Raw genomic sequence first — 72,089 nt, forward strand, 5'->3', positions numbered from 1 at the left:
AAAGAGTCCTATGAAGAGACTAAGGTGACCCCTTAATATTAAGTAGGTTGCATTAAAGGAACTTGGACTTGGGAACAGAGATATTTTATAAGCTATACCAAGAATGCCTGGTGTTTGTTTTGGAGAGACATCAACTCTATCTTCCAAGGCAGTTAGTTCACTATATAAACATCCTAGAAAGGACAGTCTGGAGAAATGGCAGTAGTACCTCTTCTTGTAATTTATGCAGAAACACAAAAGATGTGTGAAGAGTTGTTTCCCGTCAAACAGAGTTTGAGTCCCTTGAGTTCCTTTTGGCCATGCTACTTCTTAGAGGATACATTAACCAGTCCAGCCTCTTGATGACATTAGGGGAAAGAAAAGACCATATGGTCAAGCATGGACAGCATAGAATGCAACAACTCATAATAAGTCTATATAACCTGGCTTGATCCTGATCATTACCTAGGAAGTGACCAAATGAGATAATAACTTGCTGGGGACAGCCACATGCATTCAATGATTAAACTCTTTGACTACAAGGTATAGACCAACAGTGGCAGAGGAAGGTACAGTCAGAATCATTTTGAGTTGATTTTTGAGGATGTTCTAATCCTCCATGATGTCTATAGATGGTGCAGGGCATGGAACATTAATTGAGTAACTTGATTATCAGTTTGCTGTTGAGTGGATTTTGCAATAAAGGTTTTCCATTATCAGACTGTTTAAGTATTCCTGGATCAAGAAGCCAAAATTACAGTAGTTTAGCTTCAAAGATCACAGTGGTACAGACTGAACTTGAACAGCAGAACTGTAACCTGAATATGTGTTAGTGGTGGTGAACCTGTACTGATTGATCCAAGAGAGGGTAACACCAGTGGAGGCTGGGAGTGGGCAGGAATCAATGTAATGTGACATTTCTCCACTGTAGAAACACAGTCATGAAACATGGGACACAATGATGGACTCAGAGAGCAGTGACAGTCAAGTGCTGAACATTCATTTATCAGCTTTATTGCTCTCAAACTCTTGAGTGAATGACTCTTAACATGGGCATTTATATTAGGGACCCAGATGTTTCGATAAGGAGCAGCTATTTATATCCATAACTGTTGTATACTTGCTAAGTGGTTTCCAACTCTTTGTGACCCCATGTTTTTAGCATGCCAGGTTCCTCAGTTCATGGGATTTCCCAGGCAAGAATACTGGAGTGGGTTGTCATTTCCTTCTCAAGGAGATCTTCCTGACCCAAGGATCAAACTGCTTCTCCTGCATTGGCAGGTGGATTCTTTGCCACTGAGCCACCATGTCCATAATACAGTACCCCAAAGAGGATTGTTTTTAATTTACCAATTTGTAAAAATGTATGAACACCCAACACATAAATTCCTAGTATAAACTCAGTTGTAAAATCAATGAACCAGTGCTTTGCTTTGTCCCAAAGGACTCACCTACCCACAAGGTCCATTTAGCTTCTCTTGCCCACTGTGAACTGTGCCCAACCCCATTATTTGGATTTGAGCACCCTCTTCCTTCCAAGAGCTTAGGTAGGATTGCGACTTGAACATCAGTGTCCAATAACATCATTGAATTTTGATTCTTTCCCTTCCCTGAAATAGCCCATCATGCTTGACACTGGTTTCCCTTTGGGGACCAGGAAACTTTGGCAAATCAATAATTATCTTTCTCATTGAAATGCCTGAGGTGGAAGTAAACATGGAGCAAATGATTAGGCAATGTACACAAGGAAAACTGCTCCTTATCTTTAAAATTAGACTCACCTTTATCATCAGGTTTAAGTGGTACGATTTTCGCTTTAAATAAATTAATTCCAATATTTTCAGCCTGCTCAAAAGTCTTTACCTATCAAGTGTTCTATTCCTAATAACTGGCACAAACTTGTTTAGCTTTGGGGAATACATTCAGTGGCCACAGTCAACGAATTTGCCTTTGGGGCTGTTGGGTTAGTGTACTTTAGCCAAGCTGGGCTTGACTCATAGAGCAGCAACTTTTTTAAAGCAGTTCGCCTTAATATGAGGCGTTTCCTGCTCCATTGTCATCAGATGAAAGTTTCATCTTGTTTTAATATAGGGGCTGGGAAATTTTTCCATAATGGTAGGGGTTATTTTGGGAATTACAAAACTTTCTTTGGGTTGGTAATTTATTTCCCCCATGGGTCACTTTGCTCAAATCCAATCAGGACAGTAATAGCATAAATACTAGTCACTTACTCATCTGTACATTTCCACGACAGTACTTCTATCTCAGGAAAATCTCCCTAAGTGGACCAAAGCTGTTTACTACCTATAATAGTTAGCACCCACTGAAAAACAACTCAATAGATAACTGGAGATCTTTTCCTTTTGTCTTCAAATGATTCTAAAGTTGACATGATAGACCATGGAACCCCATAGAAGCACCTGAGCCAGGAGATGACACAGCTACTGCTGTTTTCTTTTTTCTTTTTCCCACAAGTCTTTCATACTCTATCCCAGCATCATCTACCATAAGAACTAACCAAAGTTGTATTTACTTGTCTTGTTAATGCCTACAGTGGTCATAAATTTCCTGCTTTTCACCTTCAGTGAAGGTACAAGTGTCTGCAATGACTGTCTGAAAGTGTTACACAGTCTGCCTGTCCCGGATTAATCTTAGTTGTTTCAATGGGATGGACCTGAGACCAGAATAGTGAGAAAATTGCCTCCCCCTGAGGAGAGTTAAAGGCCTTGATGCTGGGAAAGACTGAGGGCAGGAGGTCACAGAGGATGAGATGGCTGGATGGCATCACTGACTCAATGGACATGAGTTTGAGCAAACTCTGGGTGATAGTGAAGGACACAAAAGCTTGGCATGTGGCAGTTCATGGGATCTCAAAGAGTCGGACGTAAACTTAATGACTGAACAACAACAACCAGGGTGCCATTTGGGCAGCTAACTTTGTATCTATTCCCCCAGTCTTACCCTGAGACCACCTGGCCAATTTCTCCTGATTAACAAGCAATAAACTGAGGAGCAATTTTTTGGCCGCATAGATGACATTAATATTATTTGGTTTATATTTTTGCTACAGATAAATCCCATTTAGCTACCTGTGTGGCCATTAGCCTTCCTTTCCAGAGATCTGTGTCTTTGTTAGGATCCCATTATTGCTACAAAAACTGTCAAGATCTGTGAAGGTCTGAGATTTTACCCTACCTGTAATCAAAGAAATTAGCTTACCACAGTTTTATGGATGCTCTGGGTTAGAGACAAAGACTTCTTTCCTCACAATGACAGCAGTAGCCAGCATATTAACATTTGCTTGTTAGTTTCCCCAAGCCCAAATTCCCACAGTTTGGTGTATGAACATCCAAGTGACTCCTGAACCCACAGTGGGTTGTATAAGAGAAGAGTAACCCAGTACTTACAAAATCTGAATCATTTATAATGGGCAGGAAGTACGCCTGCTCTGTGCTCCAAAGAAAGTATCTATATCTTCTAAGTCTTTGAATAAACCTGCACTTTGTTTCATAGAGAAACACAATATTTTCCAAGGCCATTTGCTATTTAAGCATTGTTTAAACCACAGTTCAAGACAAAGGCACTCAGTGCCTCTACTTATGGTCTTCCCAGGTGTTGCAGTGGAAAGACTCCACCTGCCAATGCAGGAGATGCAAGAGACGCAGGTTTGAGCCCTGGGTTGGGAAGATCCCTTGACAAGGAAATGGAAAACTACTCTAGTATTCTTGCTTGGTAAATTCCATGAACAGAGGAGCCTGACAAGTTATGGTCCATGGCGTCACAAAGAGTTGGACACGACTGAGCAACTGAGCACACAGGCATACCTCTATTTACAAGATGTGTAGAAGTGTAAATGATTTGTAAAGAACTAATAGAAGTGTTGAGAACCCCATTGCATGGGAGCCCTTATTTAAGGCATTGAGAATATGGTGGTGACTCATTTAGACACAATTTTTGCTTTTGTGGAATTTCCACTTTAAAGATGTTGGTAGTGGTGGTGGTATAGCTTGTGTGTGAGTGTTGAGGATAGTGACCAATGATAAAAAATAACGAATGAGTCTGTATTTATATATGTGGCAATGGGATTGATAAGGAGGGTTTCACATAGCAAGTAGTTAAACAGAACAGTTCCTAAGCCTATAATTGACTAGTACCTCCTGCAGTTGGACATAACAGCAAACATCAGAAGATGCAGTTACACACCAAGATAAGATACCAGGAACTGCAATCAGAAGAAAAGATTTTTCTTTAAAGATAGAGTTATCAAACTATAGGAAAAAGACTTTATATATAGAACATCTTTTCAGGTATTTGGAATTTGTCATTTGTAGCCAGAACATGGGTCCATGCAGAAAAGTTGTTGCTTCATAAGTAATTACACAACCTGAACTGGTATCAACCTGTTCACATTCTTTCATAAGGCTCACCTTCAGAGAAGAGCATGAATGAGGAGAAGTCATTAACACCTAGAGGATCAATTCCCAGTAACCCAGTCTTAAACCACTTTCTCTTCTGCACTGACTCCTGTGGATCGTAATGCAGAAACTTTGGAAGGTTAAGCCTGTAGAACCTGGGACACCATTTTCTAGATAGGAATTTGGCTGACTAATGCTAACAGCAGCAGTGTAGACAAGTAGAGGCTAAAATGATGAGATGAGCAGAACATATTTCTGTCCAAAGTAGACAAGAGATCCCCAGCTGGCTGTCAGGAAATCATCTCTGTATGAATAACCAGTAATGAGATGAACATCTTCATGAAAAATATTAGATCTTCCCTGGTTACAGGAATAAGGCAGGAGTCCCCAATCCTTCTCTATTCATCAAGGTTAGAGCCAATAAATGGAGAAGGCAATGGCACCCCACTCCAGTACTCTTGCTTGGAAAATCCCATGGATGGAGGAGCTTGATAGGCTGCAGTCCATGGTGTCGCTAAGAGTTAGACATGACCGAGCGACTTCACTTTCACTTTTCACTTTCATGCATTGGAGAAGGAAATGGCAACCCACTCCAGTGTTCTTGCCTGGAGAATCCCAGGGATGGGGGAGCCTGGTGGGCTGCTGTCTATGGGGTCACACAGAGTCGGACACGACTGAAGTGACTTAGCAGCATCAGCAGCAGAGCCAATACAGTTCTCTTACAGTAGTACATAGGTTCACCAAGAAAAGGATAGCTGGCCAAGAACGGCATCTCAGACTTCTTCACTCCCTTAGTTCTTCCTTGCCTACCCTTGGTAGGGTTGAAGAGATTTGGGCATAATAGTACAATGGATTTGTGTTATGAAAGGTGATAATACATGGTGATAGATGCGTCTGATCGCTAACTGAAAAAACTGAGAATACAAGGTGAGCAGCTTTCTTAGCTTTGGCAACAGGGATTAAACAGAAAGATGAAGTTGGAGCTCTGGAGCAAGGAGAAAGGGTACAAGTAAAGTAGGTAGGACAAAGTGACAAAATGCAGAACCTTTGGGCAGCCATCTGAGGGCAGTCAGATCGGAACTTTAAAACAAATGCTTTTCAACATCAGTTGTATGCCGAAAACTACGTTACTAACAGTTGATTACACGACTGAGCAACTTTCACTTCACTTCACTTGACTACATCAGAGCAACCATTTCAGCAGACTTCAGAAACACTTTGGTCTCATTTGTATGAGAGATTTTATTTTATTCCATTCTATTCTATTTTTATTTTATTTTTTGGCCATACAGCTTGCACGATCGATCCCTCATGAAGGACTGAACTTGGGCCACAGCAGTGAAACTGCCAAGTCCTAATCACTGAACCACCAGGGAATTCCCCAAGAGATTTTTATTTTAAAGTCCATTTTCATACTCAGAATGGTTTGTGATTATGCATCTTTACATTATCCCTGCTTCATGTCTCCAGGACTCCATGTCTTTCACATTATCTTCACATTACACTTCTGAAATGTAATATAAACAAGGCATTTCTTAGATCAATTATTCCAATAGCTGTCCTTTAGAACAAATTCTGTAATACAGCCTAGCATGTGAGGCAATCTGGTCTATTGCTCTTACTTTGTTCTCATCTCAATTCCTGCCACTTCCTTCTTCACACTTTGTATTCCAGCAATATTAAGTGGATACTGGTTGATGCCAACTTTTTAGTTGTGGTGGTCCTTGTTTAGTCGCTAAGTCATTTCCAACTCTTTGTGACTCTGTGGACTGTATCCTTTCAGGCTCCTCTGTCCTTGGGATTTTCCAGGCAAGAATACCGGAGTGGGTTGTCATTTCCTTCTCCAGATCTTCCCAACCCAGGGATCGAACCTATGCCTCCTGCATTGGTGGGCAGATTCTTTACTGCTGAGCCACCAGGGAAGCCTGACACCAACATTATTTAGGTAACTTCCCCATAGTTCACAAAAAGAGAGCTTGGTCTTCTTTAGTACCATCTTCTCTGAAAAATCTTTTTTTTGGTTCTTACAGGAGAAGGCAATGGCACCCCACTCCAGTACTCTTGCCTGGAGAATCCCAGGGACGGGGGAGCCTGGTGGGCTTCCATCAATGAGGTTGCACAGAGTCAGACACGACTGAAGTGACTTAGCAGCAACAGATAGACTTACTCATATATCTCCTCTGCTAAATTTCTATCTTATACATTCTTAGCTACTGAATTTACGTTGTCTTAAAATTGTTGCTGTAGTCTTTTTTTTTTTTTTTTTCTAATAAGAGCCTTGAAACTTTCAGGGAAAGATGTTGTATCATATTCAGTTTAATTTCTATAATGCCTGTATTTTTACTGGCAAATGATATTTTGGATTGATTTGAACTTTTGATCAAGAACTGCTAGTAATCAAATATTATTTTTGTGATATTTTTATATGCTCTGAAGAAGTACCACTTTGATACATAAATCATATACCTCATTCTAAGGAAATTAACACTATTTTGGCAAAGAAAAAAATGAGAAAACAATTACAACTGAAGAGAGACCATAATTGTTAAATAAAATTGAAACAAACTAAAAGATGCAATACTACACTTTGGAGTAAATACTGAACAAAACACTATCTAAATATAAGAAAAAAGCTTCATTTATGTTCTTGCTTTCTATTAAGATTATAAGGAAAAATTTGAACAAAAATAAGGAAAATTTTATCAATAGTTTGACTACATCAGAGCAATGATTCAAGTAGATGTCAGAATCTGGTCTAATTAGTACAAGAGATTTCTATTTTAAAATGCATTTTCGTACGCAAAATAGCTGTTTAGTCATTTCTTCATAATATATACTGAGTTAAGCACTACTTCCGTTAACATCAATATCAGTGAATAGAAACACTAACAAACATTTTTTTCCTGCCATTTAAGCAAAATAGCATCTTATGTCCTTTAATTCTGAATGCTGTAAGTCACCCACACAAAAAATATACTGGTACTCTGGTGATTGCGCCAAATAATATAAGATGGACAAACTTACAATGTATTTCAAAATGAGGCAAAACAGAGATTTCTGTGGTGGTCCAGCGATTAAGACTCCATGCTTCCACTGCCGGAGAAGGCAATGGCACCCCACTCCAGTGCTCTTGCCTGGAAAATCCCAAGGACAGAGGAGCCTGGTAGGCTGCAGTCCATGAGGTCCCTAAGAGTCGGACACGACTGAGCGACTTCACTTTCACTTTCCACTTTCATGCATGGGAGAAGGAAATGGCAACCCACTCCAGTGTTCTTGCCTGGAGAATCCCGGGGATGGGGGAGTCTGGGAGGCTGCCGTCTATGGGGTCTCACAGAGTTGGACACGACTGAAGCGACAGCAGCAGCAGCAGCAGCAACAGCAGCAGCTTCCACTGCAGAGGGTACAGGTTCAGTTCCTGGTCTGGTAACTGAGATACTGCATGCCACACTGTGCAGTCCAAAAAAAAAAAAAAGAGGCAAATTGTTGGCACTTAATTGAGATATTTTCAGAATATTTGAGGAATTAAGAAGACATGCAAGTCAGCAATATGCAAACCTGCAACAATTGGGTAAGGAAAGTACAAGACAATGAACATTGGCAGTATCAATTTTAAGTCAAAGTCTATCAAACCCAGTGAACTCACGCCAAAATTAAGTACAAATACATGATGCATATGCTAAATAAATTGTTTCCAAAAAGGAAAAGTAATCAGTGTCAGCTGGACTACTGACAGAAAAAAGTATTGATGAAAACAGGGCTCAAGGATAATAAAATTTAGATAATCAAAGGGGAAGTATATATTTAGAAGAATTAACTGTATGTAGATATAAAACAAATGATGAATTAGCCTGACAGAAGATATATGCAGCTACGATAGAATTGATACTGCACAGTTTTGGTACTCATTTGTTATTTTTTACTGAAATCTTATGAAAGAATTGTTAGTAAGATTATGCTAGCAGCACAGTGCACACTGGACTGGCATATAAACAAAAGAAGATGAACGAATAAAACTTGTGCAATAACACACAAGGAAATGAGGCAAGAGCAGTGGTAATGAGAATAGAAACAAAGGGTAAAGGGTAAAAGACATCCCAAATTAAGAAATTATTGAATCAACACAACTAACAAAATGATGAGATTTAGAAAATTAAAGAGAAGAATCATAGATGCTTAAAAATGCTTACTTTGTTAAAACATAAAAAAACGAAAGCAGTGTAATGAGTAGTATAAATAAGAAGCATGACTGGTGGTCATTTAACAAATTGAAGTTGGGGAAACAGCAGAAACAGTGTCAGACTTTATTTATGGGGGGCTCCAAAATGCCTGCAGATGGTGACTGCAGCCATGAAATTAAAAGACGCTTATTCCTTGGAAGAAAAGTTATGACCAACCTAGATAGCATATTCAAAAGCAGAGACATTACTTTGCCAACAAAGGTCCGTCTAGTCAAAGCTCTGTTTTTTTCAGTGGTTATGTATGGATGTGAGAGTTGGACTGTGAAGAAAGCTGAGCACCAGAGCATTGATGCTTTTGAACTGTGGTGTTGGAGAAGACTCTTGCAAGTCCCTTGGACTGCAAGGAGATCTAGCCAGTCCATTCTGAAGATCAGACCTGATATTTCTTTGGAAGGAATAATGCTAAAGCTGAAACTCCAGTACTTTGGCCACCTCATGCAGAGTTGACTCATTGGAAAAGACTCTGGGAGGGGTTGGGGGCAGGAGGAGAAGGGGATGACAGAGGATGAGTGGCTGGATGGCATCACTGACTTGATGGACATGAGTCTGAGTGAACTCCGGGAGTTGGTGATGGACAGGGAGGCCTGGCGTGCTGCGATTCACGGGGTCGCAAAAAGTTGGACACGACTGAGCGACTGAGCTGAACTGAACTGAACTGAACTGAACCTTTCACTTATAAGTTGATTAGAGACAAGAATTTAAGACTAAATTTTAAGATTAAACCGGAAACTCTTCTTCGCTTTTCACAAAATGTTTATTAAGATTACACTAAAGTAAAATGGAAAATAAATGAGTTTGAAATATTCTGATATCTGCTATAGCTAAATTATTTAACGAAGAACTAATGTGATCTTAGGCACTTTTCCTAGAAATAAAAAGTCTTAGCAAAATTCTCAGGAAATGTACACTTAGAAACTTTCTTTTTTTTACAGATCTGCTAATACTGAATATGGTGACAACTTTACTTTGAACAATACCAAATAATGTCTGAATTTTTTAAGTATGTGCTGGTATCCACTGTTGGTATCTACCACCTATGTCAGTGTTCTTTTTTTCCATTTGAATTGCACCTAGAAGATATATGGTTGAAGAAAAGATTACTTTATTTGAACAATGATCCTACAAGAGCAACATGTATCAGAATAAATTTCACAAACAAAAAGCAGTAATCAGGATTCATTTGGGAGTTATCATAGAATCATTATTCAACATTAGATAAGTTAAAAGCAATATGGATTTTATAGTGAAAATCACCTTCCAGTTTAGTTGTGTGTGTGTTTAATATATCACTGAGAATTTTGTAAGTATCATTATCTCTTGAAAGAAAAAAAAATTTTTTTCCAACCCTTAGAGAAGACACCACTATGGGGACTCATTCATTTAGCCTTAAAGTTGTTATTAAGAGTGTAGCTCAAAGACCAACAGAATCTGCATCACACAGGGGCTTTTTGGAAGTGTAGAGTTTCTAGTTCCTTCCAAATTACTGAATCAGAATCTGCTTTCAAAAAAGATTCCTTCTGCATTTCAATGTCCATTAAAGTTTGAAAACCACCATAGATTAACCTTATATAACCCAATCCACACAATTCAATTTTGCAGGTAACATTCTTTAAAATGCATGATGATTCAAATTTAATGTTATACGGAAATGATGTTAAGGAATTTATTTAACTAGAAGAAATAAAACCGATGTTACCCAATGCCTATTCTCTGCCAGATATTGTTAGACATTTCCAAATCTAATTCATTTAATCTTTACAATACTCTGAGGTAAGGAACACTATTTCCATGTTTCCAGGCGTGAAAAACAACGTCAGATTAAATATCTCATCTATTCCACGCAATGGATTCTTTCAATAAATGCTGAGCACCTCATTCTCCAATTTAAGCCAGGAAATAAAACGAGTTTATGGTCCCTACTGCCATGGAATGTACAATATATTTAAGTGAGACAAACTCCAGGAAAATACAAGGTAGTGTAACTTTCTAAGAGTGAAAACTAAAGTTTTTCAAAAGAGGTATAGGGGAAACTTCTGTTTGGAAAGAGCATCTACACAGCTTTGCCAAGTTGCCCCTGAATAAAAGAAGGCATGTAGTTTAGTAAGGGGATCCAGGGGGCAGTTGAGGTTGAACATGGAAAGAATCCCGCAGAACTTTGTAGAACAAGGTACGGATGTTGGATCTTATCCAAGAGTCAAAGGAAGCCACTGGACGGTTTGAAGTTAGGAAGTGACAAGCCCAGATCCACACTTGGCAAAGCTCCCGCAGTAAGACTTCAGGCCAGGGCCAGCGGGCGGGTGGGTTTATTAGGGCCACTCCCCTAGGCTGTCTTTCTCCACCCTGGTCACCGCCTCCTGCTCCTCAGCCAAGCCTTCGGAGGGGGTTGGGAAGTGAGCTAGAGGGGCGGGTGGGAAGAAAAACATTCTCCAAAAATATTAAAAAATAAAACATCCCCCTTGGCAGCGAGTGCGCGGGAAGTTGAGCGCGCGAGTTCCGGGCTTCCCGTCCGCCCCCCCGCAGGCCGCAGCCCGGGTGAGCCCCCAGCCCCTGCTTGGCCGCCGCCGCCCACCGGGCCGCGGCCGTCAGTCCGTCCGTCCAGCCACCCCGTCGATCTGTCCGCCTCCCCATCCCCCACCCGTCCTTCCCAGGGCTCCCCGCGGGGTCTGCAGGGAGGAAAACGGCTGGGGTCGATCAGGGCGCGCGGAGCGCGCTGAGCCCCCGGCCGCGCCCGGGCGGCGGCGCCAGCACGACCCGGTCCCGGGCGGTTCGGGGCTCCGAGGCCCCGCTTTCGCCGCCGCGCGCCGAGTCGCGGGTCGTCGCCTCAGCGGCCACTTGTGGAATTCTTCCCCGGAGGCTGTAACTTTAAACCGGGCTGAACAAGGCCTATTTTTATTTGGAAACCAGCTATCAGAGGGCTGAACCAGAGTGGAGAACACTCAGATGGAGGGCCAGCCCGCCACCTGAAGATTGCTCACACACTGGCCGGGAAGGACAGGCTTGGCCTGGGAGCCTTTCTTTGAGATTTCAAAGTTCTCTCACCCCTGTTCCAGGATGGGCCGGACTGGTTTGTGGGGGGTTTTGGAATGAGGATGATGCCTGAGCCTGGGGAGCCGTACATGCACCCCGACACTGAGCCTCAAAGCCGTGACTCAGAGGCCACCACGCATGAGCCCGGGCCACACTCCTGGAGAAATCACCCCAGGAGCTCTTTAGGGACCGGCTTCTGGTGGTGAGGTGCAAGATGAATATAGCAGCCAAGTACCGCCAGGCCTCCCTGTACGTGGGTGACCTCCATGCTGACGTCACCGAGGACCTGCTGTTCAAGAAGTTCAGCGCCGTGGGGCCCGTGTTGTCCATCCGCATCTGCAGGGACCTGGTCACCCGCCGCTCCCTGGGCTACGCCTATGTGAACTTTCTGCAGCTGGCGGATGCCCAGAAGGCGCTGGACACCATGAACTTTGACTTGATAAAGGGCAAATCCATCCGTCTCATGTGGTCTCAACGTGACGCCTACTTAAGGAAATCTGGAATTGGGAACGTGTTCATCAAGAATCTGGACAGATCCATTGATAACAAAACCCTTTATGAACACTTTTCAGCGTTTGGGAAGATCCTGTCCTCCAAGGTGATGAGTGATGATCACGGCTCCAGGGGCTATGCATTCGTGCACTTTCAAAACCAGATTGCTGCCGACAGGGCCATCGAGGAGATGAATGGGACACTGCTTAAGGACTGCAGGCTGTTTGTTGGCAGATTCAAAAGCCGCAAAGATCGAGAAGCCGAGTTTCAGAACAAAGCCCATGAATTCACCAATGTTTACATCAAAAATTTTGGAGATGAGATGGATGATGAGAGGCTGAAGGAAGTTTTCAGCAAATACGGCAAAACCCTGAGTGTTAAGGTTATGACAGATTCCAGTGGAAAATCCAAAGGCTTTGGCTTTGTGAGTTTTGATAGCCATGAGGCTGCCAAAAGGGCTGTTGAAGAAATGAATGGAAAGGACATAAACGGACAGCTGCTTTTTGTAGGCCGGGCACAGAAGAAAGCAGAGAGACAGGCTGAGTTAAAGCAAATGTTTGAGCAGCTGAAACATGAAAGATTTCGGCGGTGCCAGGGTGCGAAGCTCTATATTAAGAACCTGGATGAGACCATTGATGATGAAAAACTGCGGAGGGAATTTTCTTCATTTGGATCAATTAGCAGGGTTAAGGTAATGCAGGAAGAAGGGCGAAGCAAAGGGTTTGGCTTGATCTGCTTCTCCTCTGCGGAGGAGGCCACTAAAGCAATGACGGAGATGAATGGCCGCATCTTAGGCTCCAAGCCACTCAACATCGCCCTGGCCCAGAAACCCTAGGAGAGGAAAACTTTCTGCATCAGCCAGTGTGTGCTGCAGACTGAGGAATGTTAGTGATTTCTGCCTGAATTCTCCTCAGTAAAATTTAAATTCCAGCTGATGTAAACGTTGTGATGGCAAGTTTTGTATACAAAGCTATTTATTTTCCTTTGGAGAAAAAAAATAAGTGAATCTTAGAACCTTGGTTCTTTTTACAGAGGCACACCATGTAATTATAATATGGTATATTTTTCCGATTTTGATAGTGTTCATAGTAATAAGTATAATTAGATATATTTTTACTACATTTTGAACCAACTGAAGTGTGGTAATTATTTGTGTTTTTTGCATAATTTTTCTTATTTTAATAGTATTGCTAGCTTTAATTTCTTCCATGAAAATATGCCCAAAGTAGTTCTTATACCTAAGCATTGGAAAGTAATTTATTTTTATAAAAAGAAACTTTCTAATTTCTCATCTAATGTTTTTAAAAGAAACCAAAGTTTAAAAATTCCTACTACAAACTCAGTATCTAATTTCATTTTGAATTAATGTTTAAAATAGTAGAAAATCATTGAATTTTCTTTCGGTTTTTATCCTGAAATGATTGTTTTTCTGATGGCTAAAATTAATGATGGAATTACTTTAATGTTGCCTGCAAATCTACTTTATAGGATATTTTACTGTTCTTTCCATTGATTGACATAATTCAGGTGCTTGCTGGTTATCAGATTTGTGAGTTGAGTAGTAAAACCTTAACTTCTACATTCCGTAAGTTATAACCCTGTATCAGTTCAGGTCAAAAATTGGCCTTTGTATGCAGCATAAAATTATGCCTTAAGTTTTGAATCAGGAGTCAATATTATGTAAGTCATATATAGGGAACATAGGAATTTTGTTTAACAACTGTGTTTTCTAATCTCTGTTATATGTTGTTCCATGTAGTGATACTATCTCAGGGTTCCAGAAAAGTAAAACTTCCCTGTTTTTATGACCTCCATGTCCCTTTTATTAGACTTTAAGAGCTTTGTAACCCTTTAAAGCTGACTTTTAGCTTTGATTAATCAGAAGCTCACTAACTGATTTTCTGATAAATTGAAGTTACATCACTTAGCCTGTTGTCCAGAATAATTTTGATTTCAGTCCCATTTCCAGACTTTTCTTCTCTCCTGCCTTTCCTTTATATGATGTGGTTCCTCTATACTTTTTAAAAAGGGTTTTATTATACTGACTTTTACTGTGTGCTATTTGAAATCCAGTTTGGAAATAGATGCAAGAGTTATTTACATTTAACTAATTACTTTTAAAATTCTGATTTTCTCATACCAAAAAGGTGTCTAGAAAATAGTTTTGTTTTTGTTGTTTTATTTTTTTTTTCTCTGCTTAGTTGCTCCCTGTAACCATATATCCAAGTCTTCTGTTTCATATATTACCAGCACAGTATTATAGAAATATTAAAATATTTTACTTCAGCAATACTTTATCTGTGAAAGAACGAGAAAATCTGTTTCTGTTTATTTTTCTATCAAATACATGAACATTCATTGCACATTTTCTAAATTAAAAGTATCTTTTAGACAACAAAAAAATTATAGCAACATATAATCCTACTGTGGAGACAGAGCTCCTGTTACAATATGTTGCATCTCCTCCCTAATTTTTTCTATACTTATACACATAATTTAACCAAAATAGAATCATACTTGTAAACCTTCTTAAAACTGCTTACTTAATTTGACAGTATGACACAGTCAGCTTCCATGGGTAGTTGGAAGTAAGTATTTGCACTAAAATTTTAATGATTTTTTTAACTTGCTTTTAATGTTTGTACCATAATGTAACAATTTTCTCTTGATAAACATATAGGTTACTAGATTATTTCTTCCATTTTCCTTTTTTGTTCTATCATAAACAACTTGGAGATAAACACCCTGGCAAACTCATATATGCTGATATATATAATTAATTTATTAAGAAAATGTGTGATTCATTGGAATTAATGTTTAAAAGGACAACAATTTAAAAACTAATTTTGATAAATATTACCCAAATGCTTTTTAGAAACTTGTGCCACTTAACATTTCCACTGTGAAAAAAAAAATTTCCATTGTGAATAGGACTGCTCATTTCCATATAATAAGAGGGATTTTGCTTACACTGTTGTCTGATTCAACATGATATGTAAAAACAAAATATTTCATGATTATTTATTTTACTACTTTATTACCTCAAAATTTAAACAGCATTTCTTGTAATTACTGAACATTTATATTTTCATATTTTTGTAAATGATGTTAGTTTATTTTCATGATCTTAATGTGTTTTCCTGAGGGGGGGTGTTTTTTATTTATATGGAGTTGTTAGACTTCTTTTCCCTGATACTTTCATCTTGTTTATAGTTTTGAGGGTCATTTCAAAATTAAATTTTTAACCTCAAATTTTTCAAACTCTTAGTTTGGTGGCTTTAATGTTATATTTTAAAACACTTTAAACACCTCAAATATACAAACCCCCCATACACACATACATATGTATTGTCAATTCATATGTATTGTCTTCTATGAGTTTCAGAGTTTCATATTCTCAGTACTTTCTAAGCAAACTTTTGTGTATACAGTATCTTATTCACAGCTTATACTAAATATTTTTTGAAGTATGTTGCTTTTCACTTCTATTAACATATTTTGGTAAATACTGATTTACTGTAAAAGTGTATGTGAAATCCATATGCCAATTATAATTCTTTAGCTCTTTGGATTACTGTATTGAGAAGTATTTACCTGCAAAGCAGAGAGCTTTTAAGAAAAGGTGCAAGGCAACAGGACTGGAAACTGTAGTACACATATCAAGCCTTGACATCTTTTCTGGAAAATCCATTTGATAAAAATGTTCACGTATTTGAACAAAAGTTCACAGTACTTGTAAATGGATTATCAAGATAATATCAGGGAACTGAATTGTCTTCTCACATGTGTGAGGATTTAATAGGGCATAATGTCAGTTGTTTAGGTGAATTGTGGCTATAGTTTCATGACACACTAATATGCCATTTTAGTAAAAATTTCTTATTTTTAATATTTACCTTAAGAAATGACTGTCAGTTTACAAAAAGTTTACAAAAAATCCTGTAGGTTTTGATTATTTAAACTTTACTTTTTCTAAATTTTGTGTGTGTATGATCCTATCAAGTTCTTGTGGTGTCAGAGATTCAGGCATTAAAGAAACTTTACTCTTTTTAAGTCCAAGTGCCTTGATAAAGGAAAAGAATCGTCACTTTCTAATAAGTAGTCCTGTAAAAGCTAATTTCCATAGAGATGCCTTAATCCACTGCTTCTGCTCTCCCTTCTCTGTCCTCACACACGTTGCCAAGTTTGTTATACAGATGTCTGCTTGTACAGCCAATTGAATAAATATGTGCCTTTTGAAATTTTATTTTTTAAAATTTTAAGTTGATTTATTGTTGGTAAAAATAAGTTTTTAAAGTAGTTTAGAATTGATACTTTCATGTTCTTAACATTTGTATAAATCCATTGAAAAGAGATCAAATAAAGTCTGAATCTTTCAATGGTGTCCAGAATCCTCATGTCCAAAAATTATTTTTACTTACTTATTTTTAAGTATTTATGATTTTCTAGCAATGAGTTTCTCATAAGAGTAAATTGAAAACAACTTTCATTTTTAAATGAAGATACTCATTCATATTTTATGTTTTAAAAGACCAATTCTCATATGAACTAGTATTTTTTTTTAAGTTATTCATAATTGTGGGACCATGGTTGAAAAGAACCTCTAAGTTTTCATGAGGGACTATTTTAAAGACACTTTTGAATTTTATTGTTAAAGCAAAATTTAACTAATATTTTGAGGATTTCAAATTAGCTTACTTGTATTATATTTAGAAAATGTACATCATAATGTAATTTTTAAAGTAAATAATAAAATAATACATCAAAAAGATAATTTTTAAATATATAAAGGGTCAAACAAATTAAATAACCTCAAGATATCTTTGGCTTCAAGTAATAGAAAATCCATCTCACATTAGAAAAGGAAATTTTATTAAAATATTCAGACTTAAGGTATCTTCATGCAAGGTATATGAAAACATCTATATTGGTTCTAGAGTCTTTTAGCTCTTCACTCTCTGTATCTCAGCGTCATCATCAGGGAGAGAGTCAGGATGTTTACAGGAATCCCTGTCATCACACTGAGACACAGTAACATTCATAGTATAATACCTTTCCTAGAAACCTTTTAACAACTTTCTCTCTCAGTTCTCATTGTCCATTATTGATATGTATATTCTATAAGATCTGCCATTAGAATTAAGAAATAAGTCAACTTTCTGTGCAGAATGGGCTTATGAATGAAAGAAATTCCAGTAGGAATGGAGATATTAATAGGTGTATGCATCCACTAAACCCTGGATTTATTTTTTTTATCATTTATATCTAATTTTTAATTTCAGTACTTACTGGATATTTTCTCCTGCTAACATTAACTTACAATTAGTTCTTAAAGTTTCTCCTTGCAAATCATTTTCAACACTTGAGTCAAACTCACCAGTTTCTTCTCCCTCAGGTTGTATAATCATAGGGACTAAATTGTGCAATATATTCTGTATAAAATTGAATTCATTTTTGTTTAGTAATGGGAATTGTGTTTTTACATGTCATGCTTTATTAAATCTAAATTAGGTATCTATTGAAAATTTTACTGAAAAGTTCAAATTCAATTTAGTCACCCCAGTGGGTTTCCAGCCTTCCCAGGTGGCACAGTGATAGAGAATCCAGCTGCTGATGCAGGAGACGTGAGAGACATGGGTTCAGTCCCTGGGTCGGTAAGATCCCCTGGAGTAAGACATGGCAACTCACTCTAGTATTGTTGCCCGGAAAATTTATGGACAGAGGAGAATGGTGGGCTACAGTCCATGGGGTCGCAAAAAGTCAGAGATGACTGGGCATACTTCATACAATGGGTTTCCACCAAAAATAATTATCAACAGGTTACAAAAGATCAAGAATATTTCAAATATAACTCTACATTTAATAAGGTATTGGTTTCTTGAGCTCTAATTTAGTCTAAGTCAAGTATATCTTCATGTATGTTAGTTAAAATTTTAGAATCATACCACCAGAAGGAAAGAATTTACTTTGTATCACCAACTAATGAGATATTCTGTATAAAGAATGTTTAAAAAAAAAAAATTCCCACTGATGATGTAATAGAAAAATCTTGAAAAAGCATCTACAAAGTTAGGTGCCTACAAAATGGCCCCAATATATAAAATGAATCTAAATAACACAAACCTAAAAGGATGGGCACTCATTTTCTTTACTAAAGAATATATATTAGATCCTTTAATACATTAAAATTGTCAGAATGAACAAAACTGGACTTATCCAAACTTTTCAGTTTAATTTTTCCTGTAGTACACAAATTTAGTATAACCTCACATTTTAACTATGCACTGTAAGAAAACAAAAAACAGAGGTACTAAATTCCAAATTCCACATTTACTTGTATTTGAATCTGTTAAGATCAGATTGTTTTGTAAGTTTATTCAGAGGAAGTATTTATAGCTCCTTTTTGTTTTTGTCTAATGGTCAGGTCTAAGAGTTTATAAAATATTTTCAACTATATTGAAGTTCCCCTGAATGACACAATTGAACCCATCAATTAAGAAAAGAAAAATGACCCTCTTAGTAGCATTCTTTGTCATAGAAGAGGCTTAACTTCTGAGAGATATTGACAGTTTAGACAGTGATGTCACATCGCAAGTTGTTAACCCATTCATATTTACATCACCTTAGATATTAAAATTATCCCTGGTTAAGTTCTGCCAAATGCGAACAGCACATTTGAGTTTCAAATGTAATGTCACTGACATGGAGGATGCTGTTATTAATTTTTTTTGCATACAGTGAATATTGGTTATGATTCACTGTGTTGTATGTGTCTGAATTTTTTTAATTGGTGTTTCCATGGAATATTCTTATCTCAGAAAACCATATCTGACGGTGTGTTTTGAATCACAATTTTGATTTATATTCCATTTCGTTTTGTACATGTGCCAGTGGCATACCAATACACCACAATTTTGACATATTGCTAAATCTAGTTCCTTGAAGTTAAAATAAGCCTTTACAATAGTAATTCCAGCAAATCTTTGTTAAGCAAAAAAGTGCCTCAATTTGAATGCAAGTCAGATGTTAGAATTACTTTGACACATCATTATTTTACTGAATTACCAAGGGAACTGTTGGTAATAATAATCTAGTATTATCCACTACTCTATTCACTTATATTTCATACATAGTACTGAGGTTGTATGGTTATTTCATTTTTATTTTAATTTACTATTTAATTTTTTTAACCAAAATATATTACAACCTCTCATAGCCATGTCACATGTAAATCTTTACCATGCCTAATACATGCATTTTATTTTGGTCCTGGTGTCTCTTATTGTCCTATTCTTATGCTATGATTTCTCTTGGTCAGTTTGCTAGAAAGAAACTGTTCTTATTTCAGTTTTTTTAAAGTGTCATCCTAAACCCTGACTCGCTCAAAGCTTTAACTTTTTCTCAGATAGTATGCTGTCTGTTACATGGAGTAAAAGAGATCTTCTAACTGGTTAATTAAAAAAAAGAGACAGAGAGCAGGATTTATTGCCAGATCAAAATAAGTAAGAGCTCTTCGTTTGAAAATGAAGTATTCTTTTCTTTGCTTTTCTTTTTTTTTTTTCTTACAAGTGTTAAGAAAGGCTTTCTATAGACTGTTACATTATAGAGGCAGCAATACCTGTTTTGAAATTAAACCATATGGCATATTGTTTTAGGAGGAAAAAAGCAAGCATTTACAAAAGGTCAGGGAGGCTCATCTTCAAACAATTAGAATGTTATTTTTAAATATTTTATTATTACTATTTTAATTAACAATTCATTCTCCCTACCTGTGTTTGTTTTTTTTTTTTTTTTTCCCTCATTTTAGGGCATAGATTGGATATATTTCTTAGTGGGATATCTATTATTTTAGCAGGAACATGTGATGGTAGCTGTCCTGCCTTTGTAAGAGAAAAAGTAAAGCAAATCATCAGTTCTTAAAAAGAAAATATTGGGTAGAGAAATAACATTCAGTAGCAAATCATTACATCTAAATGAAGTCTATTATTAGGGATCAACTTGGGAAGTTGAATGAATGATGCAATTTTGAAAATTATCATGTCCTCTTAGACTGAGTTATAAATCACATATCATAAAAGTAATCATTTTCAAATGTATGATTCATTGGTTTGTAGTATGTTCAAAGGGTTGTGTGAAATCACCTTTATCCAATTGCAGAATATTTTTTATCATATCAGAAGAAACTTCATATATCCAAGAGCAGTTAATCCCATTTTCTCGTCCTAGAACCTAGCTAACACAAATCTATATCTCTAGAATTTGCCTGTTTTGGACATTTGATGTAAATGCTATCATATGTTACCTTTTGTGTTTAGGTTCCTTTGCCTAGCTTAATGTTTTAAGATCTTCATATTGCAGCTTATATCAGTACTCAATTCCTTTGTATGCATGAATAATATCTATGTATATGGATATACCACATTCTTTTGGGCTTCCCTCATAACTCAGCAGTAAAGACTCCACCTGCAATGCAGGAGACATTGGTTCAATCCCCTGAAGAAAGACATGGCAACCTATTTCATTATTCTTGTCTGGGAAATCCCATGGACAGAGGAGTGGAAATGGCTTGCTGTTGTTGATATCCAAAAGCTCAATATTTTACATTTAGATCTACAATCTACCTGCCAGGGTCATGTAGTCTTTATTACATCGTAATCTTTATATCAGAATAAATCCTTTCATCTTGTTATTCTTACTAAAGATTTACTTGGTTATTCTTAGTTATCTGATTATTCATAGAAATGAAAAAACAAAACTTATGAAGTTTCATACATCTGTTTGTGCACATATATGCACATGCATATAAACATGTATTCCTTTTGGGAATTCATTGTGATCATATTGATTCTGAGTTGAAAGCCTACTGTATAGTCTTCTAGCTCATGAAAATGGATATCACTTTAATTGTACTCCTTAATTTTTTCAACTATCCTATGTAGTTCTTGTTTAGAGTCTTGCATATTTTTAGTCTTGTTCCTAGCTGTGTGTGATATTTTTGTTATTATAAAATGTTTTGATGTTATTTCTTATTTTTACTATGTTATAGTAAAATGTTTTTATTATTCTAAAAAAGTAGAAATATATTTGCTTATAACATAATGCCTAGCTACCCAACCTCTTTGCCATACATTAATGATTATTTACTTTTTTGTATGAACCACAATATGTTAACTGATTGTAATCAATTATCTATGGGATATTGAGTGTTCTCGCTACTCAGTTTTGTCAATTGCAAAAAAAAAAAAAGTACAAGTTAATGCATTTGCAGTTTCTAATGTTCCAACATTTAACATGTAATATATTTAAGTATATAAATTTTAAAGTTAGTAGTGAAGTGTAGTTTAAACAAGCTATATTCTTTTTCTGATTTCCCTCATCAAGCTGTGGTCATGAGATTAACTGAGGATTCTAGGTCACTGTTCATCACGTGTTTCTTTCCAAACTACACAAGTAACAGAAATTTCCCCTTTACTTAAGCAGCTTTGCAAACAGCTTTGTATTCTTTAGGAATCTGAATTAATTTGGAAAGAGATTGCTGTTAAGATTATTTTACATTTGTAGTTTTCTATTTGATTCTTTTTCTTTTATTTGATATATGTTCTTAAGGTATTTTCTTTGCATATTACTCTACAGCCTAGAATTACCATCATCTTCTTCCAAATTGCTCAAAGGAATCCTGTTTTATTAATTCTTTCTCAGAAAACTATATAGATCATTTGGGTGATGTTACAACCAAACAGTCAAAGCAATAACAGCTTGAGTGTCAAGATTGGCATTACACAAACTTAATTAATTTTTTACTTATTGAACCTTATTTCTTTAGTAGGTCCACAAACTCACAAGTACTTCTGTCTTATCCTAGAAAGGACATGGAAATGCAAGGAGCTATATAAACTATCACTAACTTTTAATATGTTCTGAGGATCAGAAAATATCAACATTGTTGGAAATAAGTATTTTATGCTCTCTTAACTCTTCTGAACAAAGCAATGGGCAGGCTCCTGTAGATGGTCAAGCATTCCACATATGGTCATATTATGTTGTCCACAGCTGACTAAAATAATGATGGGAAACAGATCAAAGACAGGCCTCTGTATGCTGACTTTTGAAAATCAGCAATAGGCAAACAAAAGAGATCTATCCAACTATAACTTTAATTCAGTTGGTAATTGGTTGAACCAATCAAATCTTGGTGCATCAAGTTATTCATACAGAAGGTACAAGGTACAGGTGGTAATGACATACAAATCCTGAGAGGCAAAAAATAAAAAATCAAAGAGGTGAAGAATTTAAAAACAAACCGAAAGTAAGCATATTGGTATTTTCACTGAAAAAGAAGTTCACGTCACTGAAATACAATGGAGTAACAATCTGATCTTGGGATTAACTGTTTCTAATGTATGTTCCATAATCAATTAGCCTTTAGTCTTATAGTACCTACTGGGGGTGCAGTCTCAAAAATGGCAGGATGATCCTGGTTCATTTTCAAGGCAAACTGTTCATCACAGTAATCCAAGTCTGCAACCACTGATACCAAAGAAGCTGATGTTGACCAGTTCTATGAAGACCTATAATACCTTCTAGAACTAACACACAAAAGAAGATGTCCTTTTCATCATAGGGGATTGGAATGTAAGAGTAGGAAGTCAAGAGATACCCAGAATAACAGGCAAATTTGACCTTGAAGTACCAAATGATGCAGAGCAAAGGCTAACAGAATTTTATTAAGAGAACACACTGGTCAAAGTAAATACTGTTTTCCAACAAACCAAAATGTGACTCTAAACGTGGGCATCACCAGATGGTCAATATTGAACTCAGAATGATTTTATTTTTTGCAGCCAAAGATGGAGAAGCTCTACACAGTCAACAAAAATAAGACCTGGAGCTGACTGTGGCTCAGATCATGAGCTCCTTATGTCAAAATTCAGGCTTAAACTGAAGAAAGCAGGAAAAAGCCCTAGGCCATTCAGGTATGACCTAAGTCAAATCCCTTATATTATACAGTGGAAGTGAGGAATAGATTCAAGGGACTAGATCTGGTAGATAGAGTACCCAAAGAACTATGGATGGAGGTTTGTATCATTGTTCAGGAGGTGGTGATCAAAACCATCCCCACCAAAAGGAAATGCAAGAAAGCAAAATGGTTGTCTGAGGAGGCCTTACAAATAGTGAGGAAAGAAGAGAAGTAACAGGCATGGAGAAAGGAAAAGACATACCCAACCGAAAGCAGAGTTCAGAGAATGGTAAGGAGAGAGAAGACCTTCTTAAATGAACAATGCAAAGAAATAGAGGAAAACAATAGAATGGGTAAGACTAGAGATCTCTTCAAGAAAACTGGAGATATCAAAGGGAATATTTCATGCAAGGATAGGCAAGATTAAGGACAGAAGCAGTAAAGACCTAACAGAAGCAAAAGAGATTACGAAGAGGTAGCAAGAATACACAGAAAAGCTATGCAAAAAAGGTATTAATGACCTGAATAACTGCGATGGTGTGGCCATTCACCTAGAGCCCAATATCCTGGAGTGTGAAGTCAAGTGGGCTTTAGGAACCATTGCTACAAACGAAGCTGTGTAGATGTAGGTGATGGAATTTGAAATGAGCTATTTCAAATCCTAAAAGATGATGCTCCACTCAATATGCCAGCAAATCTAGAAAACTCAGCATGGGTCGCAGGACTGGAAAAGTTCAGTTTTCATTCCAATCTCAAAGAAATGCAATGCCAAAGAATGTTCAAACTACCATACATTTGCGTTTACTTCATATGCTATCAAGGTTATGCTGAAAAAGTTCTTCAAGCTAGGCTTCAGCAATACCTAAACCACGAACTCCCAGATGTACAAGCTAGGTTTCAAAGAAGCAGAGGTGCCAGACTTCAAATTGCCAACACTGGATGGATCATGGGGAAAACAAGTCAGTTGCCAGGAAAACATTTACTTCTGCTCCATTGACTTTGTTAAAGCCTTTGACTGTGTGGATCATAACAAACTGTGGTGAATTCTTATAGAGATGGGAATACCAGACCACCTTATCTGTACGTGGGTCAAGAAGTTATCGTTAGAACCTTACATGGAATACGTGACCAGTTCAAAATTGGGAAAGAAGTACATCAAGGCTGTATATTGTCATCCTGTTTATTTAACTTATATGTAAAATACATCATGCAAAATACTGAGCTGGGTGAATCACAAGCTGGAATCAAGATCATATCATAACCTCAGATATGCAGATACCACTGTGATGGTAGAAAGGGAAGAACTAAAGAGCTTCTTTATGAAAGTGAAAGTGGAGAGTGAAAGCTGGCTTGAAACTCAGTATTAAAAAAAAAACTGAGATCACTGTGTTCAGTTCAACATTTCATGGCAAATAGATGGGGGAAAAGTGGAAGCAGTGACAGATTTTATTTTCTTGGGCTCCAGAATCACTGTGGACAGTAACTGCAGCCATGAAATTTAAAAGCATTTGCTCCTTAGAAGGAGAGCTATGAGAAACCTATAAATCATATTTTAAAACAGACATCACTTTGCCAAAAAAGGTCCATATATTCAAAGTTAGCATTTACCCAGTAGTCACATGTGAATGTGAGAGCTGGACCATAAAGAAGGCTGAGCACTGAAGAACTGATGCTTTCAAACTGTGGTACTGGGGAAGATTCTTGAGAGTCCCCTGGACAGCAAGGAGATCAAACCTGCCAATCTTAAAGGATATCAACCCCGAATATTCATTGGAATATCTGCTGCTGAAGCTCCAATACTTTGGCCACCTTCTGTGAAGAGCTGACTCATTGGGAAAGATCCCAATGCTGGGAAAGATTGAAGTCAAAAGCAGAAGGGGGAAGCAGAGGATGAGATGGGTAGATAGCATCACTAACTCAATGGACATGAATTTGAGAAAACTCTGGGAGATAGTGGAGGAGCCTGGTGTGCTACAGTCCATGGCATTGCAAAGAGTCAAATATGACTTAACAACTGAACAGCAGTAACCTGCTAGGGATGCACAATTGTGCAAAGGTACAAGATGGGATAAGAACAAAAGTGCACCTATAGGGAGATGCATCAATTTTGTTTGAATGCAGTAAACTGAAAGAATAGGAAGTAGGAAGTTATATTATATAGAAAATTTCTTGTTGTTTCTAAGTTTTGTCCAACTCTTTCATGACCCCATAGATTACTCACCTGGCTTTACTGTCCATGGAATTTCCCAGGCAAGAATACTGGAATGGGATGCCATTTCTTTCTCCAAGGTATCTTCCTGACCCAGGAATCATACCCGCATCTCCTGCATTATAGGTGAATTCTTTATTGCTGATGCACCAGGAAATGAGGCAAGCAAATTTATTTTCAAGGTATTGACAAATAGAGCCCTTTCCATGATAAACTTACAGATATGTAAGAGAGATCCACTACTGAATCCTTATTCTTCACTGAGTTTGGGAACATTCATTAAAGAAATCAAACAAACATACTTCAATCTGACTGCAAGATGGTAGTTGCAACATAGTTTTTCAGTCTCCTTTAATATCCAGCAGAAATGTAGTAATTAGGCACTTATGGTCAACTGTTAGGCAGGAAAATTTAAAAGACCATAAAGGACATTCTGATGCCCTTCATGTAAAGGAAAGTTAAAATATGTATGTCTGCATTTTACATGACATTTTTTCAAATGAAAAAGAAAGATAATTGAGTCTTTTGGACTTTGGGATGGGGAGGTGTTAGCATAGATTTTGATTTATATTTGAATGGCGAGGACTACTAAAGGAGGCAGTTCTGAGGCAGTCTAGACCCTATGGCTCCTCAAAGTCAACAATAAAATCTTTCCTGACCAAAGTCATTCACTGAGGACTAAATCTTGTGAGTAGAATCAAAATATAGAGTAGGATATAGACTCTAGAGCAAAGGAAAGAAAAAGCATAAGAATCAGGAAAATCTATCTCCTGTGACAAATTAATGAAGGCAAAATTTAGTTCCATGCAATGACTTTCTTGGGGAAAAATAGAGACAGCAGTTGTATTATTTTTGTTATGGCTGCTATAACAAAGTAAAACAGACTGGGTAGCTTAAATAGAAATTTATTTCCTCATAATTTTCAGGGCTAGAAGATTGAGATCAACTTGCTAGCTGGGTTGATTTTGTCTGAGACCTCTTATCTTTGGCATGTACATGACCATCTTCTTTCTGTGCTTTTATAACAGTGGCCTTCAACCATTTGGGCACCAGTGATCGGTCCCATGGAGGACAGTTTTTCCACAGACTGAGGTGGGAGGGATGGTTTCAGAATGATTCAAGCACATTGTTTATTTTACACTTTATTTCTATTGTTATTACATCATGATATATAATGAAATTATATAACACGCCATGATATAGAATCAGTGGGCACCCTGAGCTTGTTTCCTTGTGACTAAGGAGGACACACCCTAAATCCCTTGCATGCAGAATTTACAGAAGGGTTTGCACTCTTAGGAGATTCTGTTGTCACCACTGATCTGATAGGAGGCAGAGCTCAGGGAATGATGTGAACAATGGGGAGCAGCTGTGAGTAGAGATGTAGCTCTGCTCACTGACCTGCCACTCATCTGGATGAGTATGGAGCCATAGTCCAGGTGTTGCAGACGTCTGTTTTACAGGGTCTTTCCTCTGTGTTTATGTCCTAATCTCTTCTTTTTATAAGAATAGGGGTCGTATTGGATAAGGGCCAACCCTGTGCTATGTTGTGCTGTGCTTAGTGGCTCACTCCTGTCCCACTCTGTGACCCCACCCTAGTGTCCTCACTTAACTTTAAAGATCCTATCTCCAAGCTTAGTCACATTCTGAAATACTGGAGGTTAGGATTTGAACATATAAATGGGAATGTGGGGGTGGGGATTGAGCCCTTAATACTAATAAACAGGATAACATTCCTGCAATGAAAGCAGGCTCAAGAGACATGCACAAAAAAACAGATAAAAATTTTACCTTACTCTTGCAAAATTTGTTAAAGTTTCAAAGAAACTATTAGGAATTATGAAAAACAGCATCAATCAACAGTAAAAAAAATCAAGACATGATATTGGACAAGATGATGTAAAAAGACATCTGATCAAGTTAGAAATACGGACATAAACTTTAAAGTGAAAGGGAAACAATAATAAGTATTGAGATAATATCAAAAAAGGAAAATACATTCAACACTATATATATATATATACATACCTGGCAAAATCAACCTAGAGTGAATAAAATGTAACACTTTGAAATTTTCTAGCAAAATTGTTATACTTAAGAGCAAAAGGAAAAAAATCCTTGAGCTTTCAGTCAAAATGTTTATATATGAAGAAAATAAAATTATACTGACATTAGACTTTTGAACAGTAATATTTTATACCAGAAAGCTGTGTAAGAGTCTAAGGAAAGAATGATTAAAAGATATTATATCTATCCATGTAAAGGCCATGAACAGGTTTTAAGAATGTGAAAGAACACAGAAATATTGTTTCCAAAAGTTCTTCCTTAAGAAGTCTAGAAAATTATCTTTAGAAAATGAAAGTAACTGAAGATATCGGCTTAAAACTGGTGAAAAACATTGAAAAAATTTATTTCTATAAGAAAAAGGCTAAGTGATAAACACAAGAGAGATGATGAAGTATGTGTAACTTAAATGCTCTGCCATTTTAGTTAAAGCAGAAGTGGTGTAGAAAATTGGACATGAAAGCAGTCAATTCACTAATTTCCTTTAAGTATTAACTAGGAGTAAAAGATTACTTTAAATTGAATTTGGAGGAATGAGGGAGAAGGAAGAAAAAGTTGCTACTTAAACATAATATTCTTTGTAAAGGGAAACAATAGACAATATTTTTTAAATGAGAAGACTAAGAATATTCTAAAAATAATTAGTACAAAGTAACCATTAATTTAGAATTACAAGCCTTTCTAAATATTAAAATATATGATACAAGAATAAATGACCACATATTAATATATCTATATGTGAATAAGAATTTAAAATAAGGGATTAGATGTTACATATATTAATTGAATGCAATCTCAAAAACAACAGAATGATCTCTGTTCGTCTCCAAGGCAAACCGTTCAATATCACAGTAATCCAAGTCTATGCCCCAGCCTGTGCTTCCCTGGTGGCTCAGAGGTTAAAGCGTCTTGCCTCTAATGTGGGAGACCTGGGTTCGATCCCTGGGTCAGGAAGATCCCCTGGAGAAGGAAGTGGCAATCCACTCCAGTATTCTTGCCTGGAGAATCCCACGGACGGAGAAGCCTAGTAGGTTACAGTCCATGGGGTCGCAAAGAGTCGGACATGACTGAGCGACTTCACCACCACCACCGTGCCCCAACCAGTAATGCTGAAGTAGCTGAAGTTAAACGGTTCTATTAAGACCTACAAGACCTTTCGGAACTAACGCCCAAAGAAAATGTCTTTTTCATTATAGGAGACTGGAATGCAAAAGTAGGAAGTCAAAAAACACCTGGACTAACAGGCAAATTTGGCCTTGGAATATGGAATGATGCAGGGCAAAGGCTAATAGAGTTTTGCCAAGAGAACGCACTGGTCATAGCAAACACCCTCTTCCAACAACACAAGAGAAAACTCTACACATGGGCATCACCTGATGGTCAATACCAAAATCAGATTGATTATATACTTTGAAGCCAAAGATGAAGAAGTTCTATATAGTCAACAAAAACATGACTGGGAGCTGAACTGTGGTTCAGATCATGAACTCCTTATTGCCAAATTCAGACTCAAATTGAAGAAAGTAGGGAAAACCGCTAGACCATTCAGGTATGACCTAAATCAAATCCCTTATGATTATACAGTGGAAGTGAGAAATAGATTTAAGGGCCTAGATCTGATAGATAGAGTGCCTGATGAACTATGGATGAAGGTTCATGACATTGTACAGGAGACCGGGATCAAGACCATCCCCGTGGAAAAGAAATGCAAAAAAGCAAAATGGCTGTCTGGGGAGGCCTTACAAATAGCTGTGAAAAGAAGAGAAGTGAAAAGCAAAGGAGAAAAGGAAAGATACAAGCATCTGAATGCAGAGTTCCAAAGAATAGCAAGAAGAGATAACAAAGCCTTCCACAATGATCAATGCAAGGAAATAGAGGAAAACAACAGAATGGGAAAGACTAAATATCTCTTCAAGAAAATTAGAGATACCAAGGGAACATTTCATGCAAAGATGGGCTCGATAAAGGACAGAAATGGTAGGGACCTAACAGAAGCAGAAGACGTTAAGAAGAATTGGCAAGAATACACAGAAAAACTGTACAAAAAAGATCTTCATGACCAAGATAATCACGATGGTGTGATCTCTCACGTAGGGCCAGACATCCTGGAATGTGAAGTCAAGTGGGCCTTAGAAAGCATCACTATGAACAAAGTTAGTGGAGGTGATGGAATTCCAGTTGAACTATTTCAAATCCTGAAAGATGATGCTGTGAAAGTGCTGCACTCAATATGCCAGCAAATTTGGAAAACTCAGCAGCGGTACAGGACTGGAAAAGGTCAGTTTTCATTCCAATCCCAAAGAAAGGCAATGCCAAAGAATGTTCAAACTACCACACAATTGCACTCATCTCACACACTAGTAATGTAATGCTCAAAATTCTCCAAGCCAAGCTTCAGCAGTACATGAACTGTAAACTTCCAGATATTCAATCTAGTTTTAGAAAGGGCAGAGGAACCAGAGATCAAATTTCCAACATCTACTGGATCATGGAAAAAGCAAGAGAGTTCCAGAAAAACATCTACTCTGCTTTATTGACTATGCCAAAGCCTTTGACTGTATGGATCACAATAAACTGTGGAAAATTCTGAAAGAGATGGGAATACCAGACCACCTGACCTGCCTCTTGAGAAATCTGAATGCAGGTCAGGAAGCAACAGTTAGAACTGGACATGGAACAACAGAGTGGTTCCAAGTAGGAAAAGGAGTACATCAAGGCTGTATATTGTCACCCTGCTTATTTAACTTATATGCAGATTACATCATGAGAAACACTGGGCTGGAAGAAGCACAAGCTGGAATCAAGATTGCTGGGAGAAATGTCAATAACCTCAGATATGCAGATGACACCACCCTTATGGCAGAAAGTGAAAAGGAACTAAAAAGCCTCTTGATGAGAGTGAAAGAGGAGAGTGAACAAGTTGGCTTAAAGCTCAACATTCAGAAAACTAAGATTACAGCACCTGGTCCCATCACTTCATGGGAAATAGATGGGGAAACAGTGGAAACAGTGTCAGACTTTATTTTGGGGGGCTCCAAAATCAGTGCAGATGGTGACTGCAGCCATGAAATTAAAAGACGCTTACTCCTTGGAAGTAAAGTTATGACCAACCTAGATAGCATATTGAAAAGCAGAGACATTACTTTGCCAACAATGTCCGTCTAGTCAAGACTGTCGTTTTTCCAGTGCTCATGTATGGATGTGAGATTTGGACTGTGAAGAAGGCTGAGTGCTGAAGAATTGATGATTTTGAACTGTGGTGTTGGAGAAGACTCTTGGACTGCAAGGAGATCCAACCAGTTCATTTTAAAGGAGATGGGTCCTGGGTGTTCTTTGGAAGGAATGATGCTGAAGCTGAAACTCCAGTACTTTGGCCACCTGATGCGAAGAGTTGACTCATTGGAAAAGACTCTGATGCTGGTAGGGATTGTGGGCAGGAGGAGAAGGGAACGACAGAGGATGAGATGACTGAATGGCATCACCAACTCAATGGACATGAGTTTGAGTGAACTTCTGGAGTTGGTGATGGACAGGGAGGCCTGGCGTGCTGCAGTTCATGGGATCGCAAAGAGTCAGACACGACTGAGTGAATGAACTGAACTAATATTAATTATAGCAATAAATTAATCAGCTTCAATTATCAGAAAAGAAAATATTTTTTTATTAAAAATTATGGTCTATGCAAGGGATAGACCTAAAGAAAAAAAAAAGAAACCTTCAAAAGTTTTAAAAATAAGCCCAACTGAAAAGTAAATAGAGGTTAAAATCTTGATATCTTATAAAGCAAATTTTAGACCAATAAAACAGTATAAAATAATGAAATTACAATTTTTTAAAAGTGAAAAACAGTATTTGTTATTGAAATTATGTCATTAATTTTATGCAAACAATGAAACAGTTATAATCAGTAATTATAGCCATGGCAAGAAGAAATGTTTAAAATGTACAATTGAATACATCTCTTCTTATGTAAAGCTGATCAAATGAGCAAATATTATAAAGACATTGAAGTACTGAACACTTATCATTAATCACTTAGAGCTTATATATTGAAATCTTATCCAAGAGATATTGCACTTCTTTAACTGCAAAGAAAATATTCATGAAAACTGACCATTTTTATGCCACAGAGGAAATCTTAATACATTCCCCAAAATAGAAATAAAATATAGAACATTCTTTGAACTATTTTCAATAAAACTAGGAATACATAACAAAATTGAAAATCATAAATTTCTTCTACCCAGAAATTAACATATAGCATTAACTCTTTGATGAAACTGGAAATAGACATCAAACTACAATATGTCTCAAAATTTTAGCAGGTCGTATCATAATCTGAGATACAATTGAAGTAATTATCAGAGAAAAGTTAATAGAATTAAATTACATCAACAACAACTAGAAAAATAAGACAAATACTATGTTTTAAAAAAAAATTATTTAAAAGCCAGTAGTAAATTAATAGACTTCCCTGGTGCCTCAGATGCTAAGAATCTGCCTGAAATGAAGTAGTGAATTAAACCAAAAAAAAAACACAAAAAAAACAGAAAGAACTTGAGGGAATTGTCACTTAAAGTATGCCTTAGATTATTGGTACTAAATCTGTGAAGAAACAGAATTCCTACCCTCATGAAGTTTTTAGACAACTTGAATAAAACGTTCAGTTTAGGAAGCTAGATTGTTTTCTTTTTTCTTCCAAAGTTGCAGTGTTCAGATAACAATTATTAACACAATATGGACATAATTTGACCATACATGCAAACCTTTAATATTTTACTATTTGAGATTTATAACAGAGATAGTGCTTATCAATAGACACAAAGTGAATCCCCAATTTCAACACAGTTTCCTCATATAAATAATTTGAAGTGTGTTTACTGTTTATTTCAGGAGAGTAAGTGTTTTTCTTTCTAGAATCTATTAAGATATTATTTTCCTGTACATTCAATGTTTGTAAGAACAGTTTGATGGATATGATGGTTTCTGTTTGATCAATATTAATTTAAAGCTGCTGGATATCCTTGGAGAGCTAATCAAGAAGGTGAAAATTTTTCCACGTTAATGTTGTCAAGTGACAGTAGATTTAAGAGGTAATGAACATTATTTACTTAAAAAGAAAATGTTTTCCCTTATGCAATTACTGTTAGAAGAATCATTAGCTACAACAAAAGCTCTGTGAGTCAGTTAAACATATGTCTCATTCCATAATTTATACTTCTTCTTAACAGTCTGTGATCCCCTGGGTCACGATTACTTTAGAAATACAAAGAGAACCCTAAACTAAATAATTTCTGTTATAAAATGAACATGTAAATTATCTGCTAAATTACTTGTACTTAATTAGTAATTTTGCATAATGATATACATTCTCTTTGGGTCTCTTCAGACTCTGACAGATTATACTTAACAAATGTTACTTAAGTTCCAATTACAGCACAAACCTTGTAGAAGTGCACTATTAATCTAAATATGCAAACATGACCAATCCTGGTATTCCTCATGCAAGCTATCATTCAACATTCCTACGAAAGTGTACCTTGGCTCCTTCTGAATGCAGTGTTTCCATTTCGTGTTTCTTACATAAGAGGCTAGAAATGTCAATTTTTTTTTTTTTAAGTTTGTAAGTGAATAGCACTTTGTACAAATATTAGAATCAGCTCATTTCAGTTTTATTTTAGGAATTAAAATTTAAAAACTGTTTATCTTGTGATGTAAAAGCTTCTTTGGTAGTTAACAGTAAAATAACCATGTAAAACAAGGCTGCTACTCATCACATCCTGAGGGTGTGCCCCTTGAATTGTTCTAACCTTGTTCAAACTAACGAAACTGTTACTTTGTTTCTTAAGCTATGTCATGGAATTCACTTAGAAGAGCAATGCATTTAACTCAAATAAAAGGATCAAAACATAAAACATGTGTTTACCTAAGAGATATTAATTGAATGCCTACAATGTGTCAAGCTAAGTCTTGGGGATGGAGCAGTGAAGATGGCAGACAAGTTTTCTCCTCTTTAAGAAAGGGCAAATTCAGATTATGTATGTATATATAGGTGCATGTTATGTGTGTGAAACTGTATGTATGTGTGTGGATGAAGGAAAAAAATAGATAATGGATAACTAGAGGGACAAAATAATATATGATCAGAGTTTATAAAGTGAAAATAGAAAGGGTTATTTAATAGAAACCTACTGAAATAAAGTATCAGTCAGTGTTAAATAGGGCCTAGAACTGTATTCCCTTTTACACATATATACAAAATAGATTTTATACAGCTCTCATGTACATCAAAGTTAAGTACTGAGTAAATTTTGCAGAGATTGAACTTTGCTTTGTTTGGAGGTTAACTAGGAACTGTTTAACATTTTGAAAAATCATCTCATCTTTGGTAATATAATTTGTGATATTTGAGTCATCAATACACTTCTGCACTGTATTGACACATATCACATATATATCACACCACATATATATATATCACATAGACACATATCAGTCTATGATTGCATAAGTACAATAATGGTGATTTTAGATCTTATTTTAAAATGTTGGGCTTCCCTGGTGGCTCAGCTGGTAAAGAATGCTAAATATAAAGAAAAATATCAATATTATTTGGTTGAATTTTGTTGTTGGCTTTTATCCACCTTCGTTCTAAAATGATAATATATTGACATTTTTTTCTAGTTAAGCAACAAAAATATCAAGAGTGAATGCAAATTTTAAAAAGAGACACTAACCGCACAATTCTAATATTTAAAGACATCTTTGAAAAGTATTGTACTGTCATTGGGATGTTCAAAAAGTCTTAAATCCAGAACGATCAAGGCTTCTTTTCTTTCTTATATGGAGTACAAATAATATAAAACATGATGAACTATGCAACATTAAGGCTTCTCAGGTGGCTCAGTGAGTAAAGAATCTGCCTACAATGCAGGAGACTCAGGAGATATGGGTTCAATCTCTGGGTCAGGAAGATCCTCCAATAGGAGTGCATGGCAAGCCACTCTAATATTCTTGTCTGGAGAATCCCACGGAAGGGAGCCTGGGGGCTATAGTCCATAGGACTGCAAAGGGTCAGACATGACTGAAATGATTGAGCATGCATGCAGTACAATATTAGAGAAAAATTTACCTTGCCAACTGTACATTAAGTAATTTGTATTGTGGTGATAGTCCAAATGTAATAATTTATTTCTTTTCATTCAACAAAATTACTGTTTTTATATAAATCAATGAGAAAGCAAAAGTAAATGAAGTATATAACTAGCTGAGGTTACCATACACACACTTCAAAGAGAATGAAAAAATAATAGAGGAGATGTCATTTAGAATAACAGACTGTGGTACACAAAGTTTGTCAATATTTGAAACCTTTAAAATCAGTTCACAGAAAAAAAAAAAAATCCCACTTCCAATGGCACTGCTTGTACAACAGATGGAACAGTAACTCAGGTTAGTGGGTAACACAGCTTTACAGCCAACTTAAAAAAGAAACACCAGGTGTTTTAGCAATTTATTGCATTATTCATCAACAGCACTTAGTTGCCAAGAACTTTGAAAAAGACTTCAAAAATCAATGAAGTTACTGAGCTATTAATGCATAATGTATCATAATAATCAATGTAAAATGTATAGTAATTTCTAGAGTGATAGATTATTTAGTAACCTTTTATTACCATTTTGAGCTACAGTGATCTTTCAAAGAAACTTTAAAAAATATTTTCCCCATTTATTGTTGATTTTTTCCAGTGAAAAGTTAAAAATTGAAACTAAAATACAGCAAATGGTATAATAAATTTTTTAGATAATTTACAGAGTTAAAATAAATCTGTCTTGGGCTTCATGGAAATGAGGTATATCTCACTAAAGTGTGGGGAATAATCAGGGAATTACTAAAACCTGTATGTAATAAAATAATCTTACTCATGAGAATTTTTAGTTTCCCATACTGGTTGAAATTTGATGGGGATGTACTTAAACAAAATGATTTGGAGCATCTTGCTATTAGTTTTTTGGTTGCTGTCCAAAGTCATGATTCTAAGTCAGCATAACCTTAAATATTGAATTTATTTGAAGTGAATGAGGAATGTGTTAGCCAAACATTTGGAGGAAGAATTAATTGATCTAGAAGATGACTTTATGGCATAAGAATGACAAAAGGAGTTGAGTTATAAAATCTTTTGGGTCCAGTTAAGACTTTCATGCTCATTTCTTTGGAAAAAATTCCATATACCTATAAATTACATGTACATTTGCAGCTACATGTTATTTGAAAATAATTTTACGTTGATAGTGTTTAAAAAGAAACTGCAAATGTTTAAAGGTATTTGAGAGATTTGTCAACAAAATTATTTCCTAAGTAAATTTAAATAATACTAAATTAGCAGTGACTCAAGAAAAGTTGTGGTTATATTGAAATTCATTAATAGAATTTGTTTTAATATATTTAATATCACTTTTGTCTACATGTTTTTGTTTTTGTTCAAAAATGATAAATCTATATTATGTAAGTTATACACTAAAATTATTATTTTTATTTTCATTGCTTTCCAAATAGACTCTGATACTGACACCAGTGCATGCCACACAATTTTCACACAGTCTTTGTTTCATTGTTTTTAATTTAATTTTTTGGTTCACCTCTCCCTCACTCTGTCCCTCCCTCCCTTCTTTCCTTCCTTCCTTCCCTCCATCCTTTCTTCTTTCCTACTTTCCTTTCTCTGCTTCTTATATGGAGCAGCACTACTAGTCTTAAATTATTTTATGTATGCCCAAGCATCGAACTACTGCAATTTTTTTTCTAATGCAGCCTTGCTCAAATTTTATATTTTGAAATACATTTTTAATAAATAAATCAGCTTTCTTGCTATTATCCTTACATTACAATCTGATTAATAAAATATACTTTCAAATTAAGTGTTCATAAAATTATTATCAATGAACTTAGTTTCACAAAAAGTGTAAATTATGAAATTTTATTATAAATATGCTCGAGTCGGACATGACTGAGTGACTGAACTGAACTGAACTGAATAAAGTTAAGAATTATTGACCTATCTCTATATGTGTTAAAAAAAAAAGTCAGTTTTTCACAAGTCTCAAATATAGCAAGGGATGAAATTTAATAAAATTTTATTTCCTTTCATGTAGAATTTGGGGCCAAAATAGCCACTTTACTGGTGTGGCATCTGAACTCCTGTTATATTGTTTGGTTGACCTTTACAACATGGCTTCCAATGCCATGTTATTCCAGGTTTTATCATCCCATCTCCTTACTAGCTAGAAAGGAGGGGGGGAAAGAAAGAGGACAGAAGGTCAATTTACTTATCTCTTTCTAAAGCACCAGCATGTTTCTTAACATAGGCACACATGTTCTAAGTTAAAATTCTTTTTATTAGTTAAAAAAAAGGAATGTAACTACTGCTGACTATTTACAATGGCCAACACATAGAAGCAGCCTCTATATCCATTGGCAGATGACTGTATAAAGAAGTTGTGATACTTATATACAATGGAACATTACTCAGCCATAAAAAGGAATGAAGTTGAGTTAGTTGTAGTAAAGTGGATGAACCTAGAGCCTGTTATACAGAGCGAAGTTGGTCAGAAAGAGAAAAACAAATATCATGTATTGGTACATATATATGGAATCTAGAAAAATGGCATTTATAAAGCTATCTTCAGGGAAGGAATGGAGATGCAGACATAGAGAATGGACTTGTGTATACAGCGAAGGAAGGAGAGAGTAGGATGAACTGAGAAAGTAGCATTGACATGCATACACCACGATGTGTAAAATGGATAGCTAGTGGAAAGCTGTTATATAACACAGGAAACCCAGCCTGGCACTCTGTGATGACCTGGGAGGGAGGAGGGGAGCGGAGGAAGTGGGGGTGGGAGGGAGGCTCACAAGGAAGGGGATAAATATATATAGTTATGACTGATTCACATTGTTGTATGGCAGAAACCAACACAACATTGTAAGGCAATTATCCTTCAATTAATAATTCTTAAAAGATTTCTTCAAAAAGCAAAAACAAACAAAAAAAAATGGCAAGACAATATACTTATTGGGGAACACTTAGCTGACACTGAAGCACCCAAATAAGATAATAAGCAATTTTCAAGTAGGTCTGTGTCTTGTTTTTTTTTTTTTTTTTTAATGTATTACCTAGGACAATATTTATGCATATATAAGAAATAAATAAATGTGTGAAAAATGAGTGGTGTGAAAAAATAAATGATATAAAGAAAAGGTCACATGGAGTTAATAAGAGGTTAACAAGATAAACACTTGATGATAAACTTTTTATTTTCTTAATATGGAGTAATTCCACTCTTTTTGTTTATCAGTGTTGGTTGGTTTTAAATACCACAAATGTGCTTAAATTGAGGACCATCTGTGGGGTTATTAAACTTCCATGTTTCTTACAATTGCATTCAAATGAAGACATCTGTATTTTTATGAACCATCATTTTTTTTTTCCTGTTGACCTTTTAGTTATCTGCTCTTTCAATAAGGAAGTGAACTGGTTAAAAGTAAGTTACATAGAAAGTTTTCTAGTTATTTTTCACTTATTTGTGTCTTTTACAAAGGTCGCTATTTGAAATGATTAATAGGAAGAAGAAGAAATCTCATATTTAAATAAAAAGTCCAGTGTGTTTGCCAAACCAATGTAAAGAAAATGTTGAATGCACAACTTATATTTTTCTAGAATATCCAAGTTCGGCTGTTAAAAGTATATAGTCAAAATCGGCATTAACAAAAGAATTTGGTGCACTTCAACTTAATCCACACAACCGCATTAACTCTTGCCTCCAACAAATTCAATGCCCTGATGCAGGAAATCCTCAGTATATGTTTATAAATATGATCCTTTTTAAGACTGTCACATGGAACCTGAATGTTCACATATTAAAAGTTTTATCACAACTGTCTTACCAAAACTGAGGCAACTGTTGCCTTATTTTTTGCTCTGGCTGCAAAATATTGCATCCTATTCTGCTTAACAAGTGGTGAGACTGGATTCTATATTCTTGAAACAAGATGACACAACTTGACTATCTATCCTTTTATTACTAAGTCTTATCTTTACAGATAGTCACCCCCTGATTTTGGGTTTCTCAAGTGACTGCCCTACAGAAAATGATCAGTTTATTTCTTAGTGATCCCATGGACAGCAGCACACCAGGCTTCTCTGTCCATCACCAAATCCCAGAACTTATGCATACTGATGTCCATCAAGTCAGTGATTCCATCCAACCATCTCATTCTCTGTCATTCATTCTCCTCCCGCCTTAAATCTTTCCCAGCATCACAGCCGTTTCCAATGAATCAGTTCTTCACATAAGGTGGCTAAAGTATTGGATCTTTAGCATCAGTCATTATAATGACTATTTAGGACTGATTTCCTCTAGGAATGTCTGGTTGGATCGCCTTGAAGGCCAAAGGACTCTTAAGAGTCTCCTCCAACAAAACTGTTCAAAACCATCAATTCTTCAGCACTCACCTTTCTTTATAGTCCAACTCTCACATTCATACATGACTACTGGAAAACCATAGTTTTGACTAGACAGACCTTGGTTGGCAAAGTAATGTCTCTGCTTTTCAATATGCTGTCTAGTTTGGTCATAGCTTTTCTTCCAAGGGGCAAGTGTCTATTAATTTCATGGCTGCAGTCACCATCTCTAGTGATTTCGGGCCTCCCAAAAATATAGTCTGTCACTGTTTCCATTGTTTCCCCATCTATTTGCCATGAAGTGATGGGACTGGATGACATGATCTTCGTTTTCTGGACGTTGAGTTTTAAGCCAACATTTTCACTCTCCTCTTTCAGTTGCATCAGCAGGCTCTTTAGTTCCTCTTCACTTTCTGCCATAAGGGTGGTGTCATCTGCATATCTGAGGTTATTGATATTTTTCCCAGCAATCTTGATTCCAGCTTGGGCATCATCCAGCCTGGCATTTTGCATAATGTACTCTGTGTATAAGTTAAATAAGCAGGGTGACAACATACAGCCTTGAGGTACTCCTTTCCTGATTTAGAACTAGTCTGTTGTTCCATGGCCAGTTCTTACTGTTGCTTCCTGACCTGTATACAGATTTCTCAGAAGGCAGGACAGGTGGTCTGGTATTCCCATCTCTTTCAGAATTTTCCACAGATTATTGTGACCCACGCAGTCAAAGGCTTTGGCATAGTCAATAAAGCAGAAATAGATGTTTTTCTGGAACTCTCTTGCTTTTTCCATGACCCAGTGGATGTTGGCAATTTGATCTCTGGTTCCTCTTTTCTAAATCGAGCTTGAACATCTGGAAGTTCATGGTTCACCTACTGTTGAAGCCTGGCTTGGAGAATTTTGAGCATATTTGCTAGAATGTGAAATGAGTGCAATTGTATGATAGTTAGTACAGTCTTTGGCACTGCCTTTCTTTGGGACTGGAATGAAACCGGACATTTTCCAGTCCTGTGGCCACTGCTGAGTTTTCCAAATTAGCTGCCTTATTAAGTGCAGCACTTTCACAGCATCATCTTTTAGGATTTGAAATAGCTCAACTGGAATTCCATCACCTCCCCTAGGTTTGTGTGTAGTGATGCTTCCTAAGTCCCACTTGATTTTGCATTCCAGGATGTCTGGCTCTAGGTGAATGATCACACCATCATGATTATCTGGGTCATGAAGATATTTTTTATATAGTTCTGTGTATTCTTGCCACTACTTCTTAATATCTTCTGCTTCTGTTAAGTCCATACCATTTCTGTCCTTTATTGTGTCCATCTTTGCATGAAATGTTCTCTTGGAATCTCTAATTTTTTTTAAGAGATCTCTAGTCTTTCCCATTCTATTGTTTTCCTCTATGTTTTTGCATTGATCACTAATGAAGGCTTTCTTATCTCTCCTTGCTATTCTTTGGAACTCTGTGTTCAAATGGGTATATCTTTCCTTTTCTCCTTTGCCTTTCACTTCTCTTCTTTTCTCACCTATTTGTAAGGCCTCCTGAGATATCCATTTTACCTTTTTGAATTTATTTTTCTTGGAGATGATATTGATCACTGCCTCCTGAACAATGTTATGAACCTCCATCCATAGTTCATCATGCACTCTGTCTATCAGATCTAATCCCTTGAATCTGATTGTCACTTCCACTATATATTCATAGGAGATTTGATTTAGGTCTTACCTGTATGGTCTAGTGGTTTTCCTGACTTTCTTCAATTTAAGTCTGAATTTGGCAATAAGGAGTTCATGGTCTGAGCCACAGTCATCTCCCATTCTTGTTTTTGCTGACTGTATAGAGCTTCTCCATCTTCAGCTGCAAAGAATATAATCAATCTGATTTCAGTATTGACCATCTGGTGATGTCCATGTGTAGAGTCTTCTCTTGTGTTGTTGAAAGAGGGTGTTTGCTATGACCAGTGCATTCTTTTGGCAAAATTCTGTTAGCCTTTGCCCTGCTTCATTCTGTATTCCAAGGCTAAATATGCCTGTTACTCCAGGTATCTCTTGACTTCCTACTTTTGCATTCCAGCCTCCTATAATGAAAAAAACGTCTTTCTTTTGGGTGTTAGTTCTAGAAGGTCTTATATGTCCTCATAGAACTGTTTAACTCAGCTTCTTCAGCTTACTGGTTGGAGCATAGACTTGGATTACTGTGATATTGAGTGGTTTTCCTTGGAAATGAACAGAGATCATTCTATCATTTTTGAGATTGGATCCAAGAACTGCATTTCAGCCTCTATTGTTGACTATGAGGGCTACTCCTTTCTTCTAAGAGATTCTTGCCCACGGTAGCAGGTGTAATGGTCATTTGAGTTAAACTCACCCATCCCAGTCCATTTTAGTTCACTGATTCCTAGAATGTTGACATTCACTCTTGCCATCTCCTGCTTGACCACTTCCAATTTGCCTTGATTCATGGACCTAACATTCCAGGTTCCTATGCAATATCGTTCTTTACAGCATCAGACTTTACTTCCATCTTCAGTCACATACACAACTGGGTGTTGTTTTTGCTTTGGCTCTGTCTCTTCATTCTTTCTAGACTTAGTTCTCCACTGTTCTCCAGTACTATTTTGGGCTCCTACTGACCTGGGGAGTTCATCTTTCAGTTTTTTATCTTTTTGCCTTTTCATACTGTTCATGAGGTTCTCAAGGCAAGAATATTGAAGTGATTTGCCACTTCAGAGAAGTGAAAACAAAGATGGATACATTTTGAGAACAGAGATGGATACATTTTATTAATCTCACTCAAGCAGTTGTTTGCCTTTGTGTCAGAAAAGTAATTGAGACACTGGTTGCCAATATAATCCAGATAATTCAGTGAAACATCTATATGTATATATATATATATTTTTTTTCTTTTCATTTGTCATATCATTTTCCTAGATTTCTTACACAAGACCTTTTGGGGAAATGTATAATAGTCAATAAACGTAACCATTTTAAAATCATGTTTCTTACCCAATGCTATTTTTCTTAAGCAAAACTTATTTGCCTTGATTCTCATCTTTCTTTCAGTAAGCACACTCAGAGGAGACTTCTAGATTCCTTGTATAAGCATACCCTTGGTAATCAGTTCCAGTGGCTCATATAACATGGCAAAATATATCTGATCATGGCTGAATCACTCTTTGTTTATCCAGCTGAAACACTGGCCTTATGAATAATCAGTATATCATCAATATATGCTCATGCTTAATTAAAAGTCTATTTGAACAATCAATAGAATATTAAATACCCTAAATAGATTAGCATGATTATTATGAAAGATATACATTCTTAATTTTTTGTGGGTTTATGCTAAGAATTTCCTCCTAAATTAGACCTTTTTCATGACAGCAATATGGTTTCTTAATTCAAAAAGGTCTCTTATGCCTACTGGCTAATTAATAATATCATTATGACTTTGTGTTTGAGTTTTGGAGGGATTGTATGTACTATCATGGATATTGGAATCTAGATTCCAGTCATAGTTCTGCCATTTTCGGTCTGGGTTTACCATATCAAAGTTTTGTTTAGTTTCACTGCTTTTTATTCCTTCTTTATAATGTGAGACTAGTGGTGCCTAGATCTGAGAGCTACTATGGGAATTAAACAAGAGAAGGTACAGAAAAATATACTTGGGAGATAAGTATTCCATAAACTGTAGTTAGAGTTACTATTTTAAATTTGAGGAGATATCAGTATTAGTTTAGTGGTGAGTATATATTATTTTGCTTAGAAAATCTGTTCCAGAACACTATTATTACTATTATTACCTTAAAACAACAACAGCAAAAAAACATGATTATTTTGCCAGCAAAATGGATTATTCATTCCTCTAGCAGAGGAATGAATGGCAATTTAGGACAACCAACCCATAGCAAAAGCCAGTGGCAAGTGTAATAAGCAAAGAACAGGAATGCTACTTCATAAAGGAAAAACGAAATTCGGAGAGGTTGTTTGGAACCAAGGTTCACTTAATAGGAGTTCAGGATGGTGTGGTGTTTCCCATTGGCTGGGCTGGATACTGAGCAAGGAGAATTCTTTCTATGAGGGTCTAAAATTAATGCTTCCTCTTGAGGTCTGTCACTGACTTGGAATGGTAGTGCCTGAGGGCTTCCCTTCTGACCGCCTGACTCCATTTTAAATGAAATCCCCTTTATTCTGTTTTACACATATGTATAGTAAAACATAGTTAACATAAAATTCTACTGAGGAAATTATTTTTTTCATATAATTATATGAGTGAAATTGTAAATATTTCGGATATTAATTTATATCGTCTATTAGAATTACACTATATTCATGACCCAGATAATCATGATGATGTGATCACTAATCTAGAGCCCGACATCCTGGAATGTGAAGTCAAGTGGGCCTTAGAAAGCATCACTATGAACAAAGCTAGTGGAGGTGATGGAATTCCAGTGGAGCTGTTTCAAATCCTGAAAGATGATGCTGTGAAAGTGCTGCACTCAATATGCCAGCAAATATGGAAAACTCAGCAGTGGCCACAGGGCTGGAAAAGGTCAGGTTTCATTCCAATCCCAAAGAAAGGCAATGCCAAAGAGTGCTCAAACTACTTCACAATTGCACTCATCTCACATGCTAGTAAAGTAATGCTCAAAATTCTCCAAGCCAGGCTTCAGCAGTATGTGAACCGCTAACTCCCTGATGTTCAAGCTGGTTTTAGAAAAGGCAGAGGAACCAGAGATCACATTGCCAACATCCGCTGGATCATGGAAAAAGCAAGAGAGTTCTAGAAAAACGTGTATTTCTGCTTTATTGACTATGCCAAAGCCTTTGACTGTGTGGATCACAATAAACTGTAGAAAACTCTGAAAGAGATCGGAATACCAGACCACCTAACCTGCCTCTTGAGAAATCTGTATACAGGTCAGGAAGCAACAGTTAGAACTGGGCATGGAACAACAGACTGTTTCCAAATAGGAAAAGGAGTATGTCAAGGCTGTACATTGTCACCTTGCTTATTTAACTTATATGCAGAGTACATCATGAGAAACACTGGGTTGGAAGAAACACAAGCTGGACTCAAGATTACTGGGAGAAATATCAATAACCTCAGATGTGCAGATGACACCACCCTTATGGCAGAAAGTGAAGAGGAGTTAAAAGGCCTCTTGATGAAAGTGAAAGAGGAGAGTGAAAAAGTTGGCTTAAAGCTCAACATTCATAAAACTAAGATCATGGCATCTGGTCCCATCACTTCATGGGAAATAGACAGGGAAATAGTAGAAACAGTGTCAGACTATATTTTTGGGGGCTCCAAAATCACTGCAGATGGTGACTGCAGCCATGAAATTAAAAGATGCTTACTCCTTGGAAGAAAAGTTATGACCAATCTAGATAATATATTCAAAAGCAGAGACATTACCTTGCCAACTAAGGTCCGTCTAGTCAAGGCTATGGTTTTTCCTGTGGTCATGTATGGATGTGAGAGCTGGACTGTGAAGAAGGCTGAGCACTGAAGAATTAATGCTTTTGAACTGTGGTGTTGGAGCAGCCTCTTGAGAGTCCCTTGGACTGCAAAGAGATCCAACCAGTCCATTCTGAAGATCAGCCCTGGGATTTCTTTGGAAGAAATAATGCTAAAGCTGAAGCTCCAGTACTTTGGCCACCTCATGCAAAGAGTTGACTCATTGGAAAAGACTTTGATGCTGGGAGGGATTGGGGGCAGGAGGAGAAGGGGACGACCGAGGATGAGATGGCTGGATGGCATCACGGACTCGATGGACATGAGTCTGAGTGAACTCTGGGAGTTGGTGATGGACAGGGAGGCCTGGCATGCTGCAATTCATGGGGTCGCAAAGAGTGGGACACGACTGAGCGACTGAACTGAACTGAACTGAATACAATAAAATGGTAATTATGTGAGAGAATGAATGTGTTAAAAGTTTATTGTGGTGATCATTTTCCACTATGTAAATGAATCAAATGCTCACATCATATACCTCAAAGTTACATATGTTATGTGTCAATGATATATCTAATAATGTTGGGAAAAAAATTAGGGAACAGTCCTATGTAATGTTTGTCTCTATAATAATTTCTAGAAATGTTTTTTAAAAAGAAAGACACAGAGGCAGAGATTTGTGTGATGTGTTTACCAGAGTGCTTGGGGCCACCAGAACAAAGAAGGAATCTCCTGTGGAGACTTCATGGGATGTATAGTCCTTCTGATACCTGATTTTGGACCTCTGGCCTCTAGCAATGAGAATAATTTTTTAAATATTTAAGCCAAAAAAAAAAATAACACTAACATTTCTAAATAGTTAAAATTCTGCATTTCTGGAGACTCACTTGTCTCTAGAATGTGAGCATATGACTGACATTTTTACTGATTAGATGCTTCCTTATTCAACTTGGATACAGAAATGAGCAACACCTGGTGGCTGGTATATACTTGTTTTAAGAAGCACACAGCTTTCTTATCCATTTATCTGCTGATAGACATCTAGGTTGTTTCCATGTCCTGGCTATTATAAACAGTGCTGCGATGAACATTGGGGTACACGTGTCTCTTTCAATTCTGGTTTCCTCAGTGTGTGTGCCCAGCAGTGAGATTGCTGGGTCGTATGGCAGTTCTATTTCCAGTTTTTTAAGGAATCTCCACACTGTTCTCCATAATGGCTGTACTAGTTTGCATTCCGACCAACAGTGTAAGAGAGTTCCCTTTTCTCCACACCCTCTCCGGCATTTATTGCTTGCAGACTTTCGGATAGCCGCCATTCTGACTGGCGTGGAATGGTACCTCATTGTGGCCATCAGCAGACGAATGGATAAGAAAGCTGTGGTACATATACACAATGGAGTATTACTCAGCCATTAAAAAGAATACATTTGAATCAGTTCTAATGAGGTGGGTGAAAGTGGAGCCTATTATACAGAGTGAAGTAAGCCAGAAAGAAAAACACCAATACAGTATACTAACGCATATATATGGAATTTAGAAAGATGGTAACAATAACCCTGTATGTGAGACAGCAAAAGAGACATAGATGTATAGAACAGTCTTTTAGACTCTGTGGGAGAGGCTGAGGATGGGATGATTTGGGAGAATGGCATCGAAACATGTGTAATATCATATGTGAAATGAATCGCCAGTCCAGGTTTAATTCATGATACAGGATGCTCAGGGCTGGTGCACTGGGAATACCCAGAGGGATGGTATGGGGAGGGAGGTGGGAGGAGGGGTTCAGGATGAGGTACACCCATGGCAGATTCATGTTGATGTATGGCAAAACCAAAACAATGTTGTAAAGTAATTAGCCTCCAATTAAAATTAATAAATTTATATTAAAAACAAAATCAAACAAATAAAAAAGAACTGGAACAGAAATCTAGGGATTTTCTGGCAAAGACAAATAAGAAAACTTTCTATATGAAATTAAAAAACAAAACCTTAAAAAAAATAAAAATAAAAGTTAATTCCAACAGAAAAAAAAAAAAAAAAGAAGAAGAAGAAGCACACAGGGTTTTCTGTTATTCAAGGGCAGCTGTGTGACACTTCCAAGGGACAGAAGCCCTGAGAATCATGCATGTAGAGCGACAGATGACACAGACATTATTGTCTGAGCTGGCGTAGTCCTACACTGTGGTTAGTTGTTTTCTAGATTCCATGCATCTGATTTCTTTGTGCCAAGCTGTGAAGTATCCAGGATTGACTCTCAAGCACTCCTGAAAATGCTCTGAGATATCTAAAATTCTTTGAGAAATTCCCCTCTGCTTAAATAAACTGGAATGGAATCTGTAAGAATATTTGCAGATACATAGACTTGTTCCTCCTTTCCTGATTTATCTAATTAGGTAGTGACCATTGACACCCTGCTCTGAAAAATGGGTTTTTAGCACACTTATACTGGAGAAGGCAATGGCACCCCACTCCAATGCTCTTGCCTGGAAAATCCCATGGACGGAGGAGCCTGGTGGGCTGCAGTACATGGGGTCGCACAGAGTCGGACACGACTGAACGACTTCACTTTCACTTTTCACTTTCATGCCTTGGAGAAGGAAATGGCAACCCACTCCAGTGTTCTTGCCTGGAGAATCCCAGGGACAGGGGAGCCTCGTTGGCTGCCATCTATGGGGTCACACAGAGTCGGACATGACTGAAGCCACTTAGCAGCAGCAGCAGCAGCACACTTATACAATCTCCCAACTTTTTTCCTCTTACAAACTTTTCAGAAAGGCATGGTTCTTCTTTGGTTAGTCTTATATTTGTTAACTGTAGAACTTTCCCCTTAACTCATTACTCAGGAGTGGTATATACTTATTCAGTTTCTTTCAATACAACCTTTTACTCTAGAAATATCTCATTCACTGACATTATATTCTGCTCTAGCCTTAATGTAAGAACACTGCTATTATTCTGTAAAGATTAAAGAGTCTAAAGATTAAAATCTAAACAAACACTCAGCTTTTTAATTTATGATTTGTTCATTATTGGATGTTGTGGAAACAAGTATTGTGAATGGACTTGCAGAAAGAAGAAAACATCTGTATCTCTGACGAAAAGAACAGACTTTTGGACTCAGTGGGAGAAGGAGAGGTGAGGATGATTTGAGAGAATAATATTGAAACATGTACATTACCATATTTAAAATAGATGGCAAGCGTAAGTTTGATGTGTGATTCAGGGCACCCAAAGCCAGTGCTATGCGGCAACCTAGAGGGATAGGGGGAGGAGGGAGGTGTGTAGGGGTTTCAGGATGGGGTGACGCATGTATACCTATGGCCGGTTCATGTTGATGTATGGAAAAAGCGATCATAACACTGTAAAGTAATTATCCCCCAATTGACACAAATTTTTAAAAAGATATTAAAAAGAGGGGAAAATGTTATTTTATGAAATCAAATTTGTAGCATTTAGTAGTATTCCAAGAAAATAAACAATAGATTTTATTTTCTTTTATCATATCACTTGCTTTTCAGTAATGTTTTGTTTTTCACAGAGTCTATGTCATCGCTATTTCTTGGATTAAAAAAAAAAATGATTATTTTCTTTGGAAAGATGCAGAGGAAATAAATACTCTCAAAATTTCATGTCTCAAATAATTTCTCTGCTTCATCTTGTTAATATTTAGTGACTTTAAAAATGTGTATACAGATGCATTCCTTAATAATTTTATATCATTTTTTCAGAGTTCCTGTGGAGATTCTATACCACATCAATTCTTATTCATTTTAAATAATCAGTCTTTTTTTGGTTATTATCTTAGTGAACTTTTTTTTGATCTTTGGCTTTCTCAAAGCCTATTTATACATATCAACATATTGTAACCCTTTTCACTCTTCTACTCACTTGTGTCTTTCACTTTGAAGACCACTGATTATTCCTGCCTTTGATAACCCTTTTCTGAGGCATTTATTTCCCTCTTCCATTACTGCTCTGATAATCTCAAACTCCTTTCACATGAAAATTGGAACCCCTATATTCATTGGCCCTGTAGCAACTATTTTTTTTTCTATTTACATATATGTGTATATTTGCGGAGTGTTAATAGCAGTTAGTAACTGTTAGTAACTTTTTCTTCAAGTTCTTTTTCTCTCTAAAAAATGTTTTAATACATATAAGCATTTCATTTTATTGGATCACTTTAAAAATATTAACCTCTTTTTGACTAAAAGTTAATTTTTTCAAAAGTTAACTCCTTAATATGTCAAGGCTATTGATTTAGTTTTTAAAATTCTCTTCTTAAAATATATTATCTCACTAAATTACCTACTTCTTTTCAATAATTTTCTAAATTATTTTTCTTGAAATTTCACTTTAGATAATATTGATTTTCCTTTGAAATCTGTTAAGGATGATAATCGTTATTTATAGATAACAGAGGTGAATTTTGTTTGCCATTAGGCAGGCATGTTTCCCTAGAAGGATGCTTACCATAGGATTTTTTTTTTTTTTAATTTGTTTCTGGTGACTGTTGGTTATAGTTACAGGTAGTGGGTTGGATGATGGGGTAGGCAGACAGCACATGGGCAAGTCTACCTCTGTTATCCAACATATCCAATCCAACCTCAAAAACTGTTCTTTCTTCACAACATCCTTTACCATAAACATGCACTGGATAATTATACTTTAAATAGATAGGTATAATTATTTTTCAAAGAACAGAACACACACATATGTAATGTAATGTGATGGGGAATATGTAATGTGACAGGGAAGCCTGGCGTGATGCAGTCCATGGGGTCAGAAGGAGTTGGGCACAACTTAGTGACTGAATAACAACATGTAGTGTGATAGCATATTTATATTTACTTCCTAAGCATTTTATTTCATACACTACTAACTTTATCTAGAAATTTCTTTTCTAAAAATCTCCAATAAATTTCAAACAAAGTAAATGAAGCTCACAATTGTTGAAAGTTTAATTATATACAGGCAATTTTATACTAACAATCACTTCTTGATATTTATTTATTCATTCATTTACCTTTTCATTTATTCTACTAAATTAATATTCATTTTCTGTACTTAGTACTGAAATGAGTTGTAAGGGGTTGAGGATTGATATTCCTTTAAGTGAGGGAGATTCTGTGTAAATGTTCTGAAAACACATGGACCAATATAAAATATGACAGATTTTTTTAAAAAGTGATCCTAATGTGAGTGATATAGTGAGGGTTGTTCCTGATTGTCAGAAGACACTGGGAACTATTGGGATCCTTAGAAGCATTTTGTAACATTGATGTTATAATGTTAGACATCTTGTCTGATTTATGTTGTGCTTTGTGTGTACTCAGTCATGTCCAACTCATTGAGACCCCATGGACTGTAGCCCACCAGGTTCCTCTGTAAAATCCATGGAATTTCACAGGCAAGAATGTTGTAGTGGGTTAACATTCCCTTCTCCAGGGGACCTTCCTGACCTAGAGATCGAACCCACATCACCTGTGTCTCCTATGTTGCAGACAGATTCTTCACCTTTTGAGCCACAGGAGAAGCCCAATAGTAGATTCTATTTTAAGCTTTGAATAGCTATTAACATTTAGAATTTACAGATAGATAATAGATAAAATAATCTAGTCTGATTATCTTTGACTTCATACACAGATCACTTTATATGCAAAGCCTGTGCTTCTTCAGCATTATGATTATCTGTTGTAAGAGCCATTTTCTTCATCACTGTCCTATAAGATGTAAAGGTAATTAGTGGGGGAACCTGATTTCTTTTATCAAAATTGTCTCTTAGTAAGTTGCTTTTTAATTAGAGATTTGTTTCATTTAGGTGAATGTGTGGCAATTAAGCAAAACAAACCAATATTTAGGCTCATATTTCCCTATCAAAAACTATAAAAAATTCATAGTATACTTGAATAACTCAATTGTATACAAATCCACAATATAATTGTTACTGTATGTTCTACCACAGAAAGATTTTCTTAAATTGAAGTACAGCTGATTTTTGACATTGCATTAGTTTCAAGTGTACATCAAAGTGATTCAGTTATTTTCTTCAGATTATATTCCATTATAGGTTATTTCAAGATATTTAATATAGTTTCCTGTGCTGTATTGTAAATTCTTGTTGCTTATATAGTAGTTTATATATATTAATATCATACTCCTAATTCATTCCCCCCTTCTTCTCTCTCTTCTTTGGTAACCATAAGTTTGTTTTCTATGTCTATGAGTCTGTTTTGTCTATAGATTCATTTGTGTTATTTTTTAGATTCCACATATAAGTAATATCATAGAGTATTTGTCTTTCTCTATTCGACTTATTTCACTAAGCATTATATTCTAAGTCCATCCATACTGTTGCAGATAATAATATTTCATTCTTTATTTGATTTCACACTTTTAAGTCACTTATTTATTGATGGTTACTTGATTATTGCCATTTCTTGGCTATCATAAATAGTGCTGCACTAAACTTGGGATGCAAGTATCCTTTTGAATTAGGCTTCTATTTTTTTTTTTTTCTGGATATATAACCAGGAATTAGATTGCTGGATCATATAGTGGTTCCATTTTAAACTTTTTAAGGAACCTCCAAACTGTTTTCCATACACTCCTGAAAACAGTGTTAGTTCTCTTTTCTCAAGACTCTCCCTAGTATTTATTATTTGTAGACTTTTTGATGATAGCCACTCTGAATAGTGTGGAGTGATGCCTCATTATAGTTTAGATATGCATTTCTGTAATAACTAGTGATACTGAGCATCTCTTCTTGTGCTTGTTAGCCATCTACATGTCCTTTTTGGAAAAATGTCTATGTCTTCTGTCCATTTTTGATTAGTTTGGGGTTTTTTATTTTGATATTTAATTGATTTCACTGTTTATATATTATGGATATTAACCTCTTGTCTGTCACATCATTTGCAAATATTTTCTCCTGTGATTTAGTTTGTCAAAAATTATAGATTTTAAGTGTTCTTTATGTAGCTATGTTTTCTTAATCCCTAACCTTTCAAAGTCGGTGGTTGGTACTGATTATCTTATCTATCTTGTAACAAAGATTATATGAGGAAACTTTGTAAATTGTAATGTTTGCATCAAGTTGATAGTGTTTAGAAACTGGTTTTTTCCTCATGTTCAATAGCTGAAGATGTGATCTCGATATTTTCCAGTTGATGCCAAACACATAAACAAGGAGTATGTTTTTGACAAAATAAATAAAGCTTTTAAAAATAGTATATACCTTTCTATGAAGTTTATCTTATAAGATATCTGATGTTTTAAAAAACTGTGATATTTATGCTGTTTGATTAGCTTTGTAGTTCATGAGTAAGATGGGAAAATATAATTGATGATTTAATTCAGAACTTTGGGTTTAAATGAGTGGATTTCTTGAATAGAGTTAGCAATCTGCAGTTCCATTTCTTTATATTACCTTATTTTGTCTAGCACACTTTTAATTTATAGTAAAATGAGAAGCCAAGAAAGAATAATAGGGACATTATGCTGAATATAAATAAAGGCAAGGTAAATTTTTGAACAAAATAAATATGGATATGGGTGATACTGAAACAGAGTTCACCATAAAGTTTATGTCATAATATGTTATTCAAACTTATGAGTTTCCTGTTCCTATACAAATAATTTTTACTTTCACATAGATAATTAAAATGGATTCTCTTTTTTGTGTGAGTTTCCTTTTACCTTGATTCCAAATTAGTTCCCTTAGAGGGATGGCTCATTTTTCTAAGACAAAACAGAATTCACTGTCTTTCTTTTTCTTCTTTGGAGTAGGCTGAAATTTTTTAATTCCCTTTTAGTTTAGCCACTACTAATTTCACCTATGATAGCTTTAAAATATGCAAAACATTGGAAAGACTCATTAAGAATAAAGAAGTTTGTAATTAGATAAACTAAAATATTGACTCTGGAAAATATATATAAATACATATAATCTTTAATTAAGGTGATTTTTATTCACCTTTAATAAATATTATCAAGTGAGCATTTAAGTTTGAACATAAAATCTTCAAACATTTGTTTTACTCAAAATTGTGACTTGTGTTTTACTTATTGGACTAAATACTAATTAGTTCTGTTAACTTTATAAAATTCCTTTAGATAATACTCTTGGCCTATACTATTGAGGAAACTATCTGTGCTAACTTAATTTGGGGAGGGACACTGGCTGTCTGTAAGGCTAGGATTTTGAGAAGGGGCTTCCTGTACCTCCACATTGCTGACATGGCTGACAATTTGAAAGTTATCCTGTCAGTTCCAGCTTTCAGTGTGATCAGTGGTGGTTCTCATACTGGAAACAAGTTGGCCACACAGGAGTTTCTGATCCTCTCCTTTGGTGGAACAAACTTCAGGGAAGCCATGTGCATTGGAGCTGAGGTTTACCACAACCTGAAGAATATCATCAAAAAGAAATATGGGAAAGATGCCGCCAATGTAGGAGGTGAAGGCAAATTTGTTCCTGGGGAATAAAGAAGCCCTAGAATTGCTGAAGAATGAGATCAGAACAGCTGGTATACCCATGACATTGTCATTGGCATGGACTTGACTGCCTCTCAGTTCTTCAGGTCAGGGAAGTATGACCTGGATGTCAAGTCTCCCAGTGGTCTCAGCAGGTACACCCACCTGACCAATTGTCAGACCCTTATAAGTCCTTCATCAAGAACTACCCAGTAGTGTCTATCAAAGACCTTTTTAACCAAAATAATTGGGAAAATTGGCAGACGTTCACTGCTAGGACAGGAATCCAGGTGGTGGGGAACGATCTCTCAGTGACCAGCCTGAAGCAGATTTCCAAGGCTGTGGTTGAAAAATCATGCAACTGCCTCCTGCTCAAAGTATACCAGATTGGCTCATAGCCAAGTCTCTTTGGGGTGTGCCAGGCGGCCCAGTGCAATAGGTGGGGTGTCATGGTATCTCATAACTCTGGGGAAACTGCAGGTGTCTTCATTGCCAACCTCGTGGTAGAGACCTGCACTGGGCAGATCAAGACTGATATACCTTGCCTATCCTAGTGCTTGACAACCAGATCCTCATAACTGCTGAAGTACAACCAGATCCTCATAACTGCTGAAGAACTGGGCAGCAAGGTTAAATTTGCTAGCAAGAGCTTCAGATAAGCCAAATTAGATTGGGGCAGGGGAGCACGTAAGTCTTTCTGTCACTAGTTGACTGGTTAAAATGTTGTTCTTGATGTTTGCATAGATAGTTCAAGTTCTCTCTTGATACTTGCAGGGGCTTCTGATAGTTAACTCCTTCTATTATTCTATTGTTCTCTCACTGCATCCTTAGAACTGCTTCAGAAGCCAAGTTGACCATCTGAAACCCTGCTGGAAACTTTAGTTCTATAATCATGTCATTGACCCAAGTCACTGTTTTTCTGATCTCTCTTCCCACCAACTATTTGGAGTCATAAGTATCTATAGTATAATTTCTGAGGTGTCCATAGGCAATACCATACTTAGTGGTTTTATGTGTAAAATAAAAAGGCCTCAGTGACCAGTAAAAAGAAATTAATGTATCAGAAAGAACAATTAATTAATAAAAGTTAACATATGAGGAAAAATTTATATCCCTTTATTTTACTCTTATAACATTATAATATATTCTTTTTGGTGAGCGAAGAAACATTCAAATTAACCAATTTTTACAAAGTATTGAGAAAAGTTTAATTATGTTTGAGATATAATGATTTGCATGCCCCACTGTGAGATCTGAATTTTTGTTCTTTTTATTTTTTTATTGTGAGTCATAACATACAGTAATGTATATCAAACAGTAAGAAGTACAACTTAAGGATTTTCTTACAAATGCATGTGTAATCACAAATAGATCAAGAACGGGTCTTTTCCAGCCATCAAGAAGTCCCTTGCATGCCTCTTCCAATCCCCAATCCCTATTTCTTTCCCTAAAATAAACATTATCCTGAACTCTAACACAATGCCGTAGTTTTGGCTGCTTTGTACTTTATCTTCCTAGAGTTATATAGCATGTAGTCATTTGGATCTGACTTCAGTTACTTGACATAATGTTTGTGTGACCCATCCCCACTTTTGAGTGGTTTTATTTAGTTTAGTTCATTTATTTTCATGGCTATATAATGTCTCATTTATTATATTCCCAAATTTACATATCCCTTGCTTATGGACTTTCAGGTTATTCTGAGTTTAGGCTATTATGAAGAAAGTTGTAAAATGTTAAAAAAAAAACTTGACTGTAAAGCAATGATGGATGTGCATATATTTCTCTTGTGTTAGGATTTAATTAATTAATTAAGCTCTATTGCTAACTCAGATACAAATCTTAGGATTCCAGGAATGTCAAGAGTAGAGAGGTTCTGTACACTGAGTTAGAACTTGGAAAATATATTCCCCAGGAATCAAAATGAACAGAGTAAAAGTATAACCCTTAAAGGGATTGCCATCCAGCTTTGAAACACCTCCATCCCTAAAATTAGCTTAATAAAATTAATTGATCAAAATCAATTGCAAAATTATTAGCACAAGCATAGCTGACCAAACAACTCAGAAAACAACAACAACAAAAAAATGTTCTGCCCTTAGTCTTCCTTGTGCTTAAAGCTTTGTTATAATGAAAGGAATAACCATAGTATCAGGCTTGGTAAATATGTCTGGGCCCAACAAGAACTGCCTCTCACTGAATCTGTAATAGACACTGTGACTGCTGAATGCTCAACAGAGTAGCAGTAGAGACTTAAGTGAAGCCTTTGGTAAGGCACCATCCTTTGAGCAGCTCAGTTAGCCACCCAGGGCTAGATTGATTACACTGGATCCTTTCCATCCTCAAAGGGTAAATAATTTATCCTCATGCTGGATTGATACATATTCTGGGTGACCAAGGAGACTTTAAATTTCCCCTCAGCTTAACAGATTTAGACAAGTTTCTTCTAACGACAGACCCCTGACCTGCCTTTTCTTAGACCATTTACTTCAGAAAACTTTCTGGACTATAAATTCTTGTTCTGTTCCTTTGAAATGTATGTAAATCTGCTTCTAACTTCTTGTCAGTTTTATAGCTCAGGAAATGTCTTTCTCAAGGACCTGGGAACCATCTCTTTGAAATGTAAACATCAAAGGAGATAACACCCCAATTTCCTAGGCTCTGAGGGAGGGTGGGAGCCTAACTTCATGAGGCAACACTTAACAAACATAAATAGCCTAATTAAAGAGAAAAAAAGATGAGCAAACTCAGGAAAAATTCCATGTGCTGGACACATACCTTAGATCAACCCTACCTACAAAATCTTCCAATAATTTTCCACTAGCTCATCCCAATACTTATAATTTTCCCCATCTTTTATATCAGTGGAGATGAATTCAGTCTTTCTCTTTATTGGAATAGTCTTGAAAAAGGTCTTTGGGTGCCTGATAAACTTTCTCTGGTGGAAGTTTTGCTTTGACAAGGGTGTGGCTTTTCCTTGTCTGTCTGCACTGTCTTGGTCAGAAAATCTACTCCTGGGCTAACAAATTGATTTATTATAATGGGATTATGAAAATACCTTTAGAGAGGCAATCAAAACTATGGAGAAGATGATGCAATAATTAGCAAAATGTCCATGAAAGTCTTTGACCTTAATACTCTCAATATTCCCTATAGATAAAACACCTTTGTCTGAGTACCCTCTCACTATTGCTCCTAGTGATGCAGTTGATTTATTTTTGCTTCATTGAGCAACTTCTGGCCTCCACATTAGAGGTGCTGATTCTGAGGAGAGGGGTATATTTACAGTAGAACATATGAAGGATTTCACTAAACTTAAATTTATTGACTCAATTAAGTTACATTGGGGCTTCCCTGGTGGCTCAGTGGTAAAGAACCTGGCTGCCACTGCAGGAGACCTGGGTTTGATCCTTGGGTTGAGAAGATCCTCTGGAAATGGATTGGCAACCCACGCCAGCACTCTTGCCTGGGAAATCCCATGGACAGGGGAGCCTGAGATGTATAGTCTATGGGGTCACAAAAGAGTTGGACCCAACTTAGTGACTAAGTGACAGCAACGATAAGTTTTACACTGAGTCCCTCAGGCCAGCAAAACAAGGAACAGAAATAGAGTTACTATGCTGGGAGGGATAACTGATCACAGTTTTCATGAGGAGATCAGGTGGCTGCTGTGTGTTGGGACAGGGAAACTATGTCTGGAGCTAAAGAGATTTCCTATGGTACCTCTTAATGCTTTTATTGAGTTAAAACCTTACATGCCAATTGCAGGAAGTGCAATCTGACAAAGACATGGTAATCAAAGGATCAAAACTCTCAGGCATGGGAAGGTATGATTTATTTCATGGGGAAAGCATTCTTGGCCAGCTGAAGTGCTAACTCAAGTGGAGGGAAATCTAGTATGCGAAGTAGAAAAGGAATATACAGGGTATGAGCTGTGGGTAGCCTCAGGACCAATTACAGAGGTAGGACTCCTTATTCACCATTGTCTTGTAATTTGTTTGTTTGCTTGTTTAATTGTAACCAACCTTTAAGAAGCGGTGACATTAATACAACTGTGCATTTACTGTAGGGCTTGAGGAAGACCTGAACAATATAAAGTGAAGACATTTATTGCCATGCCTTTCCCAATACTGCAGGTAGTTTCCTATATCATGGCTAGCCTCCCAAGTTTCCAAGTGTGAATCTCTGCCTCCTGGGTCAATAGGACATTTTCTAGAAGCACAGAAGGCTATTCTCTGTGCTCTCCTAGTGCTGGGAATGATCAGGGGATTCAGATCACTCTGGGAGTTGATGGCTAAATATATAACTCCCTTCCTCTCAAGTGAGAGAATTTGAAGTTGTGATCTTATACCACTTTTTAGAATTTCCCTAGAGGATTAAATTCCATTAGCCCAGCATGATAGCTGATAGAAATGAACATTTGATGGCTGCCTTTTCTTCCCTATGGTTTTCTCACATTTCCACCAGTGACATTTGTACTCCAAAATAATTATTTGCAGGCAAGTTTTAAAAATCTGACTATCTGCTTCTAGGAGAGGAACAAAATCATACATACACAATATGATTTCTGATCATTGACTATGTAAGAAGGGGTTAATTTCTAAATCCCCATGTTAAACACAATGGTAGTCATTGGTATATTTTTTTAAAAATCCTGTAGAATGATATTTCTAGATCAAATTGAATTTTCTTATCTATTTTAATTCATGAATATATATATGTGTATGTGTATATATATAATGAATGAGTTTAAATTGTACAGATATTATTTCTTATATAATAAACAAAACTTTTAATAGCATAAGGTTATCTTGATTACTTCCTTTACTTTAGTTGCTGAGAAATTTCTCAAATTTCATTTCTTAAAAATAAGTATTCACAAAGTAGTTAAGTCTTTGGTCAACTGTATAGCATCAAAAGTATTTCTTTGGATTAAGTTAAAAAAATTTAAAAATTTAGAATTATGGCTTGTTTTCTAGGTGACACAAGCTAGAATTTGTAGTTCATATATGAATAAATAGAACAATTGGTTATGTAATCCACTTTAATGATTAAGAAAGTTCAAAAGAATGCATCGACTATTTTTTCTAGTGTTTGTATTTTATGAATGTAAACTTTGGAACCATCATTATAACTGTTGCTATGTTAAAAAATGATACAAAGCCAATACATACCCCATATTAAAACTATTAATATCATAATTTTGATTGACAAACTGAATAAAATATGTGTGTATCTCTGCACGTACATCCCATTACTTTTACTATCCAGATAAAAAAGCATTTCCCAATAAAAAATAAATTCACAACTACATTATGTCTTGGGAAGGTTTAGATATTGACTAGCCCTGGTGGCTCAGTCATGAAGAATCCACCTGCCAATGCAGGAGACTTGGGTTTGATCCCTGGGTCAAGAAGATCCTATGGAGAAGGAAATGACAACCCACTCCAGCATTCTTGCCTGGGAAATCCCATGGACAGAGGAATCTGACTGTCTAAAGTCCATAGGGTCACAAAAGACTTAGACATGACTGAGCAATTAAACAACTACAACAATGCCATCATGGGATATATATTTAACACAGTGAACTAGTTTTTTCATCACTCTTACTCTAAAAGTTCCCCAAATTAAATATTTCTAATCCCATGGACGGAGAAGCCTGATAGGCTACAGTCTATGGGGTCGCATAGAGTCAGACACGGTTGAGTGACTTAAAAGAAAGAAGAAAGAAAGAAATGTCTAATAGTGGGGATATGCCTGTTAATATAATGGATGTAATGAATATTTATTATAGGTCTAAATAATTATACTATACAAGAAATGCTATCCTAGAGAAAAAAAATGTTATTCATTTTATAGAAACAGATATATTAAAAAGTTTTAGGAATGTAGGTTTCTTAAATATTAGTATGATCTCTGACAAGTCCAAGAGACAAATGGATAACTCTGTCTTGGCCCATAGGTACTTTTTTCCCCATGACCTTTAGAGACCTATTTGATTATTAGCATAATTTCTCACCTCGTAGGACTCTGTGTGTGCTGCAATAGCCTCATTTACATTTGGTTTACTCACTCAGCAGTACTGCAGAACTTGTTTCAAAGAAGGAAACAAGCTGTATATGGACAGGAAAATAAATCAATTGCTTACCATTTACATTTTTTTAATGTCTTTATTTTCATTCCTGTCAGCATTCGTCTGGAACATAACTCTATTCCTTTATTAATTGTTTATGTTGGCCTATGTTTCCTCTCTTATTTTTATTCCTTTTTTTTCTAAATAGTGGTAAAGCCTGCAATCTCTTTTATCTTGTTTGTGCTGTGCTATGCTCAGTCACTTCAGTCCTGTCTGACTCTGTCTGACTCTGACTCTCTGACTCCATGGACTGTAGCCCGCCAGACTCCTCTGTCCATGGCATTCTCAGGCAGGAACACCGGAATGGGTTGCCATGCCCTCCTCCAGGGGATCTTCCTAACCCAGAGATGAAACCCACTTCTGTGTCTTCTGCATTGCAGGCTGATTCTTTACTGCTGAGCCACCAAGGAAGCCCTTTTATCTTGTTTCTTTGTTTTAGTCTTTTTTTTACATCATAAAAATATTTACCCTTCCTAACTATCTACCTATAAACAGCCTAATTCATGTGAATTATTTTTGTTAACATTTTAGAATGGCAGTATGTCAGACAGGTTCATCAAGTACCCAGAGTATGGTGTAATTGAATACTGATTATACTTGGGAAAGATCATGCAGTTTGTTTACTTGGGTCTGCAAACAGTTGAGGGTGTTGTGGAAAGTTAGAGCACTGATGTTCAAATCATTTCGAATAGCTTCAGACTGCCTCCTGGCAGTCATTTTCTGTTTTGTCCTTCACAGAAGTTTTAATTAGGCGGATCAAAGTTGGTTCTCAAATTATAAACAAGTAAGAAATGAAAAAGTCAGCGTAAATTTTTACACAAGCAAGGGCAGAATAATTCATATTAGAAAGGAAAAAATAACTAAAAGATGCAGTTTAGGTTTAAAATAATTTTAATGTAATTGAATTAAGATATGCAAATATACTTTGAAAACTGTCTGATGAAAGTGCATCTAAAAGCAGATCCTGAATCACAGCAGGGTCGTTAGTACAATAGAAAAGTCAATGAGAAAAATAATTATAACTGTAAATCTACAGTTTATAATGAGCCTAAAGAGGTATTTCTTTCTTGTAAACAAGGCTGACATGCTTTTTAAGCTGGTGGCAATGGCTTAGAGAAAGCTCATTAAGCTGTTTCATTTTCTTCTATGTCTCTGCCTCAGTTGGATGACAATTTAATTAAAAATATGATGATTTATGAAATCAATAGATACATATTACAAGTAATTTTATGTCTTGTAAAGTATAATTTGTATAACCAATTGGATAGATGGTGATAAATACACAGAGAATATTTAATAACCATGTCTACCTATGGAAAATTCAAGTAAAGGTTATATTTTGTGTGCTGAAAAACAGGCAAGTATGGGGTGGTAAGACCATTACTATTCTACCTACTACAAGTGTTATATGGAAACCCCAACTTTCTGTCACTTTCTTTTGCAAAGTTGTTGCTATATGAAAGGAATTCTGATCATCATATATTTTTATAAATATTTGCAGAGGAATTTACAGTGATTTTGAATACCACAAAGGAAAAACTAATATAACATGTTTCAATAGTGTGTTGATTTCTAATACAACTCAGCATGCTAATCTTATATTGTTTTGGCCTTGCATTGGGAGGTTGCCTAAGGGATTAGGGCAAATAATCTTTTTCAAGCAAATTAAATTGTCATCAGAAGATCTAGTTTGCATATTTCCTTTTGAACACTTCAGTTTTCATGAGTAAAACATGAAGGGGCAATGTATAAATAATAAAACTAGAGACATGAAAACCTCAAGCCTTTCTACTTGCCTAGTGGTAGAAAATGTAAATCACTGCTGAAAATTTGTTGTCAAGTGTGTAAAATTTCAGAAAAACAACTAAAGGAACTTCTAGGGGAAAAAAAAATTTTTTTTTTTTTGTTTAATTATCATGGTCTAAAATGTCAAACATTTGAAGTTTCCCTTATATTTAGTCTACCAATACATCTTTATAATTTATTAATGAACTCTAATTGATTCAAGACTGAATCATGGTGCCACCTTTTTCTTTTTGCAGTTTGTTTATTTTCTTTTACCTCACTTGAAATAATAGAGAAATAATGAAATTAAGCCTGGGGATGTATTTTTTGTGACAAAAACATAATCAGTGCATTTAGATGAGGTAAACTTATTTTCCTGACTTCAAAATTAAGATTAAGTGGACCTAGTCATTACTACCTTAAAAACAACTGGAGCTTAGGCAGGAGAATGAATCACTAAAAAAATTATTTGGTCATTCTTTTAAAAATATTTTTGAAAAATATAACCTAGAGAAATATACTTGGAAAATAATATATATGTATGCTCTATGTTTTCCTTTTAAAACAAGAATGCAATAAATAAAAAGACTATAGCCTTCATTACATCTTACCCAAGTAGTAAAGGAAACGGGATTACAGGGATTAAGAAGGGAGGAAAGAAGCACATTGAATATTATCCAGTATAAACCATATTAGGCCACAAAATAAATCTTAATAAATTTAAGAAGATTAAGATCACAGCGTAATAGAGCTAGAAGATAACATCAGAAGGAAAACAGGGAAATTCACATATACATGGAAAGTAAACAACACATTCTTAAACAACCAGTGAGTCAAAGAAGAAAGCACCAGGGAAACTAGAAAATATGTTGAAATATATATAAATGAAAAGACAAATACAAAATTTATGGAATGCCGTGAAAACAATGTTAAGAGGGAAATTTATACTTATAAATATTTACATTAAGAGAGAAGAAAGATACCAGCAACTTAAAGTTTATACCTTAAAGAAGTACAGAAAGAATAAGCCTAGTCAAATCTATCAAAGGAAGGAAATAATAAAGATTAGATCAGAGGTGACTAAGGAAGAGAACAGAAAAACAATAAAGAAAAATCAATAAAACCAAAAATTTTTTCTTTGAAAAGGCCAACAAAATTGGCAAACCTTTAGCAAGACTGGCTAAGAAAAATAGGGAGAAGACAAAAATAACTAAACTCAGAAATAAAAGTGTAAATAGTATTGCTGATTTTACAGAAATATAAAGGATTGTAAGAGGGTACTGTGAATAGTTATGCTGGCAAATCGAACAACATATGAAATGACCAAATTCGAGAGGCAAACTAACTACCAGAGCTGTATCATGAAAGAAACAGCAATACGATCATGATGAAATAGAAAATCTGAAGAGACCTATCTATGATTATTCAAGGAGATTGAAACAATAAAAACTTTTCAACAAAGAAAAGTCCAGGGCCAGATGACTTCACTGGTAAATTCTACCAAACATTTAAAGAATAATTAACACCAATTCTTTACTTATTCTGAAAAAACTGAAGAGGAGGAATCATTCCTTCATTGTATGAGGCAAGTTTCACCTTGAAACCAAAGTCAGACAAAGATGCTATAAGAAAAGAAAACTAAAAATCAATATATATGATGAATATTGATGTAAAAGCTCTCACCAAAATACAAACAAACCAAATTCAACAGTATATTAAAATCATTATACACCATGACCATGTGGGCTTTGTCCTAAGAATGAAAAGATGGTTCAATATAAGAATCAATCAATGCAATACATTTCATTACCAGAAAGAAAGGGAAAACAAAACACACGGTCATCTCAACTGATGCATAGTAAGCATTTGACAAATTCAATATCCTTTGTGATTAGAAAAAGGAACACTCAACAACATAAAAATAGAAAGAACTATTAATGCCTCAACATAATAAAGACCATATATGACAAACCCTCAGCTACCATCATGTGTGTGTGCATGTTCAGTTGCTCAGTCGTGTCAAACTCTTTGAGACTCCATGAACTGTGTAGCCCACGAGGCTCCTCTCTTCATGGAATTATCCAGGAAGAATACTGGAGTGGGCTGCTATTTCCTGCTCCAGGAGATCTTCCCTACCCAGTGGTCAAACCCACGTCTCTTGTGTCTCCTGCATTGTCAGGCAAATTCTTTACCATTACACCACCTGGGAAGCCCCACAGCTACCATCATACCTGATAGTAGATACTGAAAGCTTTCCCTCTAAGATAAGGAACAAGAAAAGGATGCCTGATTTTACCACTTCTATTCAACACAGTACTGGACATCCTATCCAGGGCAAATAGTTAACAAAGAAAAATGAAAGTCATCTAAGTTTGAAATAAAGAAATAAAATATGTCTGTTCACAGATGACATAAACATTTATGTAGAAAATCCTAAAGATTACACAACCATTAGAACTAATAAATAAAAATGACATGACTTCTGTAGAAAACCAAGGGATTCACAGATAACCAATAATTAATATGTCACCTGCACTAATCACTGGCAAACAGACAGTTTACATTTATCTGATGTAAAGTCTTTTATAGTATACCAACACCCTTCCCTCCTCCAAGCTAACTGGCCTTCAAGTAAAATGAACTCAAATATTTCTATTAAAAATTTCATGTGTAAAATAATCATATTTCCCCCTCAGAGTCTTTTCTCTGTTTCCTGTTTCTATGTGGTATTTTCTGCGGAAAGAGAATGAAAATTATTTCTACAAAATTTTAATGAGAATTATTTTGGGAGAGGTTAATTATTGTCTTACTGAACAATGGTGATTTAAAACTAATAAGTCAGTATTCTAAATAGAATGATAGGCATGTACATGGACAGAATAAAGAAAATTATTTCTCTTATCAGACTTTGACCATAACTATCACTTCACATTCTGCTTTAAATTATACAAATGGCAATGAAAAATGCTCAGAGTTATAAACTTTTAGCCAATTTTTATCTTTTTCATCATTTTATTTCCATTTTATTTGTGATTTTAAAAATAAACTCAATAGAAAGCTTACACAGTCATGTGTTGAAAGAAAATTATTTAGAAGATAACACGATTATCTTAACTTTGTGTATTAATTTAATACAATTTATCTGAAACTCCAAATGGATCTTTATTAACCTCAAGCAAATATTCTGAAACGCATCTGGAACAACAAACAAATGAAAATTATAAAACAATTTAAGCAGTAGAATAATGAGAGAGCTGGCAAAATGTTATTCACCAAATAAATGTAAAGCTTTAATAATTATGACACTCTACATGTACAGACAGAATAGCCAGATCAATGGAAGTAAAGAGTCATCTCCGAAAACACTGTTAGCAATTATATGCAACAAAGAAAAGATGTTTTGTTATCTTTAATATTTTTTAGAATGAATTTGTTGAGAGAAATTGATGATTTACTTTTTCTAGTATTGGTCCTATATGTATTTTTTGACAAATATAAAAGGTTTGCCCAAAAAGTCTCCTCAGCCAGATGAATGACATTCTGAAAAGAAGTACAAGATTGTACATTGAGATTGAAGAGCAGAGGATAATGGGGAAAATATCAAAGAAAAATGTAAGCATCTACATTTAAGGGAAACATTTAGGTATGTGAGAACTAAATAAATAGAATGTTTAATGACACTACATGAGAAAAATCTCCTCGAGAAAAGAGGCTGCATTATGAAGAGCCAAAGCTTTATTTATACCAAAAGTATTTAAAATTCATTATTAATCAAAATGATTTTCAAACAATTGCAGAAAATTAAGTATTCTTCAGGTGGTTTAAGAAGTAAAGTAAATTTTGAAGAAAAAAATTCAAAATTTTCATGTTGCATCATCATAAAAATAAACTCCAGAGGATCTGAAGAATTGAATGCAAAACCTAGAGATATAAAACTAGAAGAAAAAAGAAGCGAATACTTGAGGATTACTTAAAAATAACTTTTATGAGTATCAACAAAAGAAAATTTAAGCTGGGGATAGTGGTAGTTGATATACCTGAAGAGCTACAAATTTTAAATAATGATATTGAAAAATGTATAAATATTAAAATTAAAGACAAATAACAAATTGAGAAACATAGTTCATATTATGTAACTCATAATATTAAATAAATAACAACAATATATAAAATGATGAGCAAAATCATTTATCTCAATATAACTTTGGCCAGAGAAAGAACAAGCACTTCATTAAAAAAAAAAAAAAAAAGTACAAAGACGTATAGATCAGTAGACAGAATTGAATTTATGGAAATAAACCCATATACATATGTTGAATTAATTTTTAAGCAATGAACCAAGAATATACAATGAGGAAAGGATTGTCTTTTCAATAAATAGTGTTGGGAAAACTGGACAGTTACATGCAAAAGAGTAAACCTAGACCACTATCTTATACCAGATTCAAAAATTAACTCACAGTGTACCAAAGGCTCATTAAAGACTTTAATGGGCTTCTCAAGTGACTCCGTGGTAAGGAATCCACCTGCTAAGCAGAAGACTTGGGATTGATCCCTGGGTTGGGAAGATCCCTTGGAGGAGAAAATGGCAACCCACTGCAGTATTCTTGCCTGGGAAGTTCCATAGCCAGAAGAGCCTGGTAGGCTACAGTGCATGGACCGCAAATAGTCAGATGTGACTCAGTGACTTAGCAACAACAAAACAACAAAGACCTTAATATAAAACCTTAAGCAATAAAACTCCCAGAAGATAACATAGGCAGCAAAATTGGTGATAATATTTTTTCATCTGATACCAAAACCAAAGGCAACAAAAGCAAAATTAGGAATTAGCAGATGTGAACTGTTATATTTAGAATGGATAACCAACGGGGTTCTACTGTACAGCACAGGGAACTATATTAAATATCTTGATAAACCATAATGGAAAAGAATCCAAAAAAGTGTGTGTGTGTGTGTGTGTGTGTGTATATATATAACAATCATTTTGCTATTTTGGAGAAATTAACATAACTTTATAAATCAACTATACTTCAATAAAATGATTTTTTTTAAGCAAAACTAAACAAATGGGACCATATCAAACTAGAAAGATTTATCACAACAAAGGAAATCGTCAATAAAATGAAAAAGTAACCTACTGGCTGAATGGGGAAAAATATTTGCAAATCATATGTCTGATAAGGATTTACTGTCAAAAAAAAAAAATAAAGAACCCATATAATCTATTACAAATAATTAAAAAAAATAGGAAGAGAACTTGAATAGAAATTTTTCCAAAGAAGACACACAGAAGGCTAACATGTATGTGAAATGATACTCAAAATGAGGGAAAGCAAATGAAAATTCCTGTAGTATATCACCTTACACCTTTTTGAATTTCTATTATTAAAAATGTAAGAAATAACAAGTGTTGGAGAGGATGCTGAGAACAAGGAACACTGGGCAGTCTTAGGTGGAATGTAAATTGGTACAGCAACTACAGAAAGCAGTATCACAGATTTAAAAAGTTTAAAAATACAGCTACCATATGAGCCAGTAATTCTACTTCTGGGAATTTATCCAAAGAAAATGAAAAATACTAACTTGAAAAGATACATGCATTTCCCCATGTTCATTGCAACTTAAGGCATCTATAACTGAAAGAAAACTTTCATTTGGAGCCCTCCTGGATTCTTCCCTTTGTGTCTTTCCATGGCTAATTTTAATGTATCTTTGCCCTGAATGAATGTTAATGTGAGTTTATAGTTTTCCATGAGTTGAATTGTGTAAGACTAATTAGCAAATAAGAACTAATTTGTAGAACTGAGCTTTGGGGAAACTCCAAAACTTGAAGTTGTTATCAGAAATTAGAACGATCTTACATGCACTTTGTTTTAAACTTTGTAGTTGAACCCTTACTTACAGCTGGTGCTAGCATTCTTAGGCACACCTTGCCGTCTAGAGGACTGTGCCCTTAACTTCAGTTTTGTTAACTCCAGGGTAGGGCATTATTGTAATTCAGTCTTGGGTCTCACAAATAGGGAGAATCCTGGAGTTAAAAAACTGAAGTACAGAAAGGGTTAGGAAGAAGAATTTCAGTTCTCATACTTAAGATGTTCAAGACACTGAATGATGACCACTGGACTGGATGGTGGTGAATATAAAGGAGAGTGGTATGAGAGGCATCAATGCACACCTTTGCTACATCCTAGCTATGCTCCTGTTTAATAAGTTGAATTTTTCTTGCCTCTTGTTTAAAGAAAACTCATGAAAAACCTATGTGCCTCAGAGCACCAAATTGTTTTTACCTCAAGGCATTTGTTTGAAATTCTGTTTTCACTCACTGTCTCAGTACCTTTCAGCGTCACCACTGAAGATGATCTTCCCTGATTACTGTATGGAAGACACCTTACTGTCTCTCCCCATTCCTTTATCTCATGGCTGTTTCTTCTGCCATAGCCAGCAGTATGGTATATATTTATCAGTTTATTTTCTGCCTTTCTTTCTAGAAAGTAAGCTCCATACTGAAAGCACTGTCCAGCACATAAAAGGAAAAAAATAATTTCTTCTGTAAATCAATGAGCATAATACTGTGTATCTTAGTCATTCAGTCATGTCCAACTCTTCTCAACTGTGTGGATGGTAACTCACCAGGTTCCTCTGTCCATGGGATTCTACAGGCAAGAATTCTGGAGTAGATTGCCAGTTCCTTGTCCAGGGAATCTTCCTGGCTCAGGGATCAAACCTGGGTTTCCCACATTACAGGCAGACTTTTTACCATCTGAGCCACCAGAGAAACATACTGTACTCAGCAAATTTTGCAAATCAGTCAAATAAGGGTTTTGAAACATGCTTATATGTAATTGTATCTGAGGAGCAATATGGAAATAACAAATAGTCAATATTATTCTTGGCACATCTTAGATCTTTCAAAAATATTTCCAGATTATTACTTATGTTAAAGCTAAACTTCACATAATTCTTTAAATCTCAGAGAAAACCCAGTTTTTTCCAGGTAGTAAGATCCCTTGGGCTTTCCAGTCTGTATGACAGATAACAACCAAAATCAGAACATACAAAAATGCCAAAACTAAGGAAATACTGATGGCCTTTCCTTTGTTGTAGATTCAATGCTCCTTTGAGGTTTTTCAGGAAGCATATGAGGAGGAAATGCAACCCACTCCAGTATTCTTGCCTGGAGAGTCCCATGGACAGAGTCCCTGGCAGGGATTGCAGAAGTCAGACATGACTGAAGGTGTCTTAACATGCACACATTGTAATAGTATTGCATACAGAGATAGACAATGAGTGAAAATAGTTTAGAAATACTGTGCGGGGTCCCCAAATTTATGATTTTTGTATAAACTTAAAAATCTGTAAAGATCTTCTTGACATTGTATGTTCATTTATTTTTATTTAATATTTATTTTCAAAGACTACCTATGATAATCAGCTTTTATTGCCATTATTTAGAAAGAGCTATTTATTTTTTTAATTTTATTTTTTGGAACAGCTTTACTTTTAGAGCAAAATTAGGAAGAAAATAGAGATTTCTTAAATATCCCTGACCCACACACCCACGGGCATAGCCTCCCCCATTATCAACATCAATCATCAGAAAGGTGCATTTTTTTTTAACTAAGGATAAACCTAAGGTGACACATCATAATTACCCAAAGTTCATAGCTTTCCTTAGGGGTCACTCTTGGTGTTATGCATTCTATGGTTTGGAAAATGTATGACGGCATATATCAATCATTGTAATATCTTTTAGAATATTTTCATTGCCCTAAGGATCATCTGTGCTCCACCTATTTATCCCCACTCCTCCAATACAATGGCCACCTGATGCGGAGAGCTGACTCATTTGAAAAGACCCTGATGTTTGGAAAGATTGAAGGCAGGAGGAGAAGGGGACAACAGAGGATGAGATGGTTGGATGGCATCACTGACTCAATGGACATGAGTTTGAGTAAACTCCGGAGTTGGTGATGGACAGGGAGGTCTAGTGTGCTGCAGGCCATGGGGTGGCGAAGAGTCAGACACGACTGAGCAACTGAACTGAACTGAACTAAGTCACTTCAGTCATGTCTGGCTCTTTGCAACCCTGTGACCTGTTAGTCCCCCAGTCTCCTCTATCCATGGGATTCTCCAGGCAAGAATATTGGAATGGGTTGCCATGCCATCCTCCAGGGGATGCCTTCCTGACTTAGGGATGGAACCTGCATCTCTTATGTTTCCAGCATTGGCAGGCGGGTTCTTTACCACTAGCACCATCTGGGTAGCCCCCATTTCTTTTTAATGCTCAATAATATTCCATTGTGTGGATATAGTTGTTTACTCATTCCCTTGTTGAAGGATATTCTGATTGTTTTTAAGTTTTGGTAATTATGAATAAAGCTGCTATAAATGTCTATGTGTAGGCTTTTGTGTGGACATACACTTACATCTCCTTTGGGTAAATATCAAGGAGTGTGCTTCCAAGATTGTATGGTAAGAGCACATTTAGTTTTGTAAGAAACTGAGAAACTATGTTCCATTGTGGCCGTACCACAGTGCATTCCCACCAACAATATATGATGTTGATTCACATCTCACCAGTAGTTGGTGTTGCCAGTGTTTTGGAATTGTCTGTTCTAATAGGTATAGAGTGGTTCAGTAGAGTTCAGTTCAGTTCAGTTCAGTCGCTCAGTCGTGTCCGACTCCCTGCGACCCCATGAATCGCAGCACGCCAGGCCTCCCTGTCCATCACCAACTCCCAGAGTTCACTCAGACTCACATCCATCGAGTCCGTGATGCTATCCAGCCATCTCATTCTCTGTCATCCCCTTCTCCTCCCGCCCCCAATCCCTCCCAGCATCAGAGTCTTTTCCAATGAGTGAACTCTTCGCATGAGGTGGCCAAAGTACTGGAGTTTCAGTTTTAGCATCATTCCTTCCAAAGAACACCCAGGGCTGATGTCCTTTAGAATGGACTGGTTGGAACTCCTTGCAGTCCAAGGGACTCTCAAGAGTCTTCTCCAACACCACAGTTCAAAAGCATTAATTCTTCGGCACTCAGCCTTCTTCACAGTGCAACTCTCACATCCATACATGACCACAGGAAAAATCATAGCCTTGACTAGAAGGACCTTAGTCAGCAAAGTAATATCTCTGCTTTTGAATACACTATCTAAGTTGGTCATAACTTTTCTTCCAAGGAGTAAACATCTTTTAATTTCATGGATGTAGTCACCATCTACAGTGATTTTGGAGCCTCAAAAAATAAAGTCTGACACTGTTTCCACTGTTTCCCCATCTATTTCCCATGAAGTGATGGGACCAGATGCCATGATCTTTGTTTTCTGAATGTTGAGCTTTAAGCCAACTTTTTCACTCTCCTCTTTCACTTTCATCAAGAGGTTTTTTTGTTCCTCTTCACTTTCTGCCATAAGGGTAGCATCATCTGCATATCTGGGGTTATTGATATTTCTCCCAGCAATCTTAATTCCAGCTTGTGTTTCTTCCAGTCCAGCGTTTCTCATCATGTAGTCTGCATATAAGTTAAATAAGCAGGGTGACAATATACAGCCTTGACGTACTCCTTTTCCTATTTAGAACCAGTCTGTTGTTTCATGTCCAGTTCTAACTGTTGCTTCCTGGCCTGCATAGAGGTTTCTCAAGAGGCAAGTCAGGTGGTCTGATATTCCCATCTCTCTCAGAATTTTCCACAGTTTATTGTGATCCACACAGTCAAAGGCTTTGGCATAGTCAATAAAGCAGAAATAGATGTTTTTCTGGAACTTTCTTGCTTTTTCCATGATCCAGTGGATGTTGGCAATTTGATCTCTGGTTCCTCTGCCTTTTCTAAAACCAGCTTGAACATCAGGAAATTCAAGGTTCATGTATTGATGAAGCCTGGCTTGGAGAATTTTGAGCATTATTTTACTAGCATGTGAGATGAGTGCAACTGTGCGATAGTTTGAGCATTCTTTGGCATTGCCTTTCTTTGGGATTGGAATGAAAACCGACCTTTTCCAGTCCTGTGGCCACTGCTGAGTTTTCCAAATTTGCTAGCATATTGAGTGCAGCACTTTGACAGCATCATCTTTCAGGATTTGAAACAGCTCCACTGGAATTCCATCACCTCCACTAGCTTTGTTCATAGTGATGCTTTCCAAGGCCCACTTGACTTCATAGTCCAGGATGTCTGGCTCTAGATGAATGATCACACCATCATGATTATCCGGGTTGTGAAGATCTTTTTCGTACAATTCTTTTGTGTATTCTTGCCACCTCTTCTTAATATCTTCTACTTCTCTTAGGTTCATACCCTTTCTGCCCTTTATCGAGCCCATCTTTGCATGAAATATTCCCTTGGTATCTCTAATTTTCTTGAGGAGATCTCTAGTCTTTCCCATTCTCTTGTTTTCCTCTATTTCTTTGCATTGATACCTGAAGAAGGCTTTCTTATCTCTTCTTGCTAGTGGTATTTCATTGTTATTTTGATCTGCATTTTCCTAATGATCTATAAGGCAGAGTGTCTTTTCATATACTCACTTGCCATCTGTAGATCTTCTTTTATGAGTTGTCCATTAAAGTTTTTGATTCCTTTTAAAATTAGTTGTGTTTTTTTTTAAGGTTTTTAAGGGTTTTTTTTTTTTTTTTTAAATTTGAAGTGTTTTTGTACATTTTTGGTAATAGTCCCTTATCTGATATGTCTTTTGCAAATACTTTCCCTCAGTCTGGTGCTTGTCTTATTTTTTTAACATTATCTTTCACACACCAGAAGTTTCTAATTTTAGTGAAGTCCATTTCATCAATTATTTTCTTCATGGATCTTATTTTTGATGTTGCATCTAAAACAATCATCACTATACCTAAGGCTATGTTGGTATCTTCTAGAGGGTGTAGATGTTCACTTTTATGTAAGTTTATGATCCATTTTGAATTAATTTTTGTTAAGGGTGTTTGTTAGTTAGATCTATGTCCAGAAGTAATTTGTTTTCTTTGCATTTGGGTGTCTATTTCAGTGTCATTTGTTGAAGACTCTGTCAGTGCTCCATTTTATTGCCTTTGTTATTTTTGTCAAAGGCCAGTTGATTATGTTTATGAGAGTCTATTTCTGGACTCCCCATTTTATTCTGTTGTTCTGTTGGTCTATTTCTTTGCCTATACTATACCACCTTAATTGCTTTATCTTTATAATATGTCTTGAAATTGAGTAGCATCTGTCTTCCAACTTCATTCTTCTCCTTTAATGTTATGTAGAATATTCTGGGTCTTTTGCTTTTCCTATAAACTTTATAATAGTATGTTAATATCCATAAAGTAAAGGTTTTATTATTTACATATGAAAGGGTCAAGTATTAATATTTTTCAGTGTCATGTCCCTATGGTAGGTCAGTCAGTATTGTTAAAGTAATTTTATATTATTTATTATT

The 72,089-nt window shown here is 36.0% G+C and overlaps 1 protein-coding gene and 1 pseudogene across 1 annotated transcript; both read left to right on the forward strand.

Moving 5' to 3' along the window:
* Positions 1-11,873: 11,873 nt before the first annotated feature.
* PABPC4L (poly(A) binding protein cytoplasmic 4 like) lies at positions 11,874-13,040 on the forward strand. Its single transcript, XM_068990229.1, is given in 1 exon segment — positions 11,874-13,040. A coding segment is annotated over 1 exon segment (1,167 nt).
* Positions 13,041-23,348: 10,308 nt separating this feature from the next.
* Positions 23,349-53,321, forward strand: LOC138094072 (alpha-enolase pseudogene; annotated as a pseudogene).
* The last annotated feature ends 18,768 nt before the right edge of the window (positions 53,322-72,089 follow it).

Source organism: Capricornis sumatraensis, chromosome 17 (assembly GCF_032405125.1).
Source record: "Capricornis sumatraensis isolate serow.1 chromosome 17, serow.2, whole genome shotgun sequence".
Lineage (NCBI taxonomy): Eukaryota > Metazoa > Chordata > Mammalia > Artiodactyla > Bovidae > Capricornis > Capricornis sumatraensis.